Here is a 72,089-nt window from a genome sequence, read left to right as displayed (position 1 = left end):
AAATGATAATTTAAACAACATTACAAATGAAATAATAAACACAATTAATGTAAATGCTTTTTTAAAATAGCTTCATATTTCTACCTTTAAAGCCTCCAAAAACCCCATTTACTTCCATTGTAAATGCCTCACAGTTTTTGCTTTATAAAAAAAGTGAGGAGACTAAATGAATTTTTGTGGTCATCACACTGCCAAAAATACTCTTATTCAAGCTACATTGGGATTGTACTTTTATCAGGGTGGAAATAGCTCCTCCAGTCGAAATTTAGTCTTCCTCGTTAGGATACATGGTTTGAAACACTGACAGATTCAAAATCTCTGTTATATTGCTTTATAATCATGCCAGGAGGTGATTCTAACAAGTACAAAAATTAGACAGTATTTTCACATGCCCCTCTCTCTCAGTGTGATGGTGAAATATCTTTTCTCATCTCTCAGCACATTCTCTCTGTAGCCATAATCATTGCAGTAGACTACCAGATAAAACGATAGCTAGCCATAATCCCTTAGTCCAAACAACAAGGTCGGGATACAGCGGTAATGGGCACAATTGATTTACTCAAGCACTTTTCTTTGAGTTTCTGTGTTAAATCAGCCCCAGTCACTTTCAGTGCACAGACAGAGTCGTAAATAAACTGACTTTTTATACCATTGTGCCATAAGTAAAGTCTGAGTCAGAAGAAAGATACCGTGATCGTCAATTACTTTGGTCACAGGCACCCATTGCCGCAGATATCAATCATGTAGGTTGTACAAATACTCGTATTTAATTTCCTATTTGACATTACGCCCCCAAAACATGATATCCTTCCCCTTTAATTTCATGCATTTAGATAAAGTGGGCTAATGACTTCCTCTAACCCCAGAGGAGCTGGAAATGCAGGGGACAGGGCAGCAGGCCAACCAAAAAGGCACTGCATTGAGGTTCATCTGTCCCATGAGCAGACCGTTCAGTGGAAAGAAAATCTGAGAAGATGGCATTATATTCAGTCTAATCAAATCTGAGAGCTTGTTACGCAAGAAACCAAAGTCATCTGAGACAGTCTGAGGAAGATATAATCTGATTTTTCAGAGAATAATCTATATAGGAAAAAAATCAGATCTTCTGCATGACGTTCAGTGTTTTGTAAAGAGATCCCACAATGTGTTGAGCAACACCTTCGAGTAACAGAATATCAGGTGTGTGAGAGAGTGAGAAATTGTAAGTAAGGGAAGCGCAAGTGAGCAATGCAGGGTGTTAAATAGTGTGATTGTGTACCTACAGTATGTGTGTGCATACTTCACTTAGTCCATTGGAACGTCTTAACCTCTGGAGTGTGTTGGCTACCCAGAAAACATCCAAATTGCTCCCATAGGCAGCCAGATGAGACCAAGCAGATGTCGAGTTCAGTCTATACTAATACCTTCTATAATCACAGGAACAACAAAGCTGCATATTTTAAATCACAACGCCTGGGGCAAGCACACACATTAACAGAGGCTCCATTTACACAAGCGGACACATGAGAACATGTATGTGCCAAGTCTGAGTGGAAGGGTTATTTAAAGACATCATTCCATGACTGAAGAGGAGGAAGTGTCAGATCAGAAGAAGCCTGGAACAAGATGTTGGCCATTGCAAAGAGGGCGGTGTGTGAGTGAGTGAGTGAGTGTACTAAGGAGGCAAGAGCCTAGAAAGGGAGGTGGTAAATTACTGTCCTTGTAAAAACAAAGCCAGAGAGAGTGTTTCAGTAAACGCTTTCAGCTGTACACAAAGATTTGCCCACGGGTGGTTGAATATAGCAGCATGAGATTGCAAATGTTATGGCTCCAAATTTATCAGTTTGCCGTGTGTTGTTATTCCTGCATGTTGCTGTGCACAAATTATGGGTGTAAATTCTGGCAAACTGTAAACTAGTAACTATTGTGAATAAACTGTTTTATGGTTTTGCTTTATGCAAATGATAATAATGATAATATGTGAATACATCAACAAAATGTTTGATTTTACGAATGTAAAAGGAGCTGATGTTATTTTTCCCTTTGACCATCGAAGGATACATCTTGCTGCACAAATATTTCAGAAGGTCAGCTATTCATTTTTGTGTGAAAACAATATTATTTTTTCCATTTTTAACATGTATAGGTCTGCATTCTTACTGTTAAATGTGTTTGCTTTTTTAGAGACACCACATTTTCTTTTCACCTCTCTGAAAGGTGTGAAAAATTACAATAAACCTTACTCTGACAAGTAGTAAAAGCAAAGAGCAGTTTAAATATTTTTACATTTAATTATTTGGTAGACATGTTTCAAGCAGACTTAGAAATGATGAAAAATTCAAACGCAAGCAATAAATCATATTGAGTAGGCAATATTAGCAGTGCCACAGACTCTAAAAATGAGGTGCTATAATAGCAAAACAGTAGAAAAGCGGGAAGACTATTTTGAGTGATTAGTTTAGTTGTGCTCACAGAGGAGTTGTGGTTACATTAAAGGATTAGTTTACTTCTGAATGAAAATTTCCTGATAATTCACTCACCCCCATGTCATCCAAGATGTTCATGTCCTTCTTTCTTCAGTCAAAAAGAAATTAAGAAAATATTCCAGGATTCTTCTCCATATAGCGGATTTCATTGGGGTTCACCGGGTGGAAGGTCCAAATTGCAGCTTCAAAGGGCTCTACGCGACCCCAGCTGAGGAATAAGGGTCTTATCTAGTAAAACGATCGGTCATTTTCTAAAAAAATAAAAATTTATATACCTTTTAACCACAAATGCTTGTCTAGCACTGCGATCCGCATGCATGATGTAATCACGTTGAAAAAGTCACGCGTGACTTAACGGAAGTACCGATTCAGTGTCTACAAAGCGAACTTGAAACAATTAAGCCAAACGCCCTTTACCAAAAAAAAAAAAAAAAAGGTAAAACACCGATATCGGACAATTTTGATGGAGTTGGAGGAGAAAATTAGATGACGTTTTTCGCCCTACCGCAGTACTTCCGCCACGCATGTCCTTTCAACGTAATGCGTGGCGCATCGCAGAGCTAGTGCAAGACGAGCATTTGTGGTTAAAAAGTATATAAATGTGTTTTTTTTTTTTTTTTTTTTTAAATGACCGATCGTTTCGTTAGATAAGACCCTTATTCCTCGTCTGGGATCGCATAGAGCCCTTTGAAGCTGCACTGAAACTGCAATTTGGACCTTCAACCCGATGAACCCCAGTGAAGTCCACTATATGGAGAAAAATCCTGGAATGTTTTTCTCAAAAACCTTAATTTCTTTTCGACTGAAGAAAGAAAGACATGAACATCTTGGATGACATGGGGGTAAGTAAATTATCAGGAAATTTTCATTCAGAAGTGAACTAATCCTTTAAGAGGCAGAAAAAAACCATTACAAATTCATTTAAAACAAATGTTCAAAGGGATAGTAAAAGAAATATCATCTGAAGCTATTGATTGTCTAATGATAAAAATGTAAAATCTTAACATTAAATGCCTATGATCATAAGTTACCACTAGTATGAATGTAAAACTTACAATATGTACTGTATAAGACTTCCTTTCCAAATCAAAAGGGCAGACAGTCAGTGAATGTGCGTATGTCTTGTACTGTATTATCTTGGATGATCTTCTCACAGTCTTCTTTAGTAGGGTTACATGTCTGGACTGATTTGAAGAATACGAAGTGTGAAACACGTAATTTAGAGCAATTTTACTGACATTTGCATGATAACATTAAAGGTCCGTTTTATTCAAAGATTTTTTTCAGTAGAGAAGTGATGATAGCCAGTCTGACTCCTGCTGAGTGCTCCCGATATGTGGCAAAGAAAATCTTAGCACCTTGGAATGACTCACAGTATTTTATTTTTTTCATTTTCAATTTGAATCTTTCAATAGTGTGGTTTTAAAGGCACAATTTATAGAGCTACTGCCACTCAACACTCCAGTGCAGCAGGGGGCAACATATGCAGTCTCGTGGATGAGAAAGAAGAGAAATATGATACAGAATGCAAGAGATCTTTTATCATGCTATATATACATTACAATAATAAATGTGTAGAATTAAAAGAATGCTGCATACATTTCTGAAGGACGTACAGAAGTCTATATGTGTCAAACTTTGCCAAGGTCTAGTCATTATCTAATTACATTGACAAACAGCAGATGGATCTCTACCTAAGTGCTAATATATCATTAAATAATGTCCATATTTGAAGATTGAGACATCAATCCTCAGCTTCTTTCATAGACCAAAATTAGTGAAAGTGATGGCCAAACCCTGAATTTGTCCTCTGCATTTAACCCATCCAGTTAGTGCACACACATTAAGAACAGTGAGTAGTGAACACATCCACCTAGAGCAGTGGGCAGCCATTTTTGCTGTGGTGCCCAGGAAACAATTGGGGTGCCATTTCCTGCTGGTATTGAGAATCAAACCTGCAATCTTCGGCATACCAGTCTGAATCTCAAGGTCACGACTGCCCCTAGAAATTTGACCCCGATGTGATTTGAACACTCAACTTTCTGATCTGTAGTCAGACGTGCTACACAATTAGCCAATCACAGACATATCCGATGGGTGTGTGAACACAATGGCACAACAGCGCTCAAAGCGTCACATTTTTAAAATTTCAGTACCGCCAGTACCAACTCTACAAGGCAATATAAATATTCAATTAATATTAAACAGATATTGATTAATTATAATTCTTTCCATTGACAGTGAACATTTATATCCTGAAATGAACACTGAGCTTGGACAGTGAGCGTGTACACACATACACAAACATGCTGATAAATAACACCAAGACCCTTGCCAATGAAATTACTCTGATCTTGCAATCACTATGAGTGCAGAGGGAATAACAATGCCAAAACACAATCCAATAAACAAAAGCCACCACTCCTCATATAATGTGTTTCATATTACAAACTTTCCCATCATACCAGAGTCATATACAGTAGGCTACTACAGTATCTGACCCTATTTGTCAACATCTCTGTAAATGCACCAGGATGAATGATAGAGAAATGTTGTGAGTTAGTGAGTGAGTGATTTTCTCTCTAACTTGCTGCTGTGCCCATGTACTTTGTGAGATGTTTCTGGCAGCAGTCTGAAGACGGGCTCCGTCTCAGATTTTTTCCCCCCCTCACGCATACAGGCTTAATGCCTCTCGGGGACCAGAGACGGGAAATAAGGGAATCACGATGGCGCGGCAGGGGCCACCTGCCATCAGCCTAGCAGAGAGCTGATTCAATTTCACCCACTTCAACACTGACTGTGACGTGCTAAAATGTCCCTGTGGACTCGGGTAGCTTATCCTGTCCACGAATCACGACTAATATTCTGATGATTTCATGCTTTGCTCAAAAATCTGGATAGCCCAGCAAAAACAGCTTGAATGTGGGATTATACAGGAACATTGTTTATTTATTTACTTATGTGTTCTACAGCTCAATGTTGTTATTTTAACTTTTTATACCGGCAATGTTCAAAAACAAATGTAATTAAAGGGATAGCTTACTCAAAAATGAAAATTATCCCATGATTTACTCACCCTCAAGCCATCCTATATGACTATCTTCTTTCAGACGAACACAATCGGAGATGTTTTTAAAAATATCCTTAGTCCTCCAAGGTTTATAATGGTTGTGAATGGGGGGCTGCGTTTTGAAGCCAAAAATAATGCATCCATCCATTAAAAAAAAAGTAATCCATACGACTCCAGTGGGTTAATAAAGGCCTTCTGAAGCGAAGCGATGCATTTTTGTAAGAAAAGTATCCATATGTAAAACTTTATAAATTCAAATAACTAGCTTCTGGCGGTCGACCGTACGCAGAATGCGCAAGTTGATTTGCGGCGGAAGAGTATCCTTTGACCTGACGCACAACGTAATGACGAACGCGGAGGCGCAGAGGATAGAGCAAAACAAATCATCGGTCATGGATTATAAGTCTAAAACGATCATTTTTAAAGAGAAATGGTGGAGGATTTCAATATAAGAGAAGAGGAGCTTAAATTTGTTGCACAGCCCTATTTGTTTGAACCGCGAGAGGTGTTTAAGCTTACAATACTTCTACATCCTGCATCATACATCGCGTCAGAGGATTACTCATTTGGCGCAAGTTGACTTGCGCATTCTGCGTACGGTCATCTGCCGAAAGCTAGTTATTTTAATTTATAAAGTTTTAAATATGGATATCTTTTTTACAAAAATGCATCGCTTCGCTTCAGAAGGCCTTTATTAACCCCCCGGAGTTGTATGGTTTACTTTTTTTTATGGATGGATCCATTAATTTTGGTTTCAAAACGCAGCCCCCCATTCACAACCATTAGCTATAAACCTTGGAGGACTAAGGATATTTTTAAATATATCTCCAATTGTGTTCGTCTGAAAGAAGATAGTCATATACACCTAGGATGGTTTGAGGGTGAGTAAATCATTGTATAATTTTCATTTTTGGGTGAACTATACCTTTAAATCTAAAAAAAATATTTAAATATCTTAAAAAAAAAATGAGTGTAGGGGAGAGCAGGGTAAGTTGTCACACTTTTCACACTGTCTAACATTTACTGAGCACCATACATCACAATGGTATAAATGTCATACCAAATGAAAGAAGGAAGTCTTGGGCACATATGTTGTATTCATTACATTTTCATATCTTATATCATTACAGAGTTGTAGACCGTTGAATAGAGAATGTGCACTTGTCACAATTTGCCCCATCGGCGGGTAAGTTGTCACACTAGATTATCTAAAAATAAGAACACAACTACTTAATTGTGATTATTGATTTTAATTTTTAAATTCAAACCAGAACTGGAAATATAAACAATCATGCCTAGAGAATTTGGAAAAACAATTATTTCAATCCAAACAATACACATTTCAATCAAAACACATTAAGTGGCAAGACCACTTTATTTTGAACTTTAAACTCAAACGTTCTCTGGCTTGCACATAGATCCATGATAACTGAATGGAATGCTGCAGATAACTCGCTTAACTTAACATGTTTAACCTCTGAACAAAACAGATGCCCTGTATCTGACTAATCAGCCTCATCTTCAGAGTCACAATTCTGGCACACATAAATTGCCTGGCCTGAGGTGCAAGCATCATGGGCCCATTTGTTGCATTTTACACATTTTACCCAGGTCTCTTTTGGACGACTGTTTGAAAATGGCTCCACACAGATGAGGCAGAAGCACTCTTCATCATCTGATGATGACTCTTGTATGATTTTTCTTCTTTTAGCTGCCTTGTTCTTCGTAGGTCCAGATTTTGGCTAATGAATTTTAAGGCTAATAAATAAATAAATAAATAAACAAAACCAAACATCATGGAGAGGCAATCTTTAATAACAAATAATTTTGACTTTTTTTTTTAAGGTTTCCAGCTGTGATGTTTGGAAGCTTGTTTCCACCACAGCATAATTAATTGGAAAAGAAAAAAAAGAAAAAAGTGAGTTTATATCTCTCAGTTCTGAGAACAAAAAGTCCATTGTGTGAAATAAAGTCATAATTGTGAGAAATAAAGCCACAATAACTTTATTTTTCTGTGGCAGAAACAAGCTTCCATATGTGTGCTCCTGAATATCTTTTTGATGATTTTTTTTTTTTTTTTACCCAAAAGGAGTGTGAATAATTCCTGTAGGTGTAATTAAAACAGAAATCGAGAACCTCTGTGATCTGACAGATTTGGGTCATGCAGGAGTTGCTGTCTTTGCTTTAACTGAGCGAGCGTGTGCATGTTTACATCTTGTTTTTGCCCCCATCCCGTCTGCAGTATCAGGGGGATGCACTATTTTCAGGATAAAATAATTCAAAGACCTGATTAGGTGCTGCCCCTTGATTATAAATAGACTACGTTTAATGGACAGCGTTTTATCTGTGAATAGATGCTTTAAAGCCTTATAAGTGCTTAGTTTACACAAGGTCGTTATTTTACTTTATAGCTTTATAAAGGTAATTTGAATGATCATAAAATTATTCACTGCTTATTCTAACATGGGCCTGGTTTTCAAGAGCAAATGATGAAAGCCATGTTATAAACAGATATTTAATTAAAACGGCATATCCTGTGGTTAAACAAGCTGTAATGTGCCTTTGAAGGAATACAGCATAATACAGACAAAACATCTGTGTAGCGTCTAATTTAAAAAAAAAAAAATTTATTAACTTATTAAATATTGTGACTTTTGAATAAATGACTTAATTCCTGCTGCTCACAAAGAACATGTAAAAGCAGTGCATTATGACAACAGTAAAAATACTAATGATTAGACTAATTGTTTAGACTAAAATCTCACTTATTCCAGCACTTTGTAATTTGGTGTAATTATGTGTCAACGCCGCATTATGAATCTGATGGATGTTATTATTAGAACCTGGCTTTTTGACATAATGTACAATATTATCAAAGCCACTGAGTGCTAAAAGCGTCTCAGCAATGTCACCATAAAAAGGAGGGAGTGAGGGAGAGATCAAAAGAACTTCTTGGAGAACTTTCAGTGAAAGGCACTACCTCCCCTTGCAGGTCACTCAAACATTTTCCCCTCTCACACGTTCTCTCTCTTTTCACTCTCTTTCTCTTCCATATCCCAAATATGAGCGGCTAGTGTGAATCAACCAGTACAATTCCATTATTTCTTCCACACCTACATGCCAGGGACAGGAAACCAAAGATCCTGCTGGGCAAACAACACTCTCTCTCTCTCTCTCTCTCTCTCACACACACACACACACACACACACACAGGAAACTGGATGGAAATAGTCTATTTGCCCCCTAAAGATTTTTATGCGAAAAATCCAAAGGTGTGTCCCAATTCGCGTACTTTTGCACTATTCTATGAAGTTTTTAAGTATGAATAGAGTGAGTAGTGCGTTCACACTGAAAATTCAGTACACTTTAAATACCCAGATGATGCACTAAATTAACAGAAAAAACAAAGTGTGGAATGTTGGACACTTTATGCACTCAACTGTCGCAGCTTTAATCACGCTGTGGAGGGGGAGGGGCTACCAGACATCGATGTTTAATGACAAAATAACCTTATACAATTCACACACTACACGGATGAGTACATAGTGCATGAGTACATAGTATATAAATGCATAGTGTATAGTGCACCATTTGGGACGCAACTCAAGAGTATGTGAGTATGGGATTTATTATGAAATCACAAGAAGAAAAAATTAATGATTTTATATTTTACATATATTTAAGGCTAAAATCATTTTCCAAAATTCATTTTCTATATCTGACCTTTAACCTTTTTTAGGGTTTCGTCATAACTGACATTGTCCTATTAGGGTGAACTATTTACGGCAAATTGCCTGAAACTTTACACATTCAAATGCATTTTCACTATCTGAAAAGTAGTGAAAAGTTCTAAGTAGGTGCGTCACAGTTCACGTACTTATGCACTATTCTATGATGTTTTTAAGTATGAATAGTGCCAGTAGTGCGTTCACACAGATAATTTGAAAAAGAAAAAGTACACTTTTAATATCCGGATGATGCACTAAATTAAGGGAAAAAACAAAGTGTGGAATGTTTATGACACTTTATGCACTCAACTGTCGCAGCTTCAATTACGTAGCGGAGGAGGAGGGGCTGTTAGACTTGAATGACAAAATAACCTTTATAGACTACATGGATGAGTACATAGTGTATAAGTACATAGTGTATAAGTGCATAGTGCGTCATTTGGGACGCAACTAGTGTTTCAAAAAAACATTATAAAAAAACGTTAAAGGGTTAGTTCAGCCAAAAAAATGAAATTTCTGTCATTAATTACTCACCTTCATGTCATTCCACACCCGTAAGACCTTCGTTCATCTTCGGAACACAAATTAAGATATTTTTGATAAAATCCGATTATTATCATCCATTGAAAGCAATGAAATTACCACATTCAAGGTCCAGAAAAGTAGTAAAAACGTCGTTAAAATAGTCTAGTCAATGTGACTACAGTGGTTCAACCTTCCAGGTTCTACATCAGAACGCCGGCTCAGTATTGAGGGTCAGTAATTAATGACAGAAATTTCATTTTTGGGTGGACTAACCCTTTAATAACATTCCATTTCATCTTGTGCTCCTATATTTCATTCGGAACTCGCATGTGAAAATGTCAAAAATACGTAAATACTTTCACAACAATCTATGATGTATATTCTTCATCTCTGCCATCACTATCACTGCTTCTATCCTCTTTAATCTTCAACATCTTCCTTTCTTACTACAGCCTTATTTTCTGATGCACTGCCATCACTATCATCAATATCTTCTGAAAAATGTAAAGCTTTTCCTCTCGGTCTTCTATAAAACTTACGAACATCAACCAAAAACACAGGCAAAAAGGCTATTATACTGCCTGCCAGTAATGAACAATAGTGCTGCTATACAGAAAAAAAAAAAAAAACTACACCCAAAAGGACTTTATCATTTATGCATAACACATAGATTTTTTGCCATTTGAGTTATTGAATTTACAAAATGTGCATTAAAAATAACCAAAAACTTTATAAAACACATTTGGATACAATTTTTTATTTTATTTATTTATTTATTTTTATGTATTTCCTAGTTAAAAATGAACTCACAATAGATCCTTGACAGCATGTGACCATGTGCTCATGTCTCCTTCTCGTCCTTGTTGCCAAAAATGTCAAGCACATTGCACATACATTTTTATTTTTTTATTGGCTGAGGGGGTTGTGATAATACTAAAATGTAATTTTTTTTTTTTTTTTTGAATATTATTATTGTATTATAAATGTGATTTTCTCGATACACCATGGTTACATAACAGTGCTAAACATAAGCCTACCTTAAATATTTCCCAATTTTTGGGGGGGGAATATTAGTAAGAAAATCAGTCTAGTACTTCCAGTACCGATCAACATGGCCACAACCGCAATCAACAGCCAGAATGAGTGGAAGCAGCTGGTTTTATGGCATTTTCCATTAGTCTTCCTATGAGAGTGATACCATTTACTCAGTCTTTGTTTGTAAAAGAGGTCCACAGTCCTCAGTGGAACTCTCTTAATTTAGGAAAAAAAGCTGAACATGAATAAAATGGCCACTAAGGGTACAAGCCCAACTGTTGCCAATTCATTGTAGGTGGATTCTGAGCAGGAATTCGGCACTGCACCAAATGCTATTGAAATCCTTCCAATATTGTTACCTGAAGCCATAGACCTACAGCAATGTAGTAATGTACAGATGGCCCTGGTCATTGTCTAGCTACAAGCATTGATTTCGGTATGCACATGAAGACTTTATCTGCCATACAGTATATATTGCAACAATCTATCTACACATGGAGTGCTTGTCAAAGTATTCTGTCACCATAGCAACTGTGGTTCTTTTTTTTAACCAGATGGCCAGTGAGAAATAAGAATGGCTTGATTTTCATCTCCTTATGGCAAATACTGTATTTCAGTCCACAGATGCACTTTACGGAATATAATATCCCCAATAATATTTCTCCCACACAATATCGTTTTTCAAGAATGGGCCAAAGGACTAGACTCTAGAGCTTTTTTTTGTTTTCTTAATTTTTATAACTAAGAAAACAGAAATAAATTGGTGTCTAAAAACAAAAATCATGATGTATAAAATAAAACATAAAACAGTCACTGTTAATGCAGCCATTTCTTTGTCACACAAAAAATAAAAATAAAATAAAATCCACACATTTAAGACTTGTACTTCTGTTGTTTTTTGGTTTGGACAAAAGGTTTAGCGGGGTTCCACAGGGTTCTTGACTTAATTTTAAAGAACCCCTTTTTTCAAAAAGGTTCTATATAAGGAGAAATCTCTTAAATGATCACATAATACTTTCATGTTTAACAGGTTGTTTCATTTTTTTTCTAGTGTTTTCAATCAGTTTCATTTATAAAATTTTATTAAAATTAAAAAACAAAATTGATCCCATGGGAACCCCAGCCTAAAGGTTCTTTACATGAAGTGCTAAAACCCCTTAAGGTTCTATATAGCGAGTTAAATCTGAAATGTTTGACTGGCTCTAAAAAAGAAATAAAAATATGCAATGAAGCAACAGAAACCATCACCCAGCTGCTCACTCTCCTCCACAGCAAAATGGCACTGAACTCACCTAAAACTTGCTTTATGGGGTCACACCATCCCACACAGCAAAAGAATACACACACACACTCACACACACAAACAAACAAACATCTTAAAACTCTCTGGAAGTCAAGGGGTTTTTTAATATTGTGCTCCTTGGCATGGAAGTGACACAGAAGTGGTTTTGTGGGAGGCTACAAACATCACAGTTCAACAACATACCAGATTTTCAGTTTTATTTTTATCATAAGATTTAAATAATTAAAAAAAAAAAATGTGTAGGAGTATTTCCGGATTTCATATTCCTGCTACATACTGCTGAAATACTAATGTTTTTTTTAGGAAATAAGATATTTTTTGGTAACACTAGATTAGGGGCCACATATTCACTATTAACTAGGAGTTCCCCTTAATAAAGTCCTAATTACTGCTTTTTGAAAATAAGTAAGGTAGTTGTTGTAGTAGTTATGCTTAGGAATTGGCTTAGGGTTAAGGGATCTAGAATATGGTCATGCAGAATAAGGCATTAATATGTGCTTGAGTACTAATAAACAGACAATAGGCTAGTAATATACATGCCAATATAATATAATGCAACTAGTTAATAGTGAATAGTGTTCCCTAATCTAAAGTATTACCCATTTTTTACAGAAACAAACGTGATGAAATCAAATGATTCTACAATGGTACTTAGATATATACCATGGTATTGAATGGTATTACCATGATATTTGCGTGATACTCTAAGGAATACCATGGTACATGGCCATTTTGACTTTTTGCCTTTACATGTAGCATTGGAACGTGATCTCATGAGTATTCGTGGGTATTTTTACGTAGTAAAAATGTAGTCTACCACACGTACATTTACTTACGTTTTCATACTAAAACTTACAAAACTGACAATACTAAAATTATTTACGTATGAACAACGTTTAGATGTATGTGTAGGAATGCTTATCAATATTAAAATCATGGCATTAATATTTTGATTCTATTGTATTCAATTGTCATATCAATGACGTTTTCAGTCGCATTGAAGTTTACTCATCTAGGCCTACTTTATATGAAATAACATTTCATTCTGTTGTGACTTTTGCTGCAAACTTGTTTCGAAAGATTACACAATGTTAAACATTGACTACACTTTAAACCCTTAAAATGAATAGCATTGTTTAACTATTGTTTGTCATGTAATATTTATTTTGTTTGCCATGGGACACAAAAGATGTTTTCTCAGTATAGTCCTATGCTGTGACTGACAATAGAACCAAAAATACACCAAAAACGCAACATAAATTCACAAAAGAAATTAATTTTGTGCACTGTAATCCACATCTTTAGAATCCCAAAAGACCCAAATTCAACACATCGTCATTTGAATTACCTTTGGTACCGCTTTTGACATTTTTGAGAGTCAGACTGGTAACCCGAAGGTTGCGGGTTCAATTCTCAATACCGGCAGGAAATGACTGAGGTGCCCTTGAGCAAGGCATTTAACCCCCAATCACTCCACGGGCACCACAGCAAAAATGGCTGCCCACTGCCCTCTGTCTGTCTGTCTGTGTGTCTGTGTGTGTGTGTGTGTGTGTGTGTGTGTGTGTGTGTGTGTGTGTGTGTGTGTGTGTGTGTGTGTTCGTTCACTACACACTGTTCCTAATGTGTGTGCACTAACTGGATGGGTTAAATGCAGAGAACAAATTGGGTTACCATACTTGACCTTCACATGTCACTTTCACTTTCTTTTGTTTGTCTGTTAGACTGTTTTTCTTTATTTTTTAAGAAATGATTATGGGTAGGTTTAGAAGTAGAAGTGGGATTAGTGGCTCAAAATATCTTTTTAATGCTATATTGTTGTAAGTGTATAAAAGCTTATATTCTCTAAAAAATGGTTATGTTTGGGTTTGGGGGTAGAGTTAAAGGATCTACAATTTATCTATAAAATGGTAAAAGAGCAATTATATAAATAGCTTTATGATATAAAATATACTTAAATATTTTATGTTCTTTAGCTGTAAATACGCAATAATGTTTACGTTTAAATGTCAATACATCCATATTGTACGTTTCAGCACCTATCCAATATGCAAAAATCTAAGTTTTGCACCTAAAAAAATTTTGCGTATTGATACCCATATATAGGCTGTTGGAGGAGATGGTGAACACATTTTTAAAGCTCACTGTAGTTGATGAAAGCTCCAATGAAGTAAACCAATGGATTATATCCATATCTGAAGTGTCCCCGAATTGTTGTGATGAATTGCTAGAGATCACAGAGCGTGATTTATATTCTATCCATGTTGTCCTACAAGACTTTAACTGCTTCGGTGTAACACTCTAGAGAAGCAGGATTTGTATTGAGGTGCTTTTTATCTCTCACGATCGGTAGACACTCCAGAGTTTCAGAATCAGCAACATCTTACAAATTGAAGATTTGAGCTCCCAAGACATAACACTTTAGCAAAAATCACTTTTTTTTCTGATGTGAAAGTAGTGTTAAAAATACAGTTGGACTTTATGATGCTTTTACAAGTATACTAATGAAAAACAGCCCAAAATTGACCGTGTGATAATATCGTCTAAACAGTTTACCAATCAAAACAATACAATGAAAGGCTACTCTAAAACAAAAAATATATGCTTGTACCATATGTGCAGTAAACACATGAATTTAATAGAGAAATACAGAGAGAGTTCTAAATAAAATTACATTGGGCTTTAATTTTTATGTTTTGTGTCTAGTTCTAGTCCCAACTTTGTTCATGTTCTTCCCTTGATAGTTCCCAGGTGTGTTCTGGCAATTGGTCTTTTTCAATAGCTTTGACAGCCTTGAACGTTAATTGACATCTTGTAACTAAATGTGTGCTTTTTAGATTTGACTAACACACCAAAAGCAGTATATGAAAAAGGAAAGACAGGTATAATTCTTGCTAAAAAGTTCACAGCATTCGGAATAGCATTTTCATTAATATGCAGCAGATAAGACTCCTGCCTAATTATTCTAAAGAAGCTGTCAATGCATTTAATTCAAATGATACACACTGAAAGGAGGGAAGATATTAATCCAACGAAACCAAAACCTGTTGCATAAAGACTTTGCAGTGCATTAAAGGGTTAGTTCACCCCAAAATGAAAAAAGTTCACCCATTTATTACTCACCCTCATGTCGTTCCACACCCGTAAGACCTTCGTTATTCTTCGGAACGCAAATTAAGATATTTTTGTTGAAATCCGATGGCTCAGTGAGGCCTGCATAGCCAGCAATGACATTTCCTCTCTCAAGATCTATTAATGTACTAAAAACATATTTAAATAAAATTTCAAAACACTGCTTAATGAAGCGTTATGAATCAGCGTGTCGAATCATGATTCGATTCACGTGTCACATCGCCAAACTGCTGAAATCACGTGACTTTGGCGCTCCGAACCGCTGATTCGACACACTGATTCATTATGCTCCGAAGCTTCAAGAAGCAGTGTTTTGAAATCGGCCATCACTATATAAGTCGTTATTTTGTTTTTTTGGCGCACCAAAAATATTCTCATCGCTTTATAATATTAATATTGAACCACTGTACTCACATGAACTGATTTAAATATGTTTTTAGTACATTAATAGATCTTGAGAGAGGAAATGTCATTGCTGCTATGCAGGCTTCACTGAGCCATCGGATTTCAACAAAAATATCTTAATTTGCGTTCCGAAGATTAACAAAGGGCTTATGGGTGTGGAACGGCATGAGGGTGAGTAATTAATGACAGAATTTTCATTTTTGGGTGAACTAACCCTTTAAGTTTGGTAAACGTAACTTTATCACCATTTTGGCCATGCACAATACTGGGTACTTTATACATGACCAAAAAAAAGAAAGAAAATCTGCAAAATATTTGGAGGTTTATCTCCATGGAGACCAACAAAGTCATTACTGCACACACCTGAATCTATTCTTTCATCTGCAGAAATGTCAATAAATCATTCCTGTCGACTGACTGGGGAGGGGAAGGTGAAAAGTTTCCCCACCTCTATAAGCTTCTCGTTGGGGTTACTAAGAGAATCTACAATGTGTACATTTTAAAAAAGCAATATGATTTTGCAGTGGCCTTGCAAGCCAGCAGGGGAATATATAATCTTTAGAGGTGAAATTCCATGTTGAAGTTTCAGCAATGGACAGAAGATTTTAGCATGAGAGAGCCTGCTGTCTTCAGCTTCAGGCACTGCATTTCTCTTTCGATCTTCAGAATGGCTGCCATGTTTAATTCTCACGTTCACTTGGTCACAATTTCCAGGATTCGCAAAATTATTTTCATTCCATTCATCATCTTTCTTATTGTTATTTGCGGTCTTGAATATAATAAATGTAATTCCAATCTCAAATTACATTCCATTCCTGAGCCAAAAGTGATTGTATTAATTGAAGGGCTTTCTCAAACAAAGAGATATAGCAACATCTTTGATGAAACACCATTTCTATTTATGTTAAAATTCTCACAGAAGTGATTGCATAAATATGTCTGAAGATGCCACCCATTTATTCCCCTCCTGTTCCCTGCGTAATGTCAGAATATACCTGTTCATTTTTATTGGCTCCCTGGTTAAAGGGATTTTGTTGTCTGGGAAACAATGTAAATTTCACCTTACAATTATACTGTACTAGTACTAAGACATTTAAACCAGGTTATCGCTGACATGAGTAAATCATATTGTGGGCAGCATTTCTCAAAAGCATCTATTTACAATGCTTTAGAGAAAAGCAGCTCTGGTCTCATGTGTCCAATGCAATAAAGATTTGATATAGTCTCTTTGAGAAAAAGGCTTACCACTTCTGTCGTCCTGCTATACGTACTTACTCTGAGTGATACCCTTTCTAACGATGACTGAAACCCTTAGCTATGATTGATATCCTTTCTTCATGGGTTAGAGAAAATAAATGACTGAAGAAGGTAATGCAGTGAGATTCCACATTTGTACATCCAAGTATTCTTAATCATTTATACCTAAGGAAAACTGAAGTCTATCCTTCTGCTGTGTCTGTTGTGATGAGTGTGGAGCACTATACAATCATTAATGACTGATGACTCTCAACAAAAATGCAGAAAAAGTGTCAAATTTACAAGAACTACTGCTGTATAACATGCGAGTTTTGTAATCCGAGTTTCTTTTCTGGGAATAAACGTCTTTTGTCCTCATAATTTATTCAGCATGTATGTTGATTGATTTAACATTAACTATGCAAGTCATTAGCAGACTCGTATAAACGCCAGTCAAAAAGATACAGATGTGTTTGATCACCTCGCTGTCATAAATGCCGGAGATGTCTTAATCAATGTTTGCAATATCCTTTTTAATGTCTCAGAGTATATTGTTTGCAGATATTATATGTGAATTATATGTGATTGATAGGTGATGTAAGACGAGGCAACCACACACTCACACACAAACACACACACACACACACACACACACACACATGCACGTGTTGGGCTTTCATGTTTTATGGGGACTTTCCATAGACATAATTTTTATACTGTACAAACTGTATGTTCTATTTCCTAACCCTAAACACAAACCCTCACAGAAAACATTCTGCATTTTACATTTTCAAAACAACATCACTTAGTATGATTTCTAAGCTGCTTCCTCCTGGGGACCAAAAAATGTCCCCATAAGGACAAGTATTTCAGATGTTCTGTGTGGTGACATTTTGTCCCCATAATGTAGGGAATACCTAAACCACAAACACAGACACACACACAGACACAGACACACAGACAGACACACACACACACACACACACACACACACACACACACACACACACACACACACACACACAATACAAAGTATTTCCATGGTCTGAATGACCAAGAGAATCACCTACTATCAAAATTTAAACAATGACTAAAAGGCACCAAACATACAGTATGTTGGGCTGTGATTATTTGGTCTCTTCTGAAGGAAATGTCACTTTAAAGCATTTCTTGGACAACAGCGCCACCCTCTTTTAGATTTAGGAGATTTAAGATCAGAGGGAAAATCTGACCCAGTATTGTACCTTAATGGGTATTTCTTCTAATATGGGCACTTGTTGAACTCTTTTAATGCACTTTCCAAACTTTAACTGGTTGACTAACAATGTCAATAAACTAATTTCATAGCCAGCTTTTTTGTATCCTAACGACACACATTTACAGTAAATTATTTTTCACATAATTGTATACTGTAATTTGACAATATGAAAATGATGCTCAATAACTGAAAATAACCTTGTAACCATTTTAAATGGTTGAAATTAAAAACTTTATTAGGGCAAAATTGTTTGTTGTGGTACAAATTACACCAGAGTATGTATATCTTTTTTTTCTTTTTTTACACAATATATAGAAATGGTTAGTGTTTATTTTTGTAACATGATCTCATTTCATAAACATTAACATAATACCATTATATCATTAGAGAACAATTAAATAAACATCCAAAAGTAACGTTCCCATAATGTTTGCGAAAAGATAAATTGGAATGTTCCCGTAATGTTTGCATAACCAAGAAAAAAACTTTCCTGGTAAACCCTACATTTTGGGGACATGTGTTATGTCTTTATGTCATTATGTCCATAAAACATGGACACCCTTACAATCAATCAATCAATCAATGTTAATTCAAGTGTTTTATTAGTACTTTAAAACTAAAAATAAGAAAGTATACTTTGTCTACTTTTTATATACTTCTCAGAAATATATTTAAAATTACACTATATTTTTAACTAATACTTACAGAAAAGTCTAAGTATAGCCCATTTGGCCTATACTTGTACTCAATCTTTTGTGATACTGTGGCATATATGCAAAATCACAACATTTTAAGATGGAAGCCTATGTTCTTCGCTATTATTTTAGAGGCCTAAGCACTAAAACGACAAAAATACCAGAAGTAGAAGAAGAATAGCCTATGTAGAGGAAGAGAATTAGTGCATTGATAACTTCAGTTAATTCGTTTCTGCTTTAATTAAGGATTGTAATGATTTGATTAAATGAATTGTATGCTCACAGCACAGCTCTGTGTTTGACAATATTCTATATATACATATATTTCAGTCGGAAAATACAGAAGCGATTCAGTCGTTAATACCATAAGCATTTGCCACCTACAGCTGTTTAGAGAGAGATAAGAAAGAGAGCTTGGCGAGAATGATGAGAAAGAGTGATGTTTGTTTTGAAGAACGTTGCTGCCCTCTATTGGTCGATGTGACATAATGCAACTACAGGCTACATTCAATTCAGCGTTAGAACTGGTGCAAGAGTTGGTTGGTAGTCCACTCAATGTTAATAACAAATAGGCTATGTTAATTAATCTCTAAACATCAGACAAATAAAACAGACCTGGATCTCAAATTGCACAAAGATAATTACACATCGTGATGTCAAATTATTTTAGTTTTTTTGTGAAATAGCGTTCTGGAAAGAATAACTTTTGCGGCGAGCAAAAGACACACACACACACACACACACACACACACACACACACACACACACACACACACACACACACGCACACACACACGCACACACACACACACACACTAAAGCAAATTCATGCTTACTGAAATCACCTAACAGTATTTAAAATGAAACAAACAAAAATGGTTATGTAAATACTTTTTTAAACTGCATAACAATGCTTGCTTGACGCAAGTAAAAGAGTAAAAAGCAAATATTTTATAGGAATATCTGTCATAAAAATATCTATAGCGTAAATAATTACTGTCATACTATTACACTGTACATTAATAGAAAATATTTATTTGTTTGATTTATTTTTATTTTTGTTTTTTGATTAAAAAAAAAAAAAGAACAATGGTTAATAGTTGAGATTATGGCCCTTCTAGATTTGTGGAATATTGTATAATTATTAAACCTTTTTATTTCATAAATATATGTGATCTATATTTCTGTCTCCCTCAAACAGAGAATTTCCATGAATTAAAAGAACATACTTCAACTCATTAACACATTTACAAAATGCATAACAAAACACTGTTTTCATTTACATTTGCTAAATATTTTCCAAAAAGATAAAAGCAACCAAATCCAAGAAAAACAATAACTAAAAAAAAAAAAAAAACATTAAATTGTTACTGATCTCTGAACTCTTTATCTAAAGTTCCAAATTTTACGCTTCTCACTTGCTCATTTGCAAACAAAAAAGAACATTAAAAAAGAAGCCATTATTAGTACCTTTATTTACCTGTTAAAGGGAAAATGCTAACACTTTGCAATAAGGTTTCATTTGTTATCATTTGTTAACAAAAATAAAACTTGTCATCACTTACCCTCAAGTTTTTCCAAACCTGTATGAGTTTCTTTCTTCTTTTGAACACAAAAGATGATATTTTGAAGAATGTTGCTAATCAAACAGTCAACGGTAGATACTGCCTTCTACAGTAGGGGAGAAAAAAAAATACTATGGAAGTCAATGGCTATCGGTTACCAACATTCTTCAAAATATCTTATTTTGTGTTCAACAGAAGAAAGAAACTCGTACAGTATGAGGGTGGAACAACATAAGGATGAGTAAATGATGACAACTTTTTCATTTTCGGGTGAACTATCCCTTTAATGCATGAACTAATGTTAACCAATGAACCTTATTGTAAAGTGTTAAAAATTAAGTACAGAAAATTATAATGACTTCACCAAGAGTGAGTTGATACGGACAATGCAGTGATCGTCTTTAGAATGAATGATTTGTATTTCCAATTTTTCCTGATATCTACTTTTATTTGAGACAGAGACTCTGCATGTGAGCGGGAGAAATAAAAGTGTTCAGTGACCCCAGACAAGAACCAAAGGTCATACTAAGGAAATAGAAGCTGACAACATCCATACCTCATGGAGCCCTCTGTACACCAGACCAGAGACACCACCGTGTTTAACTAATGACGGCACTTACGACAGCAAGATTTTTCCTCTGAAAACTGAAATTGAAATCACTGCACAGGACCTATATCTGACTAAATGATGGTTGAAAGGGGAGCACCACAACCAGGCTATTTTTCTTAATTATTTCTTTTTTTTTTTTTTTTTTTTTTTTTAAATAGGAAAATGCACCTCTAAAGGATGTTTGCCTATATTTAATGTAAGTAAACAAGGATGAAAAAACGTAAGTAGAATGTTTTTCCCTTTAATTTACCATTAAAAATGATTTTCGATTTAATATAAATGATTTAATCATCTGTAAGCTGGTAAAGACATGAAGGACTGCTCACAGCATACAGAACAATTTATATTTTACAAAGCAAATGAAAAAAAAAGTTCCTCTTCGCTGTCTCTCTCTATCTTTTTTCTTTTTTGGCCCTAAACAAACTAAATTCAACTGAATTCAACTGACAAAAGATTCCAGCACTGGAGACGCCTCTGGGGTAACTGACCAGTCAGAAAAATGGATTAGAGATTACAGCAATCAGTTATCAAATAGTGACCTGCTACTCAGTTATTACCACTGTGCTATATGATCTGAGGCTAACAGAAATCCATATCTGGCAACAAACTTCCAGAATATCCAAAAGCATATAAGATTAGCGTACAGTGTCTTGTAAAAATTAGATTACATTTATTTTCACATACTGACTTTATGACCTGCAATGAACCAAAAAAATATGTCATTTAAAAAAAAACTATGCACATACCTAATTTTCAGAGCAAAGTGTCCAGTGATAAAAGAAGCATTTTAAATAAGCAAACATTGCTATACATTTTTGGTACTTTTGGTAGCCTACACATTGCACAGGAAATCTCAAGTCAGAGAAAGCATTAACTAATAAAATCCGGAATGTAAAAGAAAAACATATAAACTCTTCATTCTCAGGTTTTCATACAAATATATATATTTTTTTATGAACAAATGTACATTTTAATTAATTTTATGTACATATAATAAATTTAACACATAGATTAATAACACGTTATTAATAAAAATAAAAAAAAAGTATTACCTTGGAGAAGATCTGAGGAGATGAAAACTATTGTTGCCACAATGCTTATATTGATAGAAATGCTACCCTAAAAACATTTTATTTCAGTGTTGTCAATATAGATGTAATATTCACAAACTTTTTTTTTTATTAAACAGTCCTCTTGGATGATTTGTTAGTTACAACATAATTAGCAACATATCTTGGACTTTAATATTGAGAGATTTTAAATAAAATAAAATTTTCAATAAAATGAAGAATTAGAAAATGAAATTTACTTCTTTCAGATATCATGCTTTAATTGGAAAAAAAAAAAGAAAAAGAAAAAAAGATGGGTTGCTACTACTATGATAGTGAGTGCTGTTTTAGATGCCTAAAGTCTGAATTTATTCTTTTTTAATTATTTTCATTATTTGTAACAAATTTATTTTGTTAGATTTATCAGTAAGTTTACAGTAAGGTTTCATTAGTTAACATGAACTAAGAATGAACAATACTTCTACAGCATTTATTAATCTAATAAATGTTAATGTTAATGTTAACATTTATAACACATTATTAAAATCAAAAGTTGTATTTGTTAACATTAGTTAAGTGAACATAAACGACTGTATTTTCATTAACATTAACAAAGATTAATAAATAGCCTATTGTAACAAATGGTTCTCATTGTTAGTTCATGTTAGTTAATACATTACAACAAGGTCTCATTTGTTAACATTAGTGAAAGTGTTACCGATTTATTCATATCAGAGGAGCACCTTGGCACTCAACTACACAAAGCGTTTTCCTCAAAAATAAAATACCTCAATGCGTTTTGAAGGGTAGATCATGACATTTTTGCCTAAGATGCCCTTAAAAGGCAAGTCTCATCTACAGGTACCTATGCTATTTTAGTAACATTCTACTGAGAGAAAGAAAAGGGAAAGCCAAAGATGGAAGTTATGTTAAAGCATTTCCACTCTCATCAATTAATAAAAAGCACTTAAAGCACCTTCAAACCAGCAGTTGTTTTCATTGCCTGACCTACACGGAGAGAAGAGCGATAAAATAATTCACATTTTCCCCTTACAAAAGCCATCAGTGACTGACAGGCAGCAAAAAAAGAGGGAGAGAAAGATGGCGGCAGAAGATTCAAACACAGACATAGTCAGAAGATGACAGATGGACAGACAGACAGGTACAAAAGACACAGCAAAGATGCTCAGATCTGTAATATAATGAGAAGTAGAGCACAGAGAAGTGCCACACATACAAAACCATAAGAAACATAGCGAGAGAAATAGCGCAAAGCTGCAGAGATTGTGTGAGGAGATACAGAAAGAAAAAAAATGAGAGGGAGTGGCCTCTCAGCGCCCGAGCTGGGCGGGGCAGGAAACTTGCGTGACAAACAGAGTGAAAAACAAGCGTCTCCAGGCTGGGCTCCTCTCCTCTGGGCAACGCATTAATACCACCGCCTTTCATCTTTCCTGTCGCTTTCTGTTAACCCAGTCCTGCCTCCACTCCCCACATCCATCTTTAATCACCACTCCCCAAACAGGCTCACCAATTACCACAGTTAGGCTCGCCAGGCATGAGCAATCCATCCTCAAGAAGCAGAGATGGAGGGATGACTGGGTAACTCTTTATATATTATACTGATTCACCATCAGGCCCCCTAATACAGTGAGGTAATGTCGTTTCTTCTGTCTTTTTGAATAAAGTTGCCCATTACTTTCAGACTTGGCGACTGAAAGAGGATCCCTCCTGACATCCAAGTTCTCCCGCTTTTCTTCTCAAAAAAGATGTTATGTATTAGTCAATACAGATGGCCTTGGTCTTGGAAACTTCAAAGCCAGTGATGTGACCAACCAATCCAAACTTTGAAATAATGGTGCATCTACTCTGAATAACCTGTCCTGGGATGGTCTGATGCCAAACGGTGTCATGTGCTCATCAGTATGACATACACTCTTAAAAATATAAGTTCTGTACTGGCATGAAGAACCTTTAACATCCATAGAGCCTTTCCACTGCACAAAGGGTTCTTTGGATTATTAAAATGTTCTTTGCAGTATGAACCAAATGATTCTTTTACTGTTCTTAGGGGAACCCAGAATGGATATTCTTTCTGTGAAAACCCTCTCTTGGGACCTTTACTTTTAAGAGTGTAGTGTGAAGTAAATCTGTATAAAGGTACTTAACCATAAGATCTGCAGATATGACCTTGAGCACAGCTTACTTACCAAGTCTTTGCTTTTCATTGCACATTCTTTGTGTCATCTTTCTCCTTCTCTTTCTTTCTCACGCAATCCCTTCATCCAGCAGCAGTTCAGTAAAGCGTGCACTGCATCTCCCCATGCAACAACCAGTTAATTGTCAGGTTAAATAAACTCAGTCAAGGAGACGAACTCAGAAATCAGAACCTGGGTTTGGGATGATAAATCAGACATGAAAAATGACAACACATGAGCAAAGTCAATCTTAAAGCACTCGTAACAATCCATGTGAAGTCTTCAAATTAATATTTAACATCAGAACATCGATTGTACATGTGGTTTATAAAATGCTCTGTTTAAAAAAACATATTTCTTAGGTTTTTGAATGTTTGTGTTCATGTGTAGATGAAAAGACTGTTAGGCTGTACACACACATATAAATGGCAATGTAAGGAGGTTGTGTAAATTTTCTATGAAGTGCCTTTCATAACACTAAACAAGTATTAAACATCAGAAGAAGTAGAGTTTTTTTTTTTTTTTTTTGGTCTAAATTCCTTCTTTATGCAAAGTGTGATGCAAAATGGCATTAACCAGCAAATCTGTTTGAGATCTGTACATAAGCATATTATTTCAGTTGTAATACTGCAAATTCGCTTGTACCCTTGCACATGTTTGTGGGCTTTTTTTTTCTTTAGCATTTCTAATTTTCAACACTTTAGCTGTTTTCTGAAATAAAATGTAAACCTGTCCAAGGGCACAGTGTTGTGTAAATTTCAAAATTATACTTTAAATTCTGCCTGATTTTGTCGAAAACATATATATATATATGTGTGTGTGTGTGTGTGTGTGTGTGTGTGTTTTGAGAGTTTGAGCAGTGGAATTTTTAGTTTGAACTGCATTTAAAAACCTCACATTTTCACCTCTTTGTGGCAGCATGACGAGCTGGGGTTGACAGGGGGCAATGTGGCATGAAGAGGTTAAACAAACAGGCATTCTTCATTAAAAACCTCCAGCTGATAGAAGATAAACTGACATTTTAGGCCAAGTTGAAAGAATTATGAAAATCTTGCAATAAAGAGGCTATTATGTTCCTCTTCTATAAAATAAACATCTAGCAGAAAGTGTAGTAAACTGATACAAATAATTTGTTCAATTAAGCAAATATTTAAATAATAATTAATAAAAAAAAATAGCAGCAGAAATAATAGCAAAATAATAACAACCAAATAGCAAATCTTACCGTTTCAGATAGCAGAGATAAATAAACTAGAACAATGACTTATCATGAGTTACATGCCTTGCGCACATAATTCTTAATGCACGACCTCAATACATGATGAACATGCTGGATGACTAGAGCAAATAGCAATACCATCACATTAATTCTCTGAACAAATTCGTCTAAAAAATAAGACTATTGTTCATTTACAAGAATTAATTAAGTACTGTAAAGTTATGGTATCAAATGTCATGCATGCAAATGAAGCCTTATTATTAACATAATAAATTGTGTTATGTTTCCTTTAATACAAATTCTGAAGTAGGATTTTGAAGTGTGCTTCTGTCCAACCCTTTGTTTCAGAAAATTGCAAACTGATGCAGTATTAACCACATATGGGCGGAGGCACAGCTGAAGTTTTGCTGCTGCTGTGTTGACTTGCCTCTATCAAGTCCAATTTCACGGTGGCGACTCAATCCGGGTTCAGACCGCAGAGACCATGAGGGCGTTCGGGCTGACCGCACCACTAAAGAGCGACAGCTCAACCTTAAATGTGTCTGATGTCAATGCAGAGTTTAATGGGTCAAATGAAGGGTCCAGGCTACAGAAGAATAGCCCGGGTAAGATTGAACCCGGCTACTGTCTTTTAGGAAACAGCAAACAGTCCTTAACGATCATACAGAAGTCATGACTGACTGAACTTCTGTCTGTGCACAAATATCATGCATGCCACCCATCGGTGCAGCCGGGCATACAAACAAACATTCCTGCAACAACACAGAAGTTGCCCTGACCTTGGCTCATATTTCGGGTGAAAACTAATCTTTAAAAAAAAAAAATGGGTTTGAGTTTATGGAATAGAGTCCCTTACTGTCTCTCATGGTTTCAAGATTTCTTGCTGTACAAAAGAGATGCTGTAAAGAAACAGACAATGCTGTTTAACACTTTTTGTAAATGTATTTGAGAACTTCTAATTAACTATTGTTTCTGAACTGAAACAACTTGTTTGTAACAAAGGGTTAGTGACATGGTGCTAATTTTTTGCCCTACACTGCAAAAAAAAAAAAAAAAAAATTTTTTTTTGATTGTTTTACAGCACAAATACACACTATACTATACTTTATTGCAAAGCAAAAACTTAAAGGTATTAAGTCTTGTTTTCTTAAAGAAAAAAAAAAACTATCAAAATTAAGTTTGTACTTAAACCAAGAAAAATATCTTCCAATAAGGTAAGAAAATAAACTTAATTCGCAGGTAAAATAAGTAAAAGTCACTTAATTTTTCGATGATTTTTTGGGGGAAAAAAGACTATATCTTGTCATTTTGCTTCTCAAGTAAATGTATCTTGATGAAAATTACCCCAAGCTTTACTCACAATCAAACCATCCTAAGTGTATTTGACTTTCTTCTTTCTGATGAACACAATCTGTGATATATTAATAATTATCCTGACACATCCAAGCTTTATAATGGTAGTGAACGGGACCAATGAGTATGAAGCTTAAGAAAGTGCATCCATCCATCATAAATATACTCCACACGGCTCCAGGGGGTAATAAAGGCCTTCTGAAGCGAAGCGATGCGTTTGTGTAAGAAAAATATCCACATTTAACAACTTTTAAAGTAAAATATCTAGCTTCCGCCAGACCGCATTCCGTATTCAACTTACGAAGAAAGTGTAACGCCTCTCACAATTCAAAATGCTTACACTACGCCCTACGCCTTCCCTATTCAACTTACGCTTTTTTCTTAAGTTGAATATGGAAGGCGGTCTGGCAGAAGCTAGATATTTTACTTTATAACTTGTTAAATATGGATATTTTTCTTACACAAACGCATCGCTTCACTTCAGAAGGCCTTTATTAACAGTGTGGAGTATGTTTATGATGGATGGAAGCACTTTCTTGAGCTTCATACTCGTTGGCCCCGCTCAATGCCATTATAAAGCTTGGATGCATCAGGATATTTATTAATATAACTCCAATTGTGTTCATCAGAAAGAAGAAAGTCATATACACCTAGGATGGCTTGAGGGTGAGTAAAGCTTGGGATAATTTTCATTTTAAAGTGAACTAATCCTTTAACATACTTGTCCTCACTTAGATTTTTTTTCCACATGAGGAATATCTGAAAGGCAGACTTATCATAATTATAGAGTATTTAAAAATAATAAGCTCTTTTGCTAATGGCACACCATGATAATGACTAAAGTAGTGGGATAAACCACAACTGCATATCTTATACCTGCTATACTGTAACCCCACCAATAGATGGGGCTTCGTAGACACCCATATGGCACCACTTCAAAGCAAAGACGGATTTAAGGCATACTAGAATTCTTTCAACTGTCAAAGATTGACCTATGTAAATGCAACATAGTTACAAGATTTGTGGTCAGAGCAGAAAGAAGTGACCATGGAATTATTATAGTCATAATGATATCCAGACTGAATTACTAGAGGAGACTAAAGATTATATAGCAACAAACCACTTTTTCAAGATGCAACTGGGTGACCGTTTGGATGGAGAGTTCAGCTGAACTGGGTCATATGCTAATCTGTATATAAAAGTCTTTTAATACTCTCTATTCATAAAGTACTGTACGCCCCTGAAGAGAGCTTAGACTGAGCCATCATAACATGCCCAGAGGAAAATACACAAGGAGCTTAACAAACAGAAGCAAAAATGAAGGCACAGAAGAAAACCATGTTACCTTTTCTTGATTTCAATTTATTTGGCCTGTTTCCTTTCTGGCTCCAGGAAAGAAATATGGTTACACCATGTGGTTTTTGAAGCTTATTAGGAGAATAGCGATATCATGTGAACATGAGGACAAATGGGGGAGGGATGAGTTCATGTGATGGGAAAGAATTGTGACATATAGTGAAAGACAATGAGGGCAAAGGGTAGTTAAATAAATGGAAAAAAAATAATGTGTGTTGGGAGAGGGAAAAAGTAAAAGAGATAGGGAGAAAAAGAGGGAGAGGGGAGCATTAAAGGTCTCAGTACTGGTCACCAGTGTGAAAAGGCCATGCCAGTCTGGATAAGGATCAGTGGGGTTACATGCCCATGAGGCCAGGGGCTGTCTGCTCTCACATACAGGGGGTCGGATTTGGTGCCATATCAGAGAAAGTGCCGAAGTACACACAGTAATATGAGCTAAATAATCTCTGCCTCTCACTCATAGGAAGAAAAAGGAGGAAAGAAGAGAAGTAAAAAGTGAACCTCAGTCAATACATCAAAACCTGCAATAAGTGGGTTAAGTGGTGATGTCGCCCATGGTTTAACAGGCAAACAGGCACCACTGTCCTGCAGAGAACACACTAGACATACTTTTGCTTGACGCCATATGTATCACAATATGGATTTTCAAACTTGAAGCCTGTTTAATTAAAGTAAGTGCATTTGATGTGGCATTTCCTATTGTTGCCTGTTGCAGGATACCATGCCAAGTGTAGCTTATGTCTGGCTGAAGCATATATGCCAAAAATGAGGTGTTTTCTTACACTAAATTAAATTTTCCAAGATAGTTGATGGTCCCAGTTGAGCAAATAAGTCCTCAAATAGGCCAATATGTAATAATAATAATAGTAGTAATAATAAAAGAGACAGACTATATAATTTACTCGACTTTACTGAAATCAATAACACAATGATTACAAGCCGTTAACGAATAGGCCTACTTTTTTGTCTGTTATCTGTTGTGAAAGAAAAACAGAAATATAGCTACGCCACTCCGTTGACAAGAATCTAACTTTATATATATTTTATTATATATTCTTATTAATTTGGTAATTTTAGGAAAATAAAATTCTGCACTTTAAACAGCAAATTCCGAAATCGGTTTTTATAAAACCCATGAATAGCAGTGACGTAAAAAAAAAAACATTTAGCGCTTCAACAATATGATTTAAAGATACTGAAGCTTCCAAATTCTTGATAGCCTATATAACACAATTTAAGTTAAAGGATGTAACAAAGTTCTCAATTTCACGCTATCCATACAGAAATTAAAAAGTAGGCTACGGAAGAAGATTATGGTGTGAACTTGCTAAATCATGTGCGCTGATATAATGTTAGGGTTTTCCTAATGTCACAGTTGTTACATGTCCATGTAAACGAAAATCTTATAGAAAATACATCTGCACACATTGTTATCATACATTTTTGACATCAGACGAAATAAACGTATTTGTCATGTATATGAACTAATCAGCATAGACCATGAGCTGACAGCAATTCCTTTTGTGCTTGTAGTGTCTTTTATATTATTACATGTGTATTATTATTATTATTATTATTATCATCATCATTATTACCACCTTTCACCTTCACGTAGGTTTATGCAATATCTTTGTATAAAAAAAAGAAAAAGAAAAAAAGAAAAAAAAAAGACTATGACTCATATAATAAATATACGCTTATACGAAGTCCACCACAATAATAATGTCTAATAAGTATTAAAACATTACATTTAGCAAAAAGATCGCACAATAAATCACGTCAAAGATAACAACGAAATGTTCATAACTTATTTTCAAAATCCAGGAATTTCACAGTTGCACTTCAGCAATAGCTAATCTCTCTCTCTCTCTCTCTCTTTTAATTATTATTTTCTTCTCTCTCTCTCTTTTTCTTTTTTTAATTGTATGTATTGTATGAGTTTTGTATTTATCTTCCATGTATTAACTTAACTGAAGAAGTAGTCTACTCCATTTCACGCTATTTACTAATTTAAAAGTACGGAAGAGGATTACGCTATGACCTCGCTAAATCATGATCACTGAAATAAGTTTATGTTAGGTTTTCTTTAGGCCAGAATAGTGTGTTATTTATCTGAAACTAGGATTTGAGCTGCTGTCCTGATGTCATAGCGTCAAATCACAGATATTTTAGATAAAATAAAACCAATAAAACAAATTCTTTATAGTTTATTTTCAGTAATTATAACTACTTTTAATTTAGTTAGGCTATATTTTATTAGGCTAGGTGTTGCAAACATGCTGTAAAAATGTTTTGTCAAACAACCCATTTGCCATGTGATAAAAATCACATGGCTTTTAAAATTTAAGTCCAACGTTTTATTCAACATACCAGAACCTAAACAAATATATCACGTTACACCAAATGAAAGTAATTTTAAGAATCAGGTAACAGCTATTTACACTTTTGGAAGCACTGCATGGTTTTGTTTTTATGCTTTATAGCAACTAACAACACTGCAGGGATTCAATATAAAACCACAGGGTTCTTGACTCAATTTTAAAGAACACTTTATGCCAAAAAGGTAGAGAAATGTCTTAAATGATTGCATAATACTTTTATGTTTAATGTTTTTTTTTTTTTTTACTGATAAAGTATGTTTACGAGTGGTTTAATTCATAACATTTAAAAATGAACTAAAACCAAATTAATCAATTAAAACTAAATCCATAAAATTATGCCATGATGGGAACCCAATCATTAAAGGTTCTATGAAGCACTTGACAGAACCCTTTAAGGTTCTATATAGAACATTTTCTTCTAAGAGCGCAGGCCTAAAAAATACCTCATTATTATTACTTCGTGCCAGTACGGGGTGCTAAAATATATTTATAATGATCTTTAACAAAGATTTAGAATTGTTGGCAAGTTCTGTTTTTCTATTTATATGGCGATGCAAATTCTACGCTTGCAAATGACATGCACTCAAATGGGAATCACTAAGATTTAAAAAGAAAACCAAATGCATAATGTATTTGTCCGATTAGAGTAGTCAGGGCGAAGAACTTAATTGCAATTCACTGTTAACGCTCGAAAAAATATTTTTTAACCAATTTCATGGGTCAGTAAATAAACGTCTAATAAGGATGGTCTAAAAAGGTTTAGTGTTTACAGATCATCATGAGTTCCAATAATAATAATAATAATAATAATAATAATAATAAAATGTTTAGTTGTGGCTTAAATATATTACTTGACTAATGCATTAGCCAAACACATCCTGGGATGCCCCGAAGAAGGTTGTTTCGCTGCCAAACAGTGGCGTTTGCTGCAACGTCGTTGTGATGTAGAGACCCATCCGACCAATAGACGGAGCAGCATCCGATTCTGAGAGATCCCCAGCTGACGCGATGCGCTGAGCCACTATCTGTATTTTGATTTGCTCCCTAATTGACCCACATAAAGCCCTCTGTGACAGGGGTTCCACCGACCCTGAGGCACGATCAAAAGCGATGTCGAACTGGAGCCGGTAATACCCTTTCACGAGTAATCCCATTTGCTATTGTGATCGTCCAATAGCAGAATGCCCTCCGCTTGTTAAGCATTTGACTTAACTTGGATTTTTCTTTAGCCTACTACAGCGCCCGCTTCTCTCTGTACTGGCGGCGTGGACGCACGAAGGATTTCATCTAAGCGATGGTTGAGCGGGGATATCCGGAGAGAAAGGATTCGTTGCTCTTTGCTTAGAAGTATTCGCGAATCCTCCGCCGATTGCTGTAACTGGTATTTTTGTACGAGAAATGCATGACAAAAGCCAACAACAGCATACTTCCACCACATCCAGGGGCTCGTCATTTTTTATTGAGAATTTACTTGGCTCTTGTCGGACAGAAAAGTCTGTCCGTCTTATAAAGGACAACGATGGCATGGACAGAGAAATTGTTAAGGGCAGCACTAAGGCGTATCGGAAAGAAATGTGCAGTCAAGCATCAAGTACATGCTTCAAGACAGAGATGTGTCGGAGCACACAATCACCTCTGGAGTGGTTTGGACGGGAAACCCTTGAGAGTAAGTTGCGGGATACACAGACTTGTTTATTGTTCAAAACTCCTCAGTTATTGTTAAAAATCAAGAAGCCTATAAGTGGAAAAACTATAAAGATTTCTTAAACAGAACAGTGATCTCTACATTGATGACTTAATTTAAATGAGTGCACAAGCTCGAATGAGCTGTGATTTTCATTGATGGAAACAGGCTGACTTGCTCATTATTAGTTCCCAAATTAATAATTATTCTCCGTGTTAGTACACAGCAGCAATTATGCCACTGGCAGGTCCACATTAGCTTTAAGCCTCATTAGGTAAAACCAACAAAAGCAACTCGAATGTGCAGAGCAGCCGAGTCGCAATGAAAGACTTCCCAAACTCGTTAAAGGCTTAAAAGTGCAATTGGTTTGTCTGATTCGTTAACTCTGTAAAGCTGTGAAAGCCACAGGGAGAGAGTTGGCTGCTTATATAGATGGATAGGCTACACAATATTACACAAATAAGGGATCGGGCCTAGATTACAAGCTAAAGAGAGAGCAGATTTTTGATATCACGTTGGCAACATCAGTCTGATCAAATACAATACACGTGCAATTCTTAAACACTTATACATTTATTTCAATCACCATTCAGGTCCAAGAGAGGAAACCCGCAATTCCAGTGAACATTGCCGCAGCGACAGGGACACCCCCGTGGCCTCTGAGCTTCTTGATGGAGCAGTAGACCGAAAAACGAGCGAGTGTGTGGTTGACGAGGGTGAGGACGCTCGACAGCTCTTCGATGAACGTTCAGGTCCCGACACTTCCGAGCCAGGCTCGGCCCGGAAGAAAAAGACCCGAACTGTGTTCAGCAGAAGCCAAGTCTTCCAGCTAGAATCCACTTTCGACATGAAGAGATACCTTAGTAGTTCTGAGCGCGCGGGTCTCGCGGCCTCCCTGCACCTGACAGAGACTCAAGTGAAGATCTGGTTCCAGAACCGCCGAAACAAATGGAAAAGACAGTTGGCCGCGGATTTAGAGGCTGTTAATTTTAACCACAACTCCCAACGGATTGTACGGGTGCCCATCTTGTACCACGATAAAACGACACCCATGTCGACACTCAGTTTTAACGTGTCTCCAGTCTCGCCACCAATCATGGGCTTCTCAAATTCAGTGAACTATCCGTTATCGTCCTTTGCTCATTCAATGAATTTAATAACATCGCAGATGACAGGCCTTGTCTGATCTTGGGAGACTGACAGTATATTGACAATAGTGGCCCAATGACAATTATCATTAATGATTTTGAATGGTGCAATAACTTATCATGCAACTTCAGTATAATGTCTGCTCCATCCAAAGAAAAGAAAACACTCATCACAAGATCTCGAGAGAGACAAGTTTGTGTTAATTGCCACTGTTATGTCTATAATATATAGTCTTCTGTGCATGGAGGCCCTCACCTGTATGCAAAATAAGGGCAACACTTGCTTTGTGCAAATATATTTTTATTCAGAACCACCGATTTATAAGTTGTCACTTTTTCACATTATAAAATTAAATAAACGAATCACGTTAAAGCAATATGATTTTTCTGTAAATGGGTTTCTAAGACGTTTAAAGACGAATGTTGAACATGTTGAAAACCAATCATCATGCAAAATATACTTCCACAGGTGTCCAGATGATCTGGATTATTCTGGGTATTTTCTAAATTAGCTAGTAAATCAAATTTAGCCAATTTTCACAGCACAATGCAGTAATCATGCTTCACAAAGAAAAAGATGTGGTTTAAATAGGCCCTGTTATAGGCTACCTACACAGTCTACGAACAAAACAGAAAATGCAATAGTAAATCAAAACACTCAGTTGAATGTAATATGTACAGTTTACATAATCAAATTTAAACGAATAATGCCTAATTATGTCAAATGTATGTACGTATACATGGGTTCACAAATAAATCTCTACTTATCTAAAGTAGGCCGCGACTGGGCATATTCACTTTGACAACAGAATAATGATCTAAAAATATTAGCCTATTTAAATAATGTTGTTTGGGACAACATTATTTTATTATATTTAGACATACAAAATCATATCATTATAGTTTATAATGGTTTCAGAAGTATTTCAGGGACTATTTTGATCGTCTTCCCTGTTAAGAAGGTGAAAAGACAATGAAATCTTAATTGTGGTGACTGACTAAGTGTTCAATAAAAAAAAAATATTTATTACAACATTATTGTCCATGTATGCTTTCAATGGTCCAATACACAATCATTAGATAAATTATTAAAGGACGAAGAAATATAGTAAAAATAACTTGAATATACTAATGGAAAAAGTGAGGGTCATCGTTCATTTTTGTAATAGTCTACATTGTAGCCTACGGCTGAGATAGCTCAAAAGAACATGCTTGTTTCTTCCAAAAAACAATGCACTACCACAAAAATAAAAAATAAAATAAAAAATACTGAGGGAAAAAAAAAAAAAAAAACTAATGAAACTTTGGTAAATAACCAAAGTTGCAAATCGGAATTTAATCTTATACACACACCAATGACGTGCAAGAAGTTAAACCATTATTTTATAATAATGTGATAATTAACTTAAGTGGGAACTGAAAGTTCAACTGAAAAAAAGTCATAGCCTAAGCTCCCTTTATTCTCAAACTGACACCCCAAAAGAGTCATCAAACGAGCTGGCAAAGACCGCAAAATCGGCCTCTGCTAAAACCTGAAATTCCTTTCCTTTTCTTAAGAGCAATCGTTAAAAACAGTAAGCAGCGTGATTCATATATTAAAGTATGTGTGCCAGATGTCTGGATAGGTCTGAGCTCAAGCTCCCACCCCCCTCTGCCATTGGCCGCCGTGCTGTCTGATTCTCGTGACCAATAAACGATGGAGAATCTTGTTCTTCCGGTCAGTGGACTAACAGTCAAGGCAAACGCAGCAGCACTGCACGTCGTGGAGCGATGGTGTTCGGAGAATCGAGACGTTAGTTTACGACACGGCAAAAAAAGAGACACGGACAACAAGGACCCCGCATCTAACGGAGAATATGAGCAAGGAGGAAGCGTCATGTCGACCCGCTTCTTTGAAGTTCACCATTGATAATATTCTCAACTCCAAGTCGAGCAGCAGAAACTTTGACAGCTGTCATTCAAAGACTTCGCTTGTAGTGTGTCGGGATGGCTGTCTGCATCATCCCGGAGAGAGCGAGGGGCCATGCAAAGAAGAGTCAAGATTGCACGCCATTGGTAAGATTGTTTTTTATTTTATTTTTTGGCACAAAATATGCTGCTATAATATGCTATTAGTAGTGCTGTAATTTTTTGAACGAATATAGCATTTGCCTGGCTTTCAGATAAAGTCACCATAGACGGAGATGGGAGAGTGGGCGCGCTCAAAACCGTCGACGTGCGCAGCGAGAGCACGGACAGCTGCGACGACGCGCAACAAAAGAACAACGGCAAGAAGAATAAACTGATGACGAAAAAGAAAACGCGCACTATATTTTCAAAAAGACAGATCTTCCAACTGGAATCTACGTTTGACATGAAACGCTATCTGAGTAGCGCAGAGCGCGCTTGCCTGGCGAACTCTTTACAGCTCACCGAGACTCAAGTCAAAATCTGGTTTCAGAATCGACGGAATAAATTAAAAAGACAACTGTCTACTGAACTGGAGGGACCGAATAGCGATTTCGGTGACATTGGAAAGACGGTACCGCTCCCAGCTTTATATAAAGAGAATAATCTTCTCGGAAGGTGCATGCTTCCAATGCCTCTGCCAGTCGTGTATCCTGGAGGTAGCGCGCCTTACTTTTATTTCTCGAATGCCAGCAAGTACTTCAGCATGTTTGATGGAGATATATGACTTAGAAAAGACCCTGGCGCAAGGGACACAGTTTTCTTAGCTCTTCTAAACAGAACCGACAACACGGCCCAACTTAAATTTTGATAAGCATTATCTGCCTTTTTGAGTGTTTTGCTGAGAACATTGTTGAGCTATTGGTCAGTAAAGAAGCTGGCTTGCATTTCTATGCAAAACCTATTTTATTTATTGTATGCTGTACAAAATTTTATATAAAAATAACACCTATACCCCAGCCATACTGGCAGAAATGCCAGTGCCAATCATCCTGTCCTCGCAGGGCAGGGAATTATAACACAAATGTTTTACAGTTTACATTATTATTATTATTATTATTACATCTCTGCCAAAGATAGATTATTGATGCATGCATTTGTATTTTAAATGGCCCTCTAATTTTAAAATGAGCAATGAAAACGTATTTAAGTGAATGTATTGGTTAATTTACATTTTACGCATGTTTGTATGTTTATTCCTTTTAGATTTTTATCGTTTTAATTCCTTTCCAGCATAACTTGGCCAATTAAGTATAGGCTACCAGTATTTTATCGAGTGTCATTAAATCTTCTGTTTTACACTTGCTTCAAAAGAAAACTTTTGTGTCCTGCCTGTTTTTGTACTAGTAACTTGTTGATTTTAATCCAATTTAGAACGTTATATTGTTTTGATATTGAATCAGTTATAGGCCCAATTATCAATCCAAACTAGGTCACACCCGCGGATGTTGATTAAACACGTGAGTCTCATTAACAATGTTACAGTTCTTGAGGAATTATCTATGGCAAGCCAACAAAATCCGAACAAATTCCGACGACCAAGCATATTATTTACAGACCTCACAGGCGGCTAATTCCACCTGAGGATATGTCCTCTAAATTACAATAAGTATTTAAAACTCGGGCATGTATTGCCTAACAGTGAAGTAAAGTGCATATCAATAAACATTAGTGTAAAATAGGCTTTAAACAGCGCTACTGAATTTTTGCATGCAGTTTTAGATATTATAAACCAGTGTTTTACGCCATAGGAGTAAACTACTCAGACAGGGTTCATTTAATACCTTTTCAAACGAATAGCTGAGATTAATTTATGTTTGTGACAGATACAAAGTTTAAAAAGTTTGTTATTTGTGGCTTAAACAAGCTCAATCTGCGTGTTCACGAGTGATGAAAATAAATGTCAGTTAAAACAGTGATTAGGCCTTCTGAAAAGAATATGAATTTACTGAGATACTGTTCTCAAATCCTTATTTCTAGTGAGGTCATGTTAGGCCACGGTATGTTTTCTATAAACGACTGAAACCCAATAAGGTGCCTGTCGTCGTTTGGGTCCCGTTCTTCAGCTCTGCGATTCATTCTTGACCTAAATTAATTCTTTCAGACGCTGAGTTGAAGACGTGGCAAACGGGCCATCTTCTTTCTCTCTAGCAATGGTAAACAACTAATAATTTTTTTCCAAAAAAAAAAAAAAAAAAAGAGAGAGAGAAAGTGTTCACTGACGTTATTTGGTCGAGGATAACGAAGAGAGATAACCTGTAGCTTACGCGTTTAATTTTATTGGTTAGATAACGGCAAAATTAGTTGTTTGTAAACGAGGCTAAAACGCTGAAGGATAATCTCCTTTATAGAAGAACATACCATTACAGATTCCGGTTTAATTTTTAGCCTACTCTAAACTCGACTGCAGCGATTAGGAAATTAATCACATAAAGTGAAACAGAGATGTCAATTTATTTATAAAATAGAATACAGATAACATAAAAATTCTCTAATAACATGAACATTTTTAAACATCGAACAGATCTTGGAATGATGTTTAAAAAGGTTTTCAAAAGCCTGTCACTGAAAACGACACTTCTATAAAATAGAACTTTTACACAAGCAATGCAAAGTTGAAAAACATTGAGCCTAAAAATAACTTAAAACTAACGTTACCAAGCTATCACCATAAAACAGAAAACCACTCATTTTCATATATACATTCCCATTCATTTCTGAATCATTTTGAGTCAGAGGCTTCTACCAATTTTTCCAGTGTAAAAAAAAAAAAAAAAAAAAAAAAACATTAAAACTATAGAGCAAAATAAAACCTAAAGTCAACATACTAAAATTTAACTTTACGTATACTTGAATCTTGTTTAGGATTAGTGACATTACTGTAAATGTGGATTTTAAATAGAATGAAAATTGTGTAATTTAATTTTTCATGGATTTTAACCTTAACCTAAAGTTCCTGAAAGCTCAATTACATATATATTTTGGGTGACAATAAATGTTTTAAAAACAAATGTACAAGCAGACAAACTTTGGAAGCTTTTGACAACTTGCTGGATAACATTACAGTATGCAACATTGCAGCTGAAAAACTGTTTAATACCTCAACCTTTGCATAAGTCTTAATATTTTAAACACCAAGCATTAATGGGTTAAATGCTTTGTAGCAATGATGTAACCACATAGTCAAAATATCATTTTGAATATTACTACGGAAAAACTCACCACTTATAGTGTATTTTACTATAGATTCTGATCAGTGCATCAGACTAAGAGAACTTTTGAATCTAAAAATAAGATTAGTATTTTAAACAAAAAATAAATCTCATGTTCGTCCATCTAGTCTCAATCAAAACTTATTTTAGCTAGGTCAACAGTAACTTCTACACCACCACTGTCAGTCTCATAGTCTATCACACATTAGCATTTCTCCATATAAGGTAACCAAATACTTGGAGCCTTAGGGCCAAAGTGCCAAAGTACAGTGACGCTGTCCACTTTACTTAAGCCATTTTCAACCAGGCAGGGATTCCAGTTTGGTTCTGAGGTGGCAAGATAATCACTGTGATTTCAGTATTGGATACCCAACTCCATTCCATCTATTGCTACAATACTGCCCATTAACGCATGGGATCTGTTAATGGTCTAGAGTCTGCATATATGTGTAAGTGGGAGGGGGAGAGCAGACTTCCTGTCTCTGTGAGAGAGTGATGTCTCAATACAGGGAGAACACCTTCTGTCGTCCTGCACTTTGCTCCAAAACCACAAGGTTCAAATGACCTTCCACCCCTCCACTTTATATCCCTGCCCTCTCTGGTCCCATGGCCAAAAGGAGGAGAAAAATCCATTAAAACCAAGGCCTGATCAAAGAGACCACAACACAAACATGCCATATGTACAGGTTTAGGGGTATCAATGACTACAGCGGGTTATGGATGTCTCTGTACTATAGTATTGATTAATAGCACCTTTAACTAGAATAAATGATGGTTTCAAGTTTCAAGAGTCATTTTCACATATGTATGTATGTGTGTATATATATATATATATATATATATATATATATATATATATACACACACACACACACATATATATATATATATATTTGAAATCCATTAATTTCTTTAAAAGGCAGGATCATCTTCTTTACATTAAGGGTTAAACTTATTATCTATGACTTTGTTTTACTTAAAAGCAATAAATCTGGAAGAAACTGAGGCTAACATACTATATTCATGTTCTGGTCTAATGTTTGAGTGTGTAATTAATGCCCCAAACCATTCGAACTTCAGCTGAATCAACCAGGTACTCCCAAGAGCATTTGTGTGCGCATATAGGTGCAAATGTGTCAGTGTCATTATAAAGGTGTGTGTGTGTGTGTGTGTGTGCGTTAGCGAGTGTGTCGGGTGTTTGGGTCCTCGAGATAGCATCTCCTAAAGTGGCCTCCTGTCGGCCGCCAGAGACTCTCACATTTCCGAGTGCTCTGATGCTTGCGCTTGACAACAGCAGTCCACAAGGCACCTGAGCTCTGGAAGCAGACATGCTGTCTGCATGATTGACAGCCGATACAGGAAGAGGTGTGGCTGACCATTTAGAAGTGATTATGTAGTCACTTGCCAAATCGAACCAAAATGAACTTTCAGGAGGAAAATTTCACATATCAAAGACATTCATTATTTAAAAAAAAAAAAGAAACTGCTTTGAATTGTTACCTACTAAGTAATATTGTAATATGTTTTTTTTTTTTTAATCAATTTGTGTTTTGGTAATTTAATTTTTTTTGTTTTGTTTTGTTTTGTATAGCGCTTTTTTATTTTACAAATGTAACTAAAAGTACTGTAAAAATTTAATAATTTAATTTGAATCTTTCATTTACACACACACACACAGTCCAAGTTCTAGGCTGAACATACCATTCTTCTCCACCCCATGCCTTGTCACAGTCCATCACTTGCTGATGTTCACTGAGCGTCAACTATTCTGCATACCTCCTGTATCCACACACATACTTGAGAACAAAGAACAACTTAAAAGTGGACAGAAGTGTGGTCAGCAATTCTCTGTTATGAGTTTCCATTGTCCAAAATGTTCTGCACAGTTCTGGGTCAAGTAGCCTCAGTTGGGGGTTGTGGTTGCGTCTATGTACATCTGTACTCATTGTCCCACTTTGTGTGTGTGTGTGTGTGTATACCGTTCTGCCTGACTAGGAAGTGGCCCATGTTGCTGGGGGTCCTCCAAGTACTTTGACCTCAAGACCTTTCTCAGTTTTCTAACAGAGGTCGTTGTCATTGGCAACTGGAAGGAAAGCACCAGAAAAAGTTTAAGATTCGAAGAAAAGCACCCTAAATCCTGTAGGCACACAACGTCCGTCTGCTGTTTATTTTGCAGAGCTGATTACGGCTTCACTACGTCCTTGTTCTCAAGGTAGGTTAACTTTGTTACAAATGTAACCTTACTAATAAAGAAAAAAGTCTCTCTTCATCATGAAGACTCATGGTAACCATTCAAGATCAAGAGGAACAAATAATGTCAATTTACATTTAGTTTAATTTTTGTATAATCAAGTCATATCCATGGTAACAGCCCTACAAAGTGTTGCAGCATAAGGCATTTACCTGCACAAGTACGCTTTTTTTAATTATTTTTTTTATTCTGAGCGTAAAACAGTCATCAACATCATTAAATGGATAGTTCACCCAAAATTGAAAATTCTGTCATCATTTACTCACCCTAAAGTTATTCCAAACCTGTATTAAATTTCTTTCTTCTGCTGATCACAAAAGAAGATATTTTGAAGAATGTTGGTAACCAAACAGTTGATGGGACCCATTGACTTCCATGGTATTTATTTATTTATTTTTCCCATATGGAAGTCAATGGGGTCCATCAACTGTTTGGTTACCTATATTCTTCAAAATATCTTCTTTTGTGATCAGCAGAAGAAAGAAATTGAATACAGGTTTGGAATAACTTTAGGGTGAGTAAATGATGACAGAATTTTCAATTTTGGGTGAACTATCCCTTTCTCTTCAACATCATTCTATTGTTTAACTGAGTTAGAAGCTTATGTATACATACTCCATCATTTGATACAAGACGTTCACAACAATGGGTTTAATTTTTAATTAATAAAAACAAAAGCAACAGTTGAAACAAACTGATGAGATTTGAAAAAGATGAAAAAGGGTTGACAGACTTTGTTGGACAGAGTGTGTGCAGGAGTTTGGGGGTCCGCAGAGAGTAGAGGTCGTGCCTCTGGCCTGAGGGTAAGACCACTCATTGCTCAGTTAAAGGGCCCCCCTAATATGTGGTTGTGGGGAGAAGACAATAAGAAATACAGAATAAAAATAAGAATAGGACAAAGCAAAGAGGGTGATTGAGAAAACACAAGTGTAACAAAACAAATCATAATAATGATTTTGAAAATCAGGACAACCATAATTTAGGTACTGCAATTCCTGGACACCCCAAATAGCTGTGTATACTTCCTAACTAATACTAAAAAAATGACAGAGATTCTAGTCAAAATCTCGCTAATAACAGATACACATAATACTAGAATAATAGAGTAGAAGCACATAATAATAAACAACGAGACCTGATGAAAGTAAAAGAGAAAAAAAAAGAGAGTTAAAATAAGACATATTTGACATATAAGACAAACTATGGCGATTCGTCTTTACGACGAGACATTTTACTCAGGAGTAGGCTACATAATGTCAAGCAATACTAACCAAACGATCGCACAATGTGCGCGACATGACACAATCAATAACCAAACAAAGCCCATCAGAATGTTCTCTTTACACGCTCTCACGCACTCTCAACTAACGCACTGCACAGCGTAAACGCATACCTTGTAGGCTACTTCTCCAGGCGGCATCCTTTCTAAGGCATTCCACGTGAAACCTGCCAAGTAGGCCTAAAATGTTTCTCACCTTCCAAAACCAACATCTCGTCGTCGTTCGTATTTGATGATTAATAGGCCTACATGACAAGTGGTAGTAGGCTACTTGAAACTTAAATTTATAGGCGGTACTGCATACGCCACCTAAATTCAAGCGTCAAACAGCTATATAAGGAGGGGAGGGGAACACTAAACCGTTGTTCCAAACGCAAGTGAGCAAATTAATTACATTCAAAGCCATTAAAGGGTAGCATACATGCTTAAGTCGCCATTTATGATCACGTGATTATTCTTCCGATTGTTACGTGGGGTTTAAAGTCACCATGAATTCAAAAAGGACAATCCTTATTTTTAATGGAATATTACAGTGTTTATTAAATTATTTATCCATGCACATCAATATTTAAAAAAAAAAAAAAAAAATCATCCAAGTGCCCTTGTAATCCTTAATCAAAATAGGTTTGTTCGACTAAGCAGCGCTGCACAGACCGATCGGTGTATGACATCAAAGTACCGCGAGAGTGATCAAAGAGCAGACGCTCCATATGCTTTTAAAATTGCTTTCGCGGTATGTCATACACTGATCGGTCTGTGCAGCTGCTTCAAGACGAACAAGCCTAATAACTTCCCCTCCATTTTGCAAAGACATTAGGCTTGCTCGAGATGCATCGGCGCTGCGCAGACCAATTGACGAATGGCATCAAAGTACCGCGAGAGCGATTCGAAAGCATAAGGAGTCTTATGCTCTCCAAAATGCTCTCGCGGTACTTTGATGTCATACGCCCATCGGTCTGCGCAGCACAGATGCCTCTCGAACAAGCCTTATCTTTTCTCTGATGATGTGTTTACTGGTGTGAGGGCGGAACAACCTGTCACTAATATATGAGATCATCAGCAATAGCTAGCAAACCACAACAATTCAATCAATTCCCGATGTACAAAGACCCGCCCTACATTTTTTCTTGTTCGAGAAGCCGTTTAACTCGGATATGTCACACTAGAGAAGAAACTACTATCGCAACTTCCGTTTCATGCCGGCTTTAAACCCAAAGCAAAATATTCCTTACCTACTTGTTGCCACACAAAGTACAGTATATGAGATTAAAAAGGGTTGCTTTACAAAATTATAAAATCCATACAAATTTCCTTCACTAGTTCATTTCAATGGTCATGCAATGTCCAAAATTAAGTAGCCTAATAATTAGCAAATTACTTAGAATTCAGTATGTGGAGCAGTTTTAAATTAGGTCTACAGATCACATCAACTTCCCCAAAAATATTTAATTTGAACTCATACTGTATCTATACTGTATCTCTGCAATGCTTTGCCAATATGTACAAAAGTATGTTACGCCAATAAACCAATATGAATTTGAATTTGAGACTGAGTGAGCGAGTCCCTGAAGTGGCCAGTGGTCCAGGGGGACACTTGTAACAAGAACTCCATGACACAGCACATTACAACATAAACAACATCCTATTCGTTAGGACGAGCAACTGGAGAAGAGAACAGGGCATTTCAATACCCCCTAAAGAGTTTCAGATAGCTTATTGATCTACTAATTTAGTAGACTTCTGTGGCCTGGGCCATGCTTGGCGCTTAAGGAAATTGAATGGGGGTTAGTGGACAATGAGCCTTTTGGAAAAGAAGATCAGTGAAGCAGAAGACTGAGACAGAGAAAGAGGAGGTGCATGTGTGTATGAACACCAGCAGGCTTCTCTGTCTGATTGTAAGTTATCTGGTACGTGCACGTGTGTGTGTTAGTTGAAAGTGGAGAGGGTGAAAAGCTAAATGTGTTTAGAGTATCTGGGGAGCTTGGGTGTCTGATTTATGCATTAGGTTCCACCAGATATGTCAGGAAATGACATGACATCATCCAAATGTTTAGTGCACTTAGATTTTTAATATTCATAATTAGTTTGATAGATCTAACACGTTGAAGTATATGTTGGCTTTGATCATACATGATATGTACAGTAGTGGCCATAAGTGATGTCTGCCAGGGATATTTGTTCACCCAAGGGTTAGTTCACCCAAAAATGAAAATTCTGTCATTAATTACTCACCCTCATGTCGTTCTACACCCATAAGACCTTCGTTCATCTTCAGAACACAAATTAAGATATTTTTGATGAAATTCGGTGGCTCAGTGAGGCCTGCATTGACAGCAAGTTAATTTATACTTTCAGTGCCCAGAAAGCTACTAAAGACATATTTAAAACAGTTCATGTGACTACAGTGGTTCTACCTTAATGTTAAGAAGCGACGAGAATACTTTTTGTGCGCCAAAAAAACAAAATAACGACTTTATTCAACAATATCTAGTGATGGGCGATTTCAAAACACTGCTTCATGAAGCTTCAAAGCTTTACGAATCTTTTGTTTCGAATCAGTGGTTCAGAGCGTGTATCAAACTGCCGAAGTCATGTGAACCTTTGAAATTTCGAAACACTTATGATGTAACAAAGTCTTGTTTACTGAAATCACGTGACTTTCACGCTCCAAACCACTGATTCAAAACAAAAGATTCGTAAAGCTTCAAAGCTTCATGAAGCAGTGTTTTGAAATCGCCCATCACTAGATATTCTTGAATAAAGTTGTTATTTTGTTTTTTTGGTGCACAAAAAGTATTCTCATCGAACGAAGGTCTTACGGGTGTGGAACGACATGAGGGTGAGTAATAAATGACAGAATTTTCATTTTTTGGCTGAACTAACCCTTTAATGACCCTACAAGTTCAATTAAACCATGTAAAAAATAAAATAAAAAAAAAACGAAAATATTTTATATTTTTTAAATATTTTAAATATGAAGGATGAACAAAACTCTAAACTTGGTTATGGTATTTATCTGACAAAAGTATTTGGCAAAAAGAAAAAAAGGCAAACTACAGCTACAGGTGTTATTTTACTATGAAAAAAATGCATAAAAGATTTAAAAAGATTTGACTACAGCATAATCAGTTATTATAATTTCTTTGTGTGACAGCCAGGCCAAAAATTTACATCTGCACAATTTGACGTTTCATTGCATTATCACAAATAAAACAATTGACTCAAGCACAACTAGTCAAATGTGCTTACAAAATCTTTAACAAATATTTAATAATATTTAAACAAAAGGTGAAGATGTCAATTTTCCTAGGCTACTGTATATATAGTATAGTATAAAACATGTCAAGTGAGCGTGGACCATTTGGCTTTACTGTGTCAGACAAACTTGGAACATGCTTCCCACCAACATAAAGCAAACAAAACTGGCACATTTTTTTTATATTATATTATATTATATTATATTATGTTATATTATATTTTTGTATTTTTTACTGTTGTTTATCATTTTTGTTTTGATGGTTTGTATTTCATAGATTTTACTTATTCATAATATTCCATATATTTAACAAAATGTGAGAAATTTTTGGTCATTTAAGTTACAACAGCTTTATCCTTATTTTTGATCACAATATACATTGTTATTTTTTAATTAAATGTAAAATTAATTTAATTCACATGTATATGCTGATCCAAGGAAGATTAGTGATCACTTTGTGGAAGTTAATGGTGATCCGAATAAAGATATGCTCCACTTCGACTGATGTGGCACTATATAAATACGTGACGACCAGCAATCCCCTATAGCACATTTTTCATATACAGAATATGTTGATGTTCTCAAAAAGAAACATTAACTGTATCAACTGCAGCCACAAATTTATGCTTTGATATGTTTAAATATGTTCATACTGGATTCAAACCCTTTGCAGTACCGCTGTCTATTGCTCACTTAGTGTGACAGAAAAGACAAAATCAATGTTCCACACACAGCAGTGCTGAAACTTGAGACTAATGGGGGAATGAATTGAGTGACCAGCATGCTTGTGAGTAAGACTGTGTGTGTGAACAGCAGAAAGACAGGGGTGAAATTTATATGGGTGCAGAAGGGGCTCCTTGGCCTTGCGAAAAAGAGCACGAAAGAGCATGAGATAAAAGAGGAGAGGAGTGAAGGGGTGTCTATGTACTAATGGAGGTGTATTGACTCGGCTGTTCTTTCTGAGAGAATATTAGCATTAGTTTGCCCCAAGTGGCGTTGGACAGTGTCTCGACTTATAGATCTCATGGCTATTCTCACTCGCATGATAATTAGTACAGGTCCTTCATTCCTTCACTCCAAGCGCTGTCATCCATTCCTGATCAATGATCCAGCGGCGGCTTCTTTATTTTACAAGAGATTAACCGTCTAATCCGTCTCCTCTCACCCTTCCTGTCCTCTCTTGCTCTCACTCAACTCATTGATCAATAATCTGCTTTTAGTAGCTCATTCAAACTCACAATATGTGTGTCTGAGTGTTTGTGTACTTCTCGGGTTTGTGGGGAGTGTGTTTAATTTATAAGTGATAAATAGAGTGGTGAGTGATTTACAATGGCCATAACAATTTTATCAATGTTTATTAGCAATTTGGTTGTTAACATAATCACTTCACACAGACAAACTGTTGCAGATTCAATAAGCAGCTAAATCTAGATACTCAGAAAACCACCCTAGTGAAATATTACAGATTCTGTCCAGAGATATTTGAGCTGTTCCAGAGTATTGTACTGCTATGACAACCATCAAAGAGATAGTTCAGACAAAAAAAAAAAAAAAAAAGTCTGTTATCATTTACTCTCCTTCATGTTGTTCCAAACCTGTATAACTTTCTTTCTTCTGTGGATCTCAAAAGAAAATATTTTGAAGTCAATGGGGTCCAAAACAACTCTGTCACGGGTTTTGCGACAACGAGGATGATGAGAGATAGTATTTCAAATAGTCAAGTATCTTTAACAAAACAACAGAGGAATCAAAGTAACAGTGTGCACTATACACAAATAACACCAGATCAAGACCTGAAAGAACAAATATACACTTCATGACAAAAAAAATGCCAAACTGCAACTCATACAGTATAAGGTACTTCACAGATTTCACCTAACTGGATGGAAATTGCTTAAAATAGGATTTACTTCAGAAAATGTCACTGAATTACTATCCATCCTTATGGGATGTCACATCCCAATATCTCCCTCCCTCTGAATACTAGGTGACATTGTCCATAATCAATTTAAACCATACAAACAGTTGGTTACTCCTAGTGATTATTATTAAACCTAGTTAAATACTTATAAAGATTATTTAATTATTTGATTAATTAATGTTTGATTTTTTTTTCTCCCTGCCTCGGGTGGCCAGTGGGCCGTGACATCCCAGTCCATATCTAGTGTGGTGAGGATTAGTTGTGGGTGGGTGTGGTGTGGGGCTTGGGGCCTCGCCATCTCCCCACATTTTGTATGGGATTTCTTGCCTTGGGCTGGTTCTGCTTTGCATGCCTTGCTTTTTTAATGCATTAAATATTAGCTGAGATACGTACGCATCTATTAAATTCTTAACAAGGTATGCATGAAATAAAAAACACTGGGTAAGCGTGGCATTTGAGTGGTGACCTCAGAAGTGTCCTGGGGGATGGGGGGTGGGCCTTGGGCCCTGTGCCCCACGGCGTCTCTCCCTGACACCCCGTTGTGCCGTGACATGGGCAGGGGACTAACTTATGTCGTGGCCACAGATGGACCTTATTATTCATATTCACATTATTCATATTATTAGTACTATTACTATTATGATTTGCCCTTGTATTTCTGGCCTTGTATTTGTAAATTTGCACGTAAATAGTGTCACATTCTTTGTTTGCATAATAAAAAACAAAACCAGCAACATTTAAAAGCAAAAAAAAAGAAAAAAAAAAGAAATAACTGAAGGGCTTATATACACAAGATAATGAACTGAATACAGGTGGGATCTAAGTAATGAGTAACAAATGTGACAAACTATAGTAGCAGGAAACAGAGAACAAAGGAAAACTAACTATATAACTAAGGCAGGCAAAAAAAGAACAGAATAAGCTACAATGAAAATGAAACCAAACCTGAGCATAATTATGACAGTGGCCAGGTCACTCTCGCTGCGTCTGAAATCGCATACTCCCTTGAGAAGTAATTACTTCGCGACAACTAAAAAAGTATGTTCTATAGTATGAATGTGTATAGTATGAATGTAATCTGGACATACTACATTCGCCATGTTGCCTTTATCACGTGATACTTTACAGGTACTTTTTGCCTTCTATGAATACTGTGAATTTGGACATACTTCTTTTGTCACATACTGTTTTTCGCCTACTATATGGTAGAGAAGTATGCGATTTCACTGTGATGCTGGTGGAGGAAAACATTTTCTGACTTGCTCCTCCAAAATACCCCAAAGTGTCTGAAAAATATTCAGATCTGGTGACTGTGCAGGACATGGGAGATGTTCAACTTTACTTTCATATTCATTAAACCATTCTGTCACAGGTCTTGCTGTGTGTAATGGTGCATTACCATGCTGATACACGGCACCCTCTTCAGGGTACAATGTTTGAAGCATTAGGTGCACATGGTCCTCCAGAATGGTTCGGTAGTCCTTGGCAGTGATGCGCCCATCGAGCACAGTAGGGAATGCCATGATATTGCCACCCAAACCATCACTGATCCACCCCTGTGCTTCACTCTGGGCAGCAACAGTCCGGGTGTTAAACCTTTGTGGCTTCTCCACACCGTAACTCCTACGGATGTGGGAAAGACAATGAAGGTGGACTCATCAGAGAACAATACATGTTTCACATTGTCCACAGCCAAAGATTTGAACTGTTGGCACCACTGAAACCAACATTTGGCATTGGCACGAGTGACCGAATGTTTGGCTATAGCAGCCCGACAATTAATATTGACTCCCAACAAACAGTTTTGGTGGAAACAGTAGAGTTGTGGCACGCATTTAATTCTGCAGTGAGTTAGGCAACTGTGGTTTTATGCTTTTCTGGATACAATCCGGGTTAGTACCTGAATACCATAGTTCTCGATATACCACAAAGACTTGCTGTCCTGGTCACAGATGAGCCAGCAAGACACGCACCAACAATTTGTCCTCTTTTGATTATATGTCTCCCATTATGTTGTGTGAACTGCAATATTTTATGTACAGCTGTGCTATTACTCTGCTAATTTAACCTTCACACTCTGCTCTTACTGATGGAATGCAAAATCAGTGAAGATTGGCCAGGCATATATAGGCGTGAAACCTCAAACACTATATTGGCCAGTGTTTCAGTTTCATTGTCCAACCCCTGTATATACCCTGACTACCTGGATGAAGGTGGCCAGGCTGAATATGTTTTAATGCTTATTAAATAATGATGCATATTATTTTACGATTTATTGGAACCAGTATGTATTCACTAATTTGAAATTTAAATAGAATAATATGCTGTGAATTTACATTTACACATGTGAAAACACACATTTGCACACATAGGCATATGTAAACATACACAGAGCGATAAACCAGTGGGAGTGGCTAACTAAGCTCGGCTTGCTGTGGCTTGTACTAGGGTGAGCAGTGGAGCAGAAGTGATGGCCAAAGCAAATGTGCATGTAGTAAAGGTGACCTAAATGCAAGAGCTGTGACAGGCTCCAGAAAGAGGCCCCAGAGACAGCTTACACTGCACTGTGTCACTGTCTGCTGCACTGATCAGGGATTAGCTCAACTGTGAGAGACTCTCTGCTGCCTGATCTGAGACAACTCAATGTGAAAATACACAGAAGACAGGGTGTCATATTTAGCAGACACAATGCCTCTGAATGATGTTTAACCTGATAATACATCTACATGTTCTATATTCCTGAGAATTTTCAGTTTAATTTTTACAATTGCAGGCGATTGTTGAAAGAACTAGATTTTTAAATTTAAATCTCTTAAATTTCAAAACATCATCTGTTGAGAAAAGCCTTTTGTGCGTTTCATTTTCAAAAACATAACACATCTCTCCTGAATAATTTAAGGTATCACTCATGTCCATAGCATAAACAGCATGATGGCATTGTTCAAATCCTTCAAGGTGCTGTCACACTTAGTGGCCTGTAAATACAACGGCTTTCTTCTTCCTTGAGGGGGGTTGGCGTCACAACTGCATTGTTTCCAGCAGACCATTAAAGAACGCGACACACACAACTCCTAGAGAGCCTTTAGAATTCAACCAATCAGATGACGACTTCGAAACTCCTGAAGTGTTTCATATTTTGTGTGCCATATGCATCAGATGTTCAGCCAACAGCCCATGGGCATGACGTCTGAGGCTAAGACTAGGTCACACTAAAGTTTATTGCATTGACTTTCATTCATATACATTCAAAATTTATGGAAGCAGGAAATCATGTGAATTTTACTGCATTCCAGAGTTCAAGTTTGATGAGTTTGATGCACTTTTAATCGTTTTCACACACAATTATGATTACAGCCTGTACAGGGCCAGATTATAGATTAATAAAGACTTCTTTTCATGCAGCTCCTTGCACAATAATGTTGTGACCTCAAAACACTTTTTACCATAATGCATGAAATGAATATACTTTGGAGTTTGCATCACTTACCTAGCTCCAGATGTTGACTTTTACGAATGTAATAAGCTTGCTCGGTAGCTTAGCTGGTACAGAACTGTACTTGCGCAGTGAACAGCTTGGGTATGAATCCTGTGAAAGACGAATCACGGTAAAAAAGAGCTCAAAGACAAGAGTTCAAAAACAAACTAAAATGCCATGGTTACGATTGCGTTTTCATGTCACATTTGCTTTTGTTAACACTAACAGGTAGGTTTAGGGTTTAGTGTAGGTGTACGTTATTAAACGTGATGGAGCATTAAGCTTTTAGCGCCACTCACCGGAGTTTTTTTTCAATTCAGAACTGCAGTGATACGTACAAACTCCAACATAATAAAACGTTGCCATATTCACATTCATCTGTTCCAGAAAAAAAAAAAACTAAACACGCTTTTAGTGCCACTCACTGGACATTTCACTTTGAAATTGTTGCGAAATGTGCACGATGCAACGTATTTTGCGTTTTGCAAAAATGTTGATACAGGTATGGTTTTCTAGCTCAACATTAGATTTCTGTTATCCACTTGTCACAGAGAAGACATACTGTAGGAAATACTGTAAGAAGTATTTACTGTAAATGGTTTCAATAAATTTAACCAAGAGTTTAACCAAGGCATAGTTTTATGTAAAACAGCAGCGGCTCTGGGCATGTGATCAAAATGGTGTAATTGTGGCTAGAGAGTTGGACTTGTAACCTGAAGGTTGTGGGTTTGAGTCTCAGTACTGGCAGGAAATGTAGGTGGGGGGAGTGATTGAACACTCTTGAGCAAGGCACCTAACCCCCAATCGCTCCCTGGGCGCCGCAGCAAAAATGGCTGCCCACTGCTCCGGATGTGTGTTCACTGCTGTGTGTGTACACTTGGATGGGTAATATGCAAAGCCATTTTCTTTGCAGTGCGATGGAAAAGTAAGGAACCCCGCACATGGCATGCAAGAAAAAAAATTAAATCGTGCGCACGATTTAGTAAATCAAGGGAACGAATTAGTAAATCGTGTGCACGATTTAGCCTACTATTTTTTTTTTTTCCTGCATGTCATGTCCGGGGCTCCGTAGAAAAAAGAGATTAGAACACCTCTTCAAAAAAATAAATAAATAAACAGACACATTGACGGCATCTGAATGTTCAATTCAGTCTGAGCAGACATATTAACAGCCATTTATTCTAATTAAAATGTTTATCTCACTGAATTTTCCCACCAAACATTTGTCTTGATGTGAACAGGCCTTAAAGACTTTTATATTAGCATGTAACAGGATTTGTGATCATCTTTTCTTTCCTACTCTGACATAATCCAAGTGAAATGTCTTGAGAAAAAAAATGTAGAGTGGGACTTTTTTGTTGATTGGATCGTTCGAATTTTGAGAATTGTCGATTTTGATTTCATGGTGACTTTAAGAAATAAAATAAAAATAAAAATAAAAACAGATTTAATCTTTGTACAGATATTCTTTAGTACTCAGTAAGACACAGAGCTGCACACATTAGGTGAACCTGCAGATGCATTTAAAGAACTGAATTGTAGTGCGCCAGCTACCCACTTCTGCCTGTCATTTCACATCAGACCCACCTGCTCCTATCCAGGAGTCTCTTTAATTCACATCGCTGCTGTGCCCATAGCAACGGTTGAGATGTTTTAAGTGCCCTTTAATAGTCAGCAATAATTGCAGCATGTAGACTTGCTTCAGGGAACGAAATAAATAAATAAGACGAAGAAATAAAAGCTTGTGTACGTGCCGCAGAAGAGGCGGTCAGAGGCAGTGTGTTCTTTAATGAATATAGATTGAATGCTGAAATATTAATTTGGTGTGAGGTGGAGTGGTCTGTGCTAAATGGTTGTGTTCGGACTTTGGAGGCTTAACCTCACTCCCCAGCGTCTCAGTTCTTCAGGCACTGCAGCTTCACTGTCAGGTCATCAAAGCCCTGAGATCTGTGGAGAGCGACATATCATAAAAAAGCAGTTTCTCACTATGTGGCTGTGTTTGGAATAGCATATTACAATGCTACTCATATTATTTCTGCACTATAGTCTATATCCATAGAGGTAACACTTTGTTTCAGTAGTCCACCTTACACATTCTACTAACTATATAAGTAACTTTGCAACTACATGTTGTCAGCTTATTCTTATTCATGTTGCAAATTAATGAGAGTTAGTTGACATGTAGTTACTTATAGCGTAGAATGTCTAAAGTGGACCATCGAAATAAAGCGTATCCTTTTATTAAATACATGTAAAATAGCAGTTTTTATTTCTGAAATGATAAATACAAAGTTCAGTCATGAAACTCTAACTGAGCGCTGATTGGTTCTTTCTATGCCGTGGCACCAGCCAATCAGAAGTAATTCCAAATCCACGCAACCATATATATCGTACCCTAGCCTGCGATCGACAAGCTGAGCAATGTGTAGCGCTGTTATCCCTCCTCCTCCCCAGCGCCACCTGTAGAGATCTGCTACGGGGGTTCTACCATTCTTGCAGCAGCCTTTTCCTTGATGTTTTCTTCGACTAAGCTGAACAAATTTGTATTTGCTCAGCAGCAGCAGCAGTAGCAACAGCAGCAGCAACGTAGCAGATCTCGTACGCCAAAATCAAGCCATGCATACTTCATGCCCCATGCCAATAAATGCTGGTTGAATTTAATCCACTCCGAGAGTTGTCATGATTGAACTGGACACCACTTGCAGAGTTTCACATGCACATAATGGGCCTCTTTCGCAAATGTAATGCTGATGAGAACTCAGAGATGAGGAAGAGTAGGATCCAAAGAAATGAGGACACCAACAACACATCCAATAATGGATCTGACAAAGAACACAGGAAACACTGGGGTTTATATACACAAGGGATAATGACAAACAAGACATACCTGGGAACAAACAGAGAACTAATCAAGAAAAACTACAAACCGACTACAAAAAGGCACTGGAAACAGGAAACAGGAAAAGAACCGAGCAGAATACAATCTGAAATTCCAAATAACAGAAACACAAGGTACTCAAAACGGAGAACATGTAACAGTCAAACTTCCGTAAGGAGTAATTTTGCAAAAAATGGACCTTTCATAAAACTCTCCACCACGACTTGATAGTTAAACGTGTATGTTATTGAATTCCAATCATTCGTAAACAGGGTGCACGTGCACACTCATTCATAATTAGCATAATTGAAATTACGTGTACAAGAATTCTTGGGGATCTGACTCCCTTCTCAGCTTTGGTTCCAGTCAGATGATAAAAGCAAGGCCAAAAATTATTCAATTAAAGTGTTTATTCAATTAAAGCCGGCAGACAAATACTACTAGTGGTCAGAATAATAGTAATCTAAGAAATACTGACTAAGCAGCTTTTTTATCAATAAAATTAATTTCCACATTTAACTAATAGGCTAACTAATAAATTTTGTCATTATTTATTATTATGGTAAATAGTGTTATCAAAATGCAGTTGTATTTGTTTGCCTAAAAGAAGACAATTAACATTCAGATGTTTTATGCACCATTTAGCATGTTTACGCATGTTTCGGAGCAGTGTATATTTTTTCATACCAACTAACATTTTGAAAGTACAAACACTTTTATGAATCTAAAAATTTTCATCAGAACAGCTTTAAGGACGATTTACACAAAAATTAATTTATTCATTCATACTTGTGTTTCATGGCCCACTGAATTCATGCAACAAACAATGTCATGTGATGAAATGTATAATGCATTCATTTTATTTTATTTTTTTTTTTACATACAAGTAAAAAATGGCAGTATCCTGGCTCACAGAAAGAATGTCCTTGGTTTTAGTCCTGTCTAAGCTGGGTTACCTTTCTGTGTGGAGTTTAAATGTCCTCCCCCGTACTCTGCCCAACGTCCAAGGGCATGTGGGCCAGATTAATTGTAGATGCTGTGTTGTAGTGTAGTGTAGATGTAGTGTTTCCAATCAACTTTTTGATTTCAGATGAGATTCATCGCTAATGAAACTACTGCAGATCAGACTGAGGTTTGGAGTGGACATCGGAGCCCTGTTGGTGTGGCAGAACCTGATTTCACCAAGTGCAACATGTTCCTGAATCAACATCTTTGTTGATCCTGGAACACCATTCCAATCAACAAATCAGATTTGAGGGACACATTTACATTTACATTGGAGTTTGGTGCTTCTACATCAGTGTTATTCACCTATCATTTCCTTCTGGTTTTAGGGATAACTTATGGGTAGGGTTAGATTTAGGTGTAGGTATATGGTTATGATTAAATTTTCTTACAGGAATGTTGTTCCAGGATCAACAAAATATGTTGACCCAGGAACGTGTCTAACTCTGCAAAATCAGGATGTGTGTAGAGTGAGGAGAGCAGATCTCTGGCAGAGGGTGTAGCATGTAGAAAGGTGTAGCTGAACAGAAAGGACTAGGGCACGAGGTCTCTGCTGGTTGTCTTGAAGATGTTTTATCAGTTTACCAGAAAATATTAGGCCATTGTGTGGGACGTATAAGATTCTTGTTGTTTGTTTCTATGTGCGTGTTTGTGTGAATAAGTGCAGAAGTGAGGAGAATGTTGGGATTCAGGGATTTTGATAAAGTGGTTGTTGCAAGTGCAGCCTTTTAACAACAACAACAGAAGAAAAAAGGAGATTTACCGTGGAAGATGGAGGCTTTTAGCAATGCATAATTCATCGCAATCAGTTGACCAAAATCTACAATAGTGATTATAGATATCCCACTGTGTTTCAGTGCTAACTATAAAGCCATAACCACCCACTCTCTCTCCCTCTCTGTGGGTCTAAATCATTAATGTTCTCCATTACGGGCTGCACACAATGGACACGTCCTCAAACACCTTCAGACACACAAACAGACACCACCGGATACTGATGTGTGGAAACCACAACTTCCAGCCAAATGAAACTGTGAGGAAAAGTGGATGTATGTAGTCCTTTGTGTGTGTGAGAGAGAGAGGCTGGGGGTAAAGAATGTGGCGAATGTCTTATGCTCTGATTTAATTTGCCTACATTTTAAAGCATGCAGCATGGATTATTTGCTAACTCTTAAGATACCTCAGATGTATCCTTTATGGGAAAGGCAATCACAGAAGACATTGTGATGAGCTAAAGAAACAAATCCAAGATGGCTGACAAGTCGAGAAAAATGCTGACTATAAACAGTGTTGGGGACTTTTCCCTTACTGTTAAAAGTAATGCATTACAATATTGCGTTACTCCCTAAAAAAGTAACTAACTGCATTACTTAGTTAATTTTTATGAAAAGTAATGTGTTACTTTTGCATAAGTTTTGCATAACTTTTTCTCACCTGGACTGAGCTTGCTTTTTTGTTTTTTAATAACAACAAAAAAAAAAAACTATTTTTGGCAAATGTTAAGGCCCTTTCACACCAAAAGTGAAATGAATAAGCCTTAGGCTGAAGGAAATGCATATTTACACCTGTACAGTAGAGGGCGCAGCTCAAACAAACCTTTCAGCTGTGCTGCCATTCTGGATTAAAGAAGAATAGGATATGGGCAAAGGAAGTATACAACACTCTTATTTCTAAATCTAATCTAAAGTAATTTTTGCTTATTAGTATGGTTGAATTGAATCATTGAAGGTCAGCAGCAAAGACATTGGTTAATAAAGTGAGATTAAATAAAGTATATTTGTGTAATTTAATATAGTTAATTATTACAGGTTCGCATTAAATTCTGAGATTGCATTTCACTGTTTTTATTCATTTTGAGGAATACTTGAAGTTTTCGTGCAAGTGAGATGAGTAAATGCATGTTCACATTTAGTCTTGAACTACAACATCCATCATGTTTACACAGCACGCACAACGCCTCTGCACTTATATTTCTTTCAACATGGGAACAGGAGAGCTGTCAGTCAATAAATGTGAAAAAGTAACTTGCATTACCTAATTAAAAAAGCAACTTACATATTTTGTTGTAAACTGAAATAGTAATGTGTTACTTTACCAGTTACTTGAAAAAGTAATCTAATTACGTAACTCAAGTTACTTGTAATGTGTCACCCCCAACACTGATTATAAATAAGATTTCATTAAATACTGAAATGTATTGATACATTTATTTAATGTAATTAAAATTATATATTTTACTCAATATTTATGTGTGCTTTATATAATTATGCACAGAGTATTGGGGTGTTAGCTTAGCAACATGCTAACATTGTAATAAAACTATTGAAATCAAATGTGAATGGTACACCGAGTTACTGCTTATAGGGTATTCCAAATTGGTTACTTCTGAGGCTTCACGATGCCTATGTAGACATTAGGTTTTGGAAAAGAGCATTTATCTTGGTGGTTGTTGTTTAGTTTTTTGGAATAATCTGCCTAAATTTCGTTCACATTGTAAATACTGCACATCTGCCTGTGTTATGATCAACAAAACATTTTACTATGACTTGAACATCACTGGGATGTACCTGGCATGATGCAGGCCTAAACAAATCATTTTATGAAAACTCAAGAGTGTAAATGTTGTACATATGCAGCACCACAGATGAATATATAAACTTTTAAAAATCAAACTTTCAGAGTCCAGATCCAAACTGACACCCCTGAGGTAGAAAGGCATATGCTGTTTTCATGTGTGCTCGGATGAATTTCTCCAGCCTCAATAACCATTTCTGCAGCTGCCCAACTGTTGAATATTTACCTTCGTCTGAGTAAAGTATAGTAGTCTATATAGGCATTTTACCACATGCATTAAGCTAAGGATTTTACATGCATGAAAAATAAAAGATTATTTTGGGTGAGGCCAGGTATTAATTTGAGAGTCAATATGAACTTGTAAATACATGTGTATCTGTGTGCTTCTTGTTCATGAGTGTTTAGGTCTGTAAGAAAGGGAGAATACTTGTGTGTGTTTGAGACTCACTGATTGCGTGAGCGTATTAGTGTCTGTGCCATCAGTGGGCTTTCATGGAGGAGCATTTGTGTTGCATTTTGCATGACTTGAGGGCTTCCTGCTTTGGCCTGTCTGTTCGGCTCTCGTCAGCACTGAGCTCAGTGGAACAGTCCTGGATTGCCGCATTCTCTTCCACACACACAAGTGTGTGCAAGTGCAACAAACTCTTCCTCACCACAGACCAATCGAATAATGTTCAAAGTCAGAATGTCCTATTTGTGCACAAGTCCATCCCAGACAAACTACTTACTCTAATTATAACTGTAACTGCGCTGTCACAATGCATACGCACATCACACAGGACTTCTCATGGAAAGACTTCTATTAGTATCTATGGAAGAGCACATTAAATACTAAATAACTCCATATTCACATGTGTGTGTGTGCGCATGTGTGTGTGTGAGAGAGCACTTAATGCACTTTTAATGAGGCTGCCTTTAGTCCCGGAGGCGAAACGGTGGCTTGTCCCATCTCTGCATCTGACAGGGTGCAGAGTGAGCTATGAATTATTGCTTATTAAAAGAACTAATTACTCCCCTCTTCTCTCTGCAACATTTATTGGACAGAGGTGCAATTTAGGTTTCACCAATGAAGATGTGACTGTGAAGATCGACTAAAGAAATTTCCTCCACAGGCAAAGAAAAAAAGAAGAAGCAAAAGCCAGGTACTATGACAAAAACTAAGCGCCAATAATAACAGAAATGCAAAGAGCGGATAGTGTTGCTAAGTGCCAAAAGGAATCGAACCGTAATAGCAAGGCAAACAAAATTCACTTTTTAAACAAACAAAAATGAAATGGTTTCAAAAATTCTCAGGAATGCCTGAACCAGGACATGCCTTGTAAATCGTCGTGTCTAGTAAATTGAGCTGCGAGTTTGGCAGTGTACTGGATAAATATTGGATGTGCCGCTCTAATTGAGCATTTCGTGTAGAGTTGCTGCTGTGGCTCTGGGGGCCTCTGGGATGGGAAAGGCTCGTTTTTGAAGCGACGTGCAGCATTTCACCTTAAGGAGCCCACAAGGCGTTTTTAGCTCCCTACACTGTAAAAGCTTTCAAACCTCCGACCCGCCTCTGCTACATGATCAATATTGCAGATGCCGAAACGCATGAATGTCTGCGAATGCGTTTATTGGGGGCAATCTTGAGCAGTGTTTGAGTGTGTGCAACGTCTCCAGTGTGCTGCCCCTTAAATGTCCGTCTTTCGCCTCGCACACATGGGCAAATGTTTCCGCACAAACCTAGCTGTGGTGGTTTTATTTGCTTTCTGCAAACAGTTGCTCCATGGTGCCCAATTAGGTGTTTGCGTTGGCTGGAATGAAAGACTAGTTGTCAAACATTATATTTTTGGATGTTAATAATATAGTAGCTTCACTGAAATTGTTGCTGTCCATAATTTGCTTTTGGTCTTTTTCTCAGACAAATTAATTTAATATACAGAAGAACAGCCCTTTGCCAGATTATTCAATTAATCATGCACATTTCATGTGAAGTGTGTTCGCCATCGCTGTCTCTTTATATGAGACACGTCTAATGCCTTTAAGAGAGGAGACAGGCTTTCTGTCAGGTTTTTTCTTGCTGTGAGTGATACTACTGCGTATAGAAAAGCACAGCGGCAGTTACTCGTCCCATATGTGAGACTAAGTAATGGAAATGTCTCCTCATGTAGAAACTGCTTTAGTGAGGGTATTTTCAGTTGTGAGGACAAACAACTATGAAAAATCTTTAGAAAAAGACATTTTGAAGCACCTGAGTTTTTGTTCTATTCAATAACAATGAATGGGGATTTCAAGCTTCAAAAAAGATACAAAAACACCATATAATATCATAAAAGTAGTCTATGACTTCATCTTATATAGCCACACAATAGTTTTGTGTGATGAACAGACTCATAAATAACTCATAAAGACTCAGACTCTAAATATACAGTATAACACACTAGCCACGTTTACATGTACACTTTTTTTGTCATTCCGATTAAAATCATTCTGATTGAAAGATTAGGTGGACTGTTTACATGAGACGTTATCTAATCCGATATGGTGTTTACATGTGCCGGCACTTTCAATCGGAATGACTTTGTGACATGCGCACATTAGCTTATGTCCTGTTTGCCGCCTTTTATTCCTGTCAACATGGAATTCCATTATTTCTTATGCGCTATTTTTATGTAAAGTGCTGCTCTTAATCAAGCAACAGCGTGAATTTGTAGCATATTACCGCCAGAAGATATGAGGAAAAGACGGGCGCAGGAAGCTGACCTGTTTGGTCGTTGTACATCTCTAAGGAGCATCCCAATACTACCCCTCCCTCCTCCGAAAAGCAGAAGCGTGTGGATGAAGGTCCGTAGTAATGATACACTAAGTTCCTTCAGTGTATTTAATAAATGTATTGTTTCAGTATTACTCCAGTTTAATTTTGCCGCCGCCATTGTTCATTCTGACGACCCCTGACCGCTTGTCATGATGACGTAGACGTAAAGTAATTGGTTTAACGCGTTTACATGGCAGACTTTTTATTTTGTTCGGTTTATAGAAAGGTTTATCCCACCCCTCTCAAACCGATTACAATTTCATTCGGTTTGGGCATTTTTATTCCGATTGAGGTATTTATAGCATTTTCATTCAAATTGGACTTTTAAACAGATTACAATGCTCCATGTAAACGCACCTGGTCCTCATTCACTCATTCTTTAAAAATTCACCTTTTTTGTTACGCTGAAGAAATAACATAATACAGTTTTAACAACATAAGTAAATAATGACAGAATCTTCATTTTGACAAATTTCAAGATTTTATATTAGATTATATATGTAAATCGTAGAAAAAAATTGATTCTGAGTGCCAAAAACCCTTTTGATATGCAACTGTACTTGATTTTCATCTGGTTTGGATTTCTGAAAGATGCTGATAGTTTCTTGATCTTAGAGTGCATCGGTACATTCTGTAAATTGTTCAAATATTATAACCTATAAAAAAGAGCGGCAGATTTCATGTAATGGGTGACATTGAAACGAGTGTTCGTGTGGAGGTGTGTTGTGTGTGTGTGTGTGTATGGTGTTGAGATGTGTGTGTGCCTCTAAAGGCTGTGATATGACAGGGGTTAGATGCTGATAAGGTCGGTACAAACCCCCTTCTTTAGTTCTCTTTCAGCACCTGGAGTCCCGGCTCGCCGTGGAAGACACTGATCACAGAAATATCTGACATAGAGACTCCAGTAAAGAAGTTTGTGAGTGATTTCTGATTAAGTTCTGTTAACAACTTGGCCAACCTGAGTTGAACTATTGGCTTGAACTGTATCCGTTATCATCTGTAATGTTTTTGTTGTGCTTTTTTTCTTTCTTTTTCTTTTTTTTAACTCTGAATACCTCAATTAAAAGTGCCAAATAATAATTTAGTTCTCGTTTATTTTCCGCAAACACCATATCAATGACTAAAGTAAAACTTTGTGTGAGTGTTTCAGCGGTACAACATAAAAAGCAGGATATCTGAAAATAGAAATGAGCTCTCCACAAGTTCTGACAACTTCTAAGTTATGTGTCAGCACTTAGAAATAACTAAATCCATTAAAGTATATCTAAATGGGGATAAGAAGGAAGGGCTAATCTAGTTAAAATCACCGTGGACCTCGCCAACGATTACCCAGGAATTTCTCCATTGGAAGTGTTGAGGGACAACGCCAATATTCATGTTATCGGCCTTTTGTGGTACCGGACACTGAGAGAAAGAGCTGAAAAGCCGCTCAAGCTGGGCTGTGTTTTCCCAGAGCAGAAATTACACCAATCTCTATAGACACGGTTGACAGATAAAAATATTTTCTCTTTGAAAAATTATGCATTTCATCAAAAAATATTACAAAGGAAAACTGAATGACTGATTTAGAAATACCTTCATCATCTGTGAGTATTAAGTCAAAAAACACACTCACATTTTAAATTCATTCAAAATGGAAAGGGGGAAAAAAAATCAAAGCAAAGAAAAATTGATATGTACCCCCCAAAACGTGTGTTGGATGCCCTTTTGCAGGGCACCCACTGAAACAAAATACCATCATATTCCCAAAGCAAAGGGATCACAGATTACAGATCGCATGGTGACGGACATTCTCCGACTCCTCCGCTTTATAACAGCAATAGATTTCAGATGAGGATCAACACTTTGAAACCTAATCGACGGCCCGGGGGCTGAGGCTCTGCTATAGAGAAAAGCAAGAGAGACCGAGCGGGAGAAGTTGGGAAAGAAAAAGGGATTGAGGTCATTGGTAACATTTACAAATTGAATGTGTGATCAAAGTGTTAAGCCTGAATGGAAAAAATGAGGGGGGGTCTAGACAGACAAGGTGTGGACCCCAAATGTTATTCATTAGGATTTCCTTTTCCTCCCATTTCTCTTTCTTTTTCATGCTCTCTCTGCTCTTCTTCGTGCCAATCTGTGACTGATTTGAGCGTCTGGTGCTGGAGGAGTCGGTCGCCAGGGGGAAACGGGATCCTGACGGGGCTGAGCTGGACTGAAAAAGCCTGGAGCAGAGAGAAAGCGACCGGGCCCTTTCACGTTAGTTTAAACTGACACCTCTGCTCACCTCAACGGAGGCGGCACTGAAACTCATACTGCTGCCAACCGGATTCACAAACCTGGTTGTGCGTGACTCTGGTTTGGAAGACCGCCGCTATGGTTTCCTACAGGCGATCCAACGTCAGGTTTTAAACACAATAAACAATCACATTGGTGTATTCCTGGGTTTAATATTGCAGCAGGTTAAAGAGCTAATATTTCATTTAGTATGAAATAGGTTTACCATGAGCTTGGACTCAAAGGCCAAATATGTCAAAAACTAGCGTAGGAGGATTAGCGAGAAGAGCTTTCGAAATGTATAACTGATGTTTTTTATTAAATAAAGCTGTGACTGAAGCATTAATAATAAAATGTATAAAAACTATAGCTAATTTGGAAGAAATAACTTGAAGGGATAGTTCACCTAAAAACTTTTTTCATACAATGAATGGGGTCCAAACAACATAGTTTTTTGGGTGAACTTTCCATTTAAGTGTGTCAAATGCTATAGATTTTTTGGAGTAATATCCATTGACAAAGAAATGAGAATGTCTTACAGAGAGAAATATTTCCTTTCACCTTCAGATTGGGTCAGAGGTTGCAGCAGTGATATCTCCACCTTCACACCCCTAAATGAATATGAAACACCAAATTGACCATAGCTCACCCCTGAAAGTGCTCCTTGGACCTACAATTCCGATCTTCAAAGCTGACCAACTTCCTGTGCTTGGCCCCCTGGTTGTGACCACCCCAAGGTGAAGGGAGGGGGGTGGCGAATTGCTCAAGAGAGAAGCAGTGGAGGAAGGGGAAGATTTTGGCCCGCAGTACCTATTAGCCCTAATTGCTGGATGGGTGAAGGCCTTTGAAGGCACAGTATTTGTCCCAGGGCCTTTAATGCTGATGAATGCAAAGGTTTCTTTGAGTTGTCATTGGCAATTGAGTTGGAATCAATATTTACAAAACAGATACACTACTCCGGACGTAGAGCCGGACGCTAAAGTGTTTAAATATGTGGAGGGAGAGCATATGAGTAATTGCCATGAAGTTGGCATTGCTTTTTTGTTTTATATCCTTTCATGTGAAGTGAATTTAAATATATTAGTATTTGAGAAGTTTATGAGAATCTGAATGCAACTTGGCTGTGAACATAAGCAATAAAAATTTTTGATAAGTTTCAAAAATACACTGGACAGGCCCGTATAATGATTAGACTTATGGTTACCCTTAAAAGGCATTGGGGTTAATTTGTCCTAAATTAAACGAATTAGGCATAGGAAGAAACAGCCTCCCGCAAACTTTTCTGCTTTTAATCTTCACGGTCTGAAATTGATTCAAGCTGATGAATTTGTGATCGGTTATGATTGATTAGGCTGCGGCCAGGAAGAGAAAGGGCTGGCGTCAAATTCACATTTCGCAGAAAAACAGGCACCCTGCATCCATCCATTATCATCCCTCCATTCTCCAGGGAGGGAGGAGGGACAAGAAGAGAAATGAAAGTCAACAGCGGTGTTTAACATCCATCGAAACAGATGCCTCTTCATTAGGGCTTGGTTCAAAGCCAAAATGGCCACCGGTTGCTGGAGGCAGTGCATTATGGGATGAGGACAGAGGGCAGGTACTGTGTGAGGTGATTAAGGCACTGAATAAGCAGCATAATAACTCGGAGAGGTTCCCAGCACTTGCACAGTCAAAACAGAAACATGTGGGCTAATGTTAGGGTTTCAAACCCCTGGCCATATCGCTGACACTACAGAGCTCGAGGTAGGCACGGTGCTAAATCATAAACATGTTGCCTGGGATTCCCTTGGGTTGTCACGAAAACTATGGATAGTCTTAAATCACAGTGTTTAAAGCCATAACAACAAGACAGAATCTGACTTCAGAAGACTCTGTTTGAAGCGTATGTTGGTTCATTTGACACTTCTTTTAAATGCATGACATTTTTCCGATGCACAATTAAAATATACTCTCCAATGAAGTAAATATTATTCTATACAGGTACCTGCTAAGCCTTAAAACCACACGCCGTGTCCTTTCAGAGTGAGTGAATTTAAAATGTTGTGACTTTACAATAAGCTCTAACCTTCTGAATATTTTATTACATTTATCATAGCACATATGGTTAGTCTTCTCTGGGCTTCAGAAAGACATCGCTGGCAGACAGAAAGGAAAAGCACTATATAAGTCACTTCAGAGGTGCCAGCACTGATTAAAAATTAATTTCATTTTTTAGATTATCGTGTTCTTGAGTTTTGCTTTTGGCAAATTATATTATAAAACATACATGAATAGCATACCAACCAGCTAGAAGATACTGTCTCAGTTAAGTTTGCTGGGACAATATTGTTCAAGTTAAATCATTTAGTTAACAACAGAAGGAAAGAAAGAAAAGAAACAACAACAAAACAGGACAAAAAAATGTACACAGTAATCTTTCTTTTTTTTGTGTGTGTGTAATGGCACAAGCAATATAAATTTCCTCAGCTTTACTCAAGTTCCACTTTCCCTTTAAATGTTTAATTTAGTCACAGCTATATTAAACCAATGACACAAGAAGACTATAACAAGAGAGTACTTTAATGCCAACGCATTACTGTCTAAATGTGTCAGGAGGGTCAGGTTTTGCCTACAATTGTAAAACATGAAATCACATACATTGTTGGATCCCCCTGAGGAAAAAGCTTAATAAATATCGTAATGAAAATCTAAAAATAAAAAAGGTTTCTATGAGGGTTAAGTTTAGATGATAGAAAGCAAATGTGTTGCAAACATATCAGTTGTGGAAAAAATGAAAGAGGTGAAAAAGGTAAGGAGGATAAAAAGATATATTACGCATTGATGCAAGTCAATGCAGCAGAGATAATGAAAAGACAAAGCAATGGAAAGCAGGCGGGTGATACAGCTGGAATGATATGAGCTGATGTGGTCAAACTCAGCACATGCATTGTAGTAAGAGTCAACAGCTTCATGCGGATATACATATGTGTAAATATAGTCATTTATATTTTTTTCAGACACTTTAGTTTAGACATGGAGCTGTCTGTAAAAACCAGTAAATAAAAACAAACAAATAAAAAAAAAGTACAGTACTTGAATTCCAGTTTAAAACTGAGATATGAAACAATGTTAAAAAAAAAAAAAAAAAAAAACATTTGTAATTTTTACCGAAAAAAACTGTAAAAACGCTACAGTTAAATAATTAACTTCAAGTTAACTTACCATGTTCTGTGAATAATTATAAATGATTTTACATTGCATTACATGCAATTTTACATTAAAATACTGTCAAATTTATGTTTTCACAAGTAAAAACTATGAAGAATTACAATATAATTTACGATAAAAAGCGGTAAAAGCACATTCCCAGAAGTGCCTGCATGATACACCATATATGATTATATTTTATATAAATAATTTAGTTTTTTTCTAATTTTTGTTATTAGTAATCTACATTAGGGTGGTTTGTCAATTACATTTGACATTATGCTGATTGACTTATTGGGGTCACTATGGAAAGCACCACAGCCACTGAACTGTGTTACAAGTGTTGAAGACGCAGATGCTGGCAAGCTGTAGCGTGCCCTTTTGGCAACTGCGCTTGCACAGTCATAACCTACCCAGCACCCCATGTAAGCTCAAGAAGAGTAGTTCTCCACACCAAGGGATGGAAGGGACAGGGCTTACTCTGGGGACGGTTGTAGCTGCTGTTCCTGTTATCATGACATTTCACAGGGAAGAGTGCTTCGGATCTTAATTCCCATTGTTTTTCAGCCATGACCTGTGTTGTTAACGCTGGGGAAGCATACCTAGTCCAGTGGAGAGGGATACTACAGAGGCCACACGCTGCTGAAGGGGAGGAAACGTGTGGTGGATACACATATGGACTGACCCGTCAGGCAGTACTGCATATGGAAGATCTCTGCGGTAGGTCCTGCCTAACCAGGGAGGAGCTACTACCGATGCAGAGATGGGGCAGAGCAGAACTGCCCAGGAAAAGACACGGGTTTATCGACAGAGAAACCATATCATAAGTAGTACACATATGTGATTCTTAAGCTCGACTGACTCAAGCGGCTCAAAGGGACCCCCAGAAGAGGATGAGGCATAGTCTGGGAGGTCTTTAACCTTCTGGCACCTCTCAGGAACCTGATGACCAGGTCGTGCTTTCTAAGTGACCTGCCATCAATAGCGTCATGATGTGCTGCGATGCCTACAACATACACTTTCAAGATGGAGGGGGACAGCCTCCGCTCCAACCTCTCTTGCAGGAGGGAAAGCACAACACTGATCAGGCATTCGCGGGGGTCTTCCCACCGAGAAGAACACCAGTCAGCGAACAGACTCCACTTCAAAGCGTAAGCACACCTGGTAGAGGGGGCTCTATCTTGAGTGATAGCATCTACTACCACCGGTGGTAGGCCACTTAAGTCCTCCGTGTCCCATCCAGAGACCACTTGTGGAGGTTCCGGAAGTCTGGACACGGGTGCCATATAGTGCCCCGTCCTTGAGAAGAATCCGCAAAGGAGGGGCTGTCATGAGGAGCATCAGGTCTGAAAACCAGGTCCGGGTGGGCCAGTAAGGCGCAACCATCAAGACCTGCTTCTCGTCCTCCCTGACCTTGCACAGTGCCTGTGCGAGCAGGCTCACTAGGGGAAAGGCATACCTGCTTAGGCCTCGGGCCAGCTGTGTGCCAGCGCATCCGTGCCAAGGGTCCCCTCGTTCAGGGAATAGAACAACTGGCAGTGAGAAAGACCTGTTTGTCTCCTAGGAGTTATCTGTGCGTCCCTGAATCGACTGCAGATCAGCTGGACCTTGGGGTGGAGTCTCCTTTCTCCCGGTAGCTTGAGCTGTCGTGAGAGCACATCAGCAGCACAATTGAGCTCGCCGGGATGTGAACTGCGCAAAGCGACTTAAGCCGCTGCTGACTCCAGAGAAGGAGATAACGGGTGAGTTGCGACATGCAGCATGAGCGTACCCTGCCTTGGCAGTTGATGTACACAACAGTCGCAGTGTTGTCCATGCGGACCAACGCGTGCTTGCCCTGAAGCAACGGTTGAAACCGGCGCAAACTGGTGAACAGCACTGCCAGCAACTCCAGGCATTTGGTATGCCAGTGCAGTCGAGGTCCCATCTAAGAGCCGAAGTAGCACGCCCGTTGCACACAGCACCCCAACCCGTTCTGGAGACATCTGTAGTAACAACAACATGCTTGAACACTTGTTTTCAGGGCACTCTGGCCCATAGAAAGGCAAAGTCTGACCAGGGGCTGAATGTTTGGCGAAAGCTCAGTGTGATGGCCACACAGAGCGTGCCGCGGTGCCATGCCCGTCTCGGGATTCAGTAGTGTAGCCAGTGCTGAAGCGGTCTCATATGCAACAATCCGAGCAGCGCTACGGCGGCTGTGGATACCATATGCCCCAGGAACCTCTGAAATTTCAGTGGAACCGCTATCTTCAGCACTGACTGTGCGCACTCATTGGTGAGATGCTCTGCACGGGGGAAGGTTTTGCTCCTTTCCCAGTTGACCTGAAGCCCCAGATGGCTGAGGTGCCTGAGCACCAGGTCCCTGTGTTCGCATAACTGATGCTGAGAGTGAGCTAGAATGAGCCAGTCATCAAGATGTTCAAGATGCGAAAGCCCACCTCCCTGAGCAAGGTAAGGGCAGCCTCTGTGACTTTGGTAAAGACGCGGGGAGACAGAGACAGCCCAACGGGGAGGACCTTGTACTGATATGCTCGACCCTAGAAAGCAAAACTTAGGAACAGTCTGTGTTGAGGTAAAATCGAGACATGAAAGTATGTGTCCTTCAGGTTGATTGCTGAAAACCAATCCTGGGGACGAACACACGTGAGGATGCGTTTCTGCGTGAGCATCTTGAACAGGAGCTTATGTAGGGCCTAATCACAACACCTACCAGCCCCCAGGGACAGGCTCTCTTGCGTCCTTCACCAGGAGGACCACAATTTCTGCATGCAAGAGAGGTGCATCTTTGTTTGCCACTGAACCTGGGGTGACGCATGGCGAACTGAATCATGTAGCCGAATCTGATTGTCTGAATGAGCCAATGGGATGGGCTGGAAAGCCCTAACCAGACTCCCATGCTCTGCACAAGTGACACCAGAGTGACAACAGACGTAGCCATAGGGGGGCAGTGAGAAGTGCTGGGGCCTAACCCGGGAAGCACACCTTCCTGAAGTAGAGGCAGTGAGTGTGGTGTGACACTTGGCTCCGTGGGTCCCATGAGGTACTGGATAGGGAGGCATGAGGAAGCAGTGTGTCCTCAAAATGCGAACTCCCTGCCTGTGGTGAACGAAGTGTGGCTGGGAGTGAGGAAGCAGGGTGTCACTCACTGCCAGTGTACGCCCAATATGGCCCAGAGACTAAGGAATCTGCTCTTTTTTTTTTAAGAATGTGGGTAGCGCTTGCCCTGGGACCAGCAGTGGAACAGAAATAAAATAAAACTAAAGATTCTCCACCCGGCCCTCCTCTGGGGGAAGGAGTGGTGCGTTCACCATCTCCTTGTTCAGAGCAGCTTCCTCCATCTCCGGGCCACCAGTTTCAGGGGCGCTTTGATGGACACTTCGAGGGTTTAGCAGCGGCCTGGATGGGTGCATCACCTTCTTGCGGGGGGATCAACGGGGAGGACGGGATGACTCCATAAAACGCATCCTGCCGGTCGTCAGTCTGTTTCTGGACCGCCAAGAACTGCTGGGCGAAGTCCTTGACAGTGCCGCCAAAGACTCCAGCATGGGAGATGGGGCTTCGAGGCAGCAAACTTTGTCAGCGTCCTTCATCTCAGCCAGGTCCAACCCGAGATGGCACTTCTGGACCACCAAGGTGGACATTGCCTGGCCAAGGGCCGGCGATGTGACTTTTGTCGCCCAGAGGGCGAGATCAGTCGCCGTGCACAGTTCCTGCATCAACCCAGCTCAGAACTACCCTTGTGCAGCTCTTTGAAAGCTTTTGCCTAATGGACCTGTAGAATGGCTATGGCATGCAGGGTGGAGGCGCACCGCAACTGAAAGCTCCACCTGTGGAATATCCATGTAACCCTTGTCTGCCCCGCCATCGAGGGTAGAGAGCGTGGAGGAGGTAAAAGAGCGTCTTCGGGCAGTAAAAGGTGTCTGCCACAAATTCTGAACCTCCTCATCCAATTCCGAGAACAAAGGTTCTGGGGTGGAACGTGGCTGTGAACTGTGTGCTGCACCCAGGAACCAATCATCCAACTGCGAGCGCTCTGGGCAAGTTGAAGGGTTCCACTCAAGCCCGATGTCTGCGGTGGCCCGGGCAAGCATGGCTGTTAACTCTGAATCTAATTCAGAGTGAACGACCCCCCGAGGGGAGCAGCTCAGCTTCATCATCCTCCCCAGAGGACAATAGCCTACTCTCCAATGCAGCGATCAACATCTGATCTTCATCTGGAGCACCAGTGAGACACAAGGTACTCCACGTGATGGATCCGTGCCATCACACAGCAACTTGACAGCACATGGCATGCTAAAGGAGTTGGAGGTCCATGGGGGCTGACCTAGCGGAAGAGTCAGGTCTCCCAAAGTGTTAACCAGACACGCGGCTCTGCTAAGACAGGTTGTGACCTCAATGCCAACATGGACATGCTCTCGCAGTGAGAGCATGCACTATCCACAAACGCTGTCTCAGCATGCTCTTGGCCCAGGCATGAGAGACAGCAATCATGGCTGTCAGATGAAGCCAGAAAATGACCACATCCAGAAACACACAGACTTTTAGAAAATCTGCTCTGATGCGCCGAAGCACTGAGGGGTGAAACGCTACACTTCTTTGCACAGCTCTTTCTGGATGATCTCTGGTGATTGGGCTCTCAGGCGAGACCTCAATACGTCAGTCGATGTAACGCCGAACGTGACTGACTGAATAGGAACAAACCTCATTGGTTCTTGCAGAAGCTCAAACGTGCTGCGTAAAACAAGAATGAACCTCATTGGTTCTCGCACGTCAAGCAAGCATGCTAGAGCTTCTGTTTACCATAAACGATGCATGTGTTGATGAATGTTTATATGTGAATAAAAGCCTAACCTAAATATGTTTATTATATAAAGTGATCATGTCTCTTTAGAAAATTTAGACTAAACTGTTCAGTACATGGATTAGTTTTACGATCTCTTTCTGAACTTTTTAAAGCGTTAAAGTGGTAGTTGCATGGACTGTCAATGGAAGGACAGAAATCTCTCTGATTTCATTACAATATCTTCATTTGTGTTTCAAAGATAAATGGAAGTCTTACGGGTTTGGAACAACATGGAGAATAAATGATGGCAGAATTTTCATTTTTGGGTGAACTAACGCTTCAATACCAGTAACATTGCCATAGTATTTTTTACAGTGAATTTCTGGCAACCACAGCTGCTAGTCTTTACCATAAATTTAACAGGATATTTTTTTTTACAGTGCATTTTAGTCAAATAGCCATTTTAAAAACAGCAGTTCCACCTCAACAACCTCTCTCCACCTCATTGTCTGTCTAGAGCTCTCTCGCCCCACAGAGAGACATGCAACATTTCTAGCAGACACTTGGTGTGAGTTACGCCATGAATAAACTCACTAAATAAAAAATCATCCCAATCTGATCCACTTTCACTCACTAAACCTTTTCATCCAATCTGGGTTGCCATGGGGATGACCAATTGCATATCATATGCATGCCTGAGCTTGGGCAAGCTCAGAGCGCAACGCAGAAATGTGTTCTACTTAAAGTGCTAATTTTACATATTTAATGCCAGACACAACCATTTCCATATGAGATGGAGATGTAGAAAGAGAGAAAGGAAGAATAAAAGAAAGATCGTGTTTGAGCGGCAAAGTACTCATTTCTTTATTCTACTGCTGCTCTTTGTGTCTTTTTTGGACACTTATGGCATTCCATTTTTAGCATGTCCAATTCCTAGAAAATGACGAAGTATGTTTCTTTTGACGTTATTTACTAAGCTCTGTAATTAAGGAAGAAAAAGCAAATCAGCCAAAATGCATCCAATTACATTCACTAACCTAAAATGGCAAGCTGAAATAAACAGAGAAATAACATATTTTGGTGAACTATACATGCCACCCTTGCTTTCATGGTTGATTAGGGCGATTAGTGGATTTAACACTGTTATTTTAGGGGAGCTAAAGTGAGATTAGGGCTAAATGGGATGTGTGTAGTGAGGTAGAAGACGGAGGGGCCGGTCCCAGTTCTCACTGCAAGGAGTTTGGGTGGTACAGAGTGAGTTAATGTGTGTTATTATCTCTCTTCCAGCTGGGGCCTGACTCTCTATTTCCCTCTCTCTGCATCTGTGCCATATTCATACACACACACATTTGTGGAGAATTTACATTGACTTCTACCAGTAACAATGGACCTCATTAAAGTTCATTGAATAGACCAAAAAGCACTGGGACAAAATATCTTCTCTTGTGTTCCACAGAAGAAACTTTCCTTGTAGGGACTAAAATTAGGCAAAATCTGACCCACACATGTACAGACAAACACAAGTGCTTATGTTTTATTAGAAACACCTAGTGATTCTCTGTTGAGTAATGAGTACAAATGATAATTATGATGCAGCAAAAAATATCAGAAATGTCAGAACCATCTGGCATTTTACACTAATGATGTCTAAATGTAAATCTTGAGTACATTAAACACACACACACACAATCTGCTGGGCTAGTTAGGTCTTTCAGAACAGGTTGTGCATTAATGGTAAAAGCTGAAAACATAAATGTGTGTGTGTGTTCAATCTAATGTAAAAAACAGCATGTGTTTACAGTCTCGCTCTGACATTACGGCTGTGTCCAGATGCACAGATGGTGCACTGCCTTACACCCCAGTGTGGTC

The 72,089-nt window shown here is 37.7% G+C and overlaps 2 protein-coding genes and 1 long non-coding RNA gene across 4 annotated transcripts; 2 read left to right on the top strand and 1 right to left on the bottom strand.

Moving 5' to 3' along the window:
- The first annotated feature begins 31,678 nt into the window (after positions 1-31,678).
- On the top strand, positions 31,679-33,767 carry hmx1 (H6 family homeobox 1). The gene is made up of 2 exons (XM_051897670.1): positions 31,679-32,243; positions 32,855-33,767. The coding sequence occupies exons 1-2, from the start codon at positions 31,976-31,978 to the stop codon at positions 33,445-33,447; spliced, it is 861 nt and encodes a 286-aa protein (XP_051753630.1). The 5' UTR covers positions 31,679-31,975; the 3' UTR covers positions 33,448-33,767.
- A 1,357-nt stretch (positions 33,768-35,124) lies between these two features.
- On the top strand, positions 35,125-36,651 carry hmx4 (H6 family homeobox 4). The gene is made up of 2 exons (XM_051894239.1): positions 35,125-35,464; positions 35,572-36,651. The coding sequence occupies exons 1-2, from the start codon at positions 35,266-35,268 to the stop codon at positions 36,081-36,083; spliced, it is 711 nt and encodes a 236-aa protein (XP_051750199.1). The 5' UTR covers positions 35,125-35,265; the 3' UTR covers positions 36,084-36,651.
- Positions 36,652-37,791: 1,140 nt separating this feature from the next.
- Positions 37,792-42,851, bottom strand: LOC127520836 (uncharacterized). 2 transcript variants are annotated; one of them, XR_007932215.1, is made up of 3 exons: positions 42,213-42,806; positions 41,553-41,656; positions 37,792-40,651 (listed from the first exon to the last, which is right to left on the bottom strand). It is a non-coding gene; the product is annotated as an uncharacterized LOC127520836 (long non-coding RNA). The 2 variants fall into 2 exon arrangements; XR_007932214.1 differs by lacking the exon at positions 41,553-41,656 and having other exon boundaries at positions 42,213-42,851.
- Positions 42,852-72,089: the final 29,238 nt, after the last annotated feature.

Source organism: Ctenopharyngodon idella, chromosome 1, assembly GCF_019924925.1.
Source record: "Ctenopharyngodon idella isolate HZGC_01 chromosome 1, HZGC01, whole genome shotgun sequence".
NCBI classification, from domain to species: domain Eukaryota; kingdom Metazoa; phylum Chordata; class Actinopteri; order Cypriniformes; family Xenocyprididae; genus Ctenopharyngodon; species Ctenopharyngodon idella.
Note: the sequence above shows the minus strand (reverse complement) of the source record. Positions and strands in the feature narration are given on the sequence as shown.

Excerpts from the sequence above, each read along its gene's own strand:
- hmx1 (XM_051897670.1), top strand. The coding sequence starts at position 31,976 with ATGCATGACAAAAGCCAACAACAGCATACTTCCACCACATCCAGGGGC. Across the intron at positions 32,244-32,854 it reads TGGACGGGAAACCCTTGAGA|GTCCAAGAGAGGAAACCCGC; the intron begins GTAAGTTGCGGG and ends ATCACCATTCAG.
- hmx4 (XM_051894239.1), top strand. The coding sequence starts at position 35,266 with ATGAGCAAGGAGGAAGCGTCATGTCGACCCGCTTCTTTGAAGTTCACC. Across the intron at positions 35,465-35,571 it reads GTCAAGATTGCACGCCATTG|ATAAAGTCACCATAGACGGA; the intron begins GTAAGATTGTTT and ends CCTGGCTTTCAG.